At 49.2% G+C, this 71,386-nt stretch overlaps 1 protein-coding gene and 1 pseudogene across 3 annotated transcripts; both read right to left on the reverse strand.

Moving 5' to 3' along the window:
• Positions 1 to 20,620: 20,620 nt before the first annotated feature.
• EFNB1 (ephrin B1) lies at positions 20,621 to 41,413 on the reverse strand. Of its 3 annotated transcripts, none has more exons than XM_067722238.1 (6): positions 40,490 to 41,413; positions 31,735 to 32,012; positions 30,876 to 30,968; positions 30,530 to 30,658; positions 30,039 to 30,367; positions 20,621 to 20,794 (listed from the first exon to the last, which is right to left on the reverse strand). In XM_067722238.1, exons 1-6 carry the CDS (start codon positions 40,615 to 40,617, stop codon positions 20,621 to 20,623), a joined length of 1,131 nt encoding a protein of 376 aa, XP_067578339.1. In that variant the 5' UTR covers positions 40,618 to 41,413. The 3 variants fall into 3 exon arrangements, with proteins under 3 accessions (XP_067578339.1, XP_067578341.1, XP_067578340.1); XM_067722240.1 differs by lacking the exon at positions 20,621 to 20,794 and adding an exon at positions 28,514 to 29,523 and having other exon boundaries at positions 40,490 to 41,411; XM_067722239.1 differs by lacking the exon at positions 20,621 to 20,794 and having other exon boundaries at positions 28,514 to 30,367; positions 40,490 to 41,411.
• Positions 41,414 to 59,336: 17,923 nt separating this feature from the next.
• Positions 59,337 to 59,947, reverse strand: LOC137216663 (SAYSvFN domain-containing protein 1 pseudogene; annotated as a pseudogene).
• Between the last annotated feature and the right edge of the window lie 11,439 nt (positions 59,948 to 71,386).

Genomic DNA, 71,386 nt, shown 5'->3' on the forward strand with positions numbered 1-71,386 from the left:
GGAGCACTCCACCTTGCAGTCAAGGCCACAGCTCACTGGCAGTCTGACTGACCCAGTAAGAGAACCAAGGAGAAGCAGACCAGAGGAGGGGCAGGCAGAAGTGAGGAAATGAAAAAGGGAAATAGGGAGTCTAGGGAGGGAAGGAGATGGAGGCCAGAGAAAGACACTAAAGAGAATGAAAGCAAAGAAAACACTCAGAGAGAACAGTGTTTACATTGCCAGGGAAAACCCAAGAACTTCACCAAGTCTGATTTCCTCCACTGTACATATGGGTAGATTCAGGCCCCAGAGAGAGAAAGGGACTTGCCCAAGACCCCACAGCCTGTCCCTGGCAGGGTTCCAAACACCCAAGGGGTGGACAGGCATAGGGCTGACAGCCTCCAAATCTCTGTCTCACTGGCCACATAGATATTCATTACAATAATCAGTATAATAGGGATATTTTAAAAATAACTTGAATATCCAACAATAGGGGATTGAGTATACAAATTCTAGTTTACCTATAGTGTTGAATGCTTTGTAACAAAAAGCACTTATAGATTAAATTTAGTATCAGAAAATGTTTACAGTACACTTTAAAGACCAGTTTATAAAACCAAACCATTAAATACATGCAGGGGGAAAAAAAAGGACCAGAAACAGGAAATACACCAAAATGTTAACACTTGTTATCTCTGACAAGGATATTGGAAATTATTGCTGTCTTCTTTTTGCTTGTCTACATTTGCCATATTTTCTTTAATAAGCATGTATTACTTTTGCAATGAGAAAAAGCAGTAAAATGTTACATGAAAAGTACTTTTTAGAACCTTCATCTCCAGCTCAGACTTCTCTCCTGACCTCCAGGCTCCAAAACCCACTGTTGGTTGTCCCACCAGCTAGAGTCAGAACATGGGGCCGCAGGCTCCTCTCCCTCCTATGACTTATCAACATTAGCTGTCCCTTTAGCTGTCCCCACCCTAAGCCCTTCCCAGCTTCCCCACAGCCACACCCAGGCGGGGCTACTGCAGCCTCTGCAATCACGTCTCTCCCACCTGCAAAGTGCCCATAGGAAAGGACCTATGGGCCTGCAACTTCTTTGCAAACCTCATTTCCAAGGTTCCTGTCCCCAAAAGAGGAGGAACACACACACACACACACACACACACACACACACACACACACACACTTCCCACCTTTGCTCCTACTTGGCAAAAGCCCTACCAAGACTCTCCCTGTGCCACCATCCCTACACACATGCCCTTTATTCAACTCCCAATCCATTTCTTCTGTCTGCCCTCATTTGGGCACTGGGTTCATCTTCCCTGGCCAGCCAGAGGCTGATTCTTGTGGTTCAGCAGTAGACTCTAATAGAGCCCAGCCTCCTGATGGAGGCAATTCCAAAGGGCAGCAAGGTGAGTCACAAAGTAGGGGCTGGGTGTGGGGCAAAGAGGACAGTGGGACTGTCTCATGGGACTGTAGGGCTCAGAATACATATGCACACGCAGCCCTGCACAGTCTGCACTCTCCCTCGTAGTAGCCGGCCCGTGCCTCCCCCAGTGCAGGGAGCTCTCATACTCGGCAGTAAGTCCACCAACATGCACCTCCCACAGCCTCTACCCACACGCACACCCCCAACACAGAATGTGCACATTTTCTCCATTCAAAGAAGCCTCTCCCCAGCCCTATCTTTCAGGGGTTAAAGACTTGGGGTGCACACCTGTAAACAAGCACACAACCTCACACCCTAGGATCTGCCCACCCTACAGTGGATGGACCCCGCTGCATACCAGGTGAGAACCGTTCAGTGTGGTAGTAAGAGCTGGGATGCGGGGCCACACCAGCTACCTGTACTCTTACTAGTGTGTGGCCTGGCGGCAGGTTACATCACCTCGCTGAGCCTACTCAACTGTAGAATCGGAATAATAATAATGCCTACCTCAGAAAGCTGTTGTGCAGAGGAAATAAGTATGTATAAATACGTAAAGTGCTCAGAACAGTACCTGTCATGGAGCGTTATATAAGTGTTTGTTGTTATTATTATTACCTGTCATAAAAATATATACCTATATCCACACAATTCAGAACCTTTTTGTGAGAATGAGAGAGATGTGTGCATGTGTGCATGTGTGTGTGTGTGTGTGTGTGTGTGTGCTCTCACACATGTGCACATGTGACCTTATGAATAAGTGATTACCGAAGTGGTATGATTTAGAAGGGACTACCCACACCTCCACCCTTAATCAACACCATTGCCCGAAATTCCACCAATATAGTATATATCGTCTGAGTCTTGAAGGCCAGTTCTTTTCAACAATCTCCTATTAAAATGCACATACCCCTTGGGGGGTGTTAAGCCTTATCAACTAACACCTTAGTTGTCATCTAACACCTTAGTTATCAGCTAACACCTTAGATATCAGTTAACACCTTAGTTGGCAGCTAACACCTTAGTTGACAGCTAACACCTTAGTTGACAGCCAGCTGAGAGTAAGACCCTGCAGGACTGGATTTTGGAAGAAGGAGGACAGGGATAGTAGAAATAGAGGGGCTTGGAGAGGGTGGAGAGGAGGGCACCAGGGCCAAACCCCACCAAACTACCAATCTTGTCCTGCCCTGCAGCGTATGGAAGGGATGGAGTCCTTCCTTCCAGCCGATGTCACCAGGTGTGTGTGGGGGGGTGTGAGGCAGAAGGATAGGGAGATCATATGCCAGACATTCCCCACAGCAGCTGGTGAGTGTTGGCACAGCCAGCCCGAGACTTCCTGGGAAGGTGGGTGGAGGTGGGGAGCTGGAAACTTTGCATCCTACTGCCTCTCCTGCAATTCCCGCCCCTTCTCTACACACCAATCTCCCTCCAGGGGCTAATTGAAGGGAGTTGAAAGGAGGGAATACAGGTAGATGGTCTCGGTGACCTCCCCACCCCGAATTCCCACCACCCAGGACTGCCACTCTGGAAGCCCAGGGCTAGTCGCTGATTGGGCCCTAAGGGGCCACTTCCCTCCCATTGACCTTAGAGGTCAGCACTGCCAGCTTCTGCTCAGAGCCTCTGGCATTTATCATTCCATCCAAAGCCATTCCTGTTTCCTGCCTGGACCACTCCCGTGTGTAATGAAAGCCATAAGCTCATTAAGTTGGGGTGAGGAAGGACTTCCTTTGATTTGTCCTCAATTTACCTCCCTCAGACTTCAAAGAGGCCTCCCACGTGCACAGGGCTGAAGCTTCAATGGGCCAAGTAGAGGACCCTGTGTTCGCAGTCCTCACAGTTGGAATGTTTAAACTCCATTCATTTCTACAAACTTTGGAGACCCAGGATTCTTGGAATGTCAATGCTAGAAAGATGATCAGAGATCATCTAATCCCCTCTCCCCTCCCCCCAGCTCCCACACATTATTCAGATAAGGAGACTGAAGCCCAAAGAGGTTATTAGTCCCTTATTTAGGTCCACACTGATAGGGTGGACAAAGCTCTTTCACGTGCATTCCCACATGGCATCCTTGGAACAATCCTGTAAGTAAGGGATGATTCACATGCCCAACTCAGAGAAGAGGAGATTGAGAGTCAGAACTGCCTAAGAACTTACCCAGGATCTCAGAGCAAAGATGTGGCAGATGTGGCCTCCAACCCAAGCCTTGTCTCAAAGGCACTTTCTCACACAAGGGAGGGTTAACAGCATGGGCTTTGGAGCCATACAAATGTGGGATTGAGTTCCAGTTACACCACCTCCAAGGGTGAGGACTTGGACTTTCCCAAAGCCTCAGTTTCCTCCTCTGAAAACCGGGGGTTACAGCTACCACTCTCATGGGGTTGTCGTCAGGATGAAGGGAGCTGATACATTGTAAAGTGCTTATTCATTCAGTCCACAAAGATTTAGTGAGCATCTACTATATGCCAGGCACTGCTCTAGGCCCCAGAGATATAGCAGTAAACAAAAAACAGACAAGCCCTGCTTTCATGGAACTTACTTACAGTCTCGCACAGTAGAGAAGCGTGTGAAGAAGCAAGTGAACAAGATAACTTCTGGTAGTGATGAGTGTTGGAAAGGAAATAAAACAGGGCTATGGGATAGAGCACACCTGGAACGGAAGCAGGAGGTGACTTTAGACTGAGGCGATGTTTGAGCTGAATGAGGACTGAGTGCTGGGCAGTGTCGGAAGAGCAGGTTCAAAGGCCCGAGGTAAAACCTCAGATCTCCTCCACGTTTATATCTCGTGCCCTGACGGTTGTACTGAGCTCCAGACAAGTGCCTACCAGTCACCTCTGCTTAGATGTCTAATAGGATCTTAAAGTTGACACGGCCAGAACAGAGATCCTGAGTTCCCCCAAACCTTCCTTCCCACAGTGCACCCCAGCTCAGTAAATGGTATCACTCTTTGTCCAGATGCTTTAGCCCCAAACCTGGGAGTTACCCTTGAATCTTTTTTTCTCACCTCCTACATCCAATCCATCAGCAAGTCCAGCCACTCTACTCCCAAAATATATCCTAATCCATCCACTCCTCAGCACCTCCCCCTCCACCAACCCGTCTCAAACCACCATGCTCACTCACCCCAAGAGATCTCCCCTCACCCCCACAGTCTATTCTCAACGCAGAGACCAGAGTGTCTTTTAAAAATGCAGATCAGATCCAGTTACTCTCTTGCTTACCGCTGGCCTCTCAATCTGACTTAGAAGAAAACCCCAAGTCCCCCACCCCTAGCCTACAGGGCCCTGTCTGTTCTGGCCCTGCCTGTGTCTCCCACTCAACCCTTACTACTGCCTCCCTTGTCTGTTCACCTCCAACCCCACTGACCTCCTTCTTGCTGAGCCCTCCAACATGACAAAGCTCTTAGAATAATCACTCAGAAGATGTGAGGTGGTGGGTAAAAAGAAGGAGAAGCCTGAGAAGATCTAGCAGAGAGAAAGGAGGACACAGAGGGCAGTTCTGAAGAAGCCCAGTAAGAAGGGGCCTGACAACTGTGTCCAAACCGGCAAGGGGGTGTTGTCCAACCCCAAGTGGGGAGGAGATGACCTTTAGTCATCCAGACATCCTCGGCTTTTGCAGTGAGAAGGGAATGTAAGGCAAGCCAGACCAGAAGACAGTGAACGTGGATACTCAGCTGTGCAAGAGGAGGCAAGCAGGAGGGCGGGAGCTGGAGGAGCATGGAGGACAGGATTTTTTCAGGGGAAAACTGGAACATATTTGCAGGCTGAGGGCAGGGAGCCAGCAACAGAGAGAAAATTACTGGCGTGTGGTCCCCTGGGGAATGGGCTGGTTAGACTCAGGAGAAGGAGAGGAAGAGGGCAGTTGGGAAGGGGGAAGGGGGGAAAGGGGGCTCAAGCTCGTGGCCAACAGCCTCCTGTGTATCCCTTCGTTTCCTTGCCCTGCCAGGCTTTAACCACCAAGGGCAATGCCAGCCAGCAGTTCTCCAGCTCTGGCATTTACATTTAAGGGATGACAGGGGGCGGGGTGCCGGGCAATGAAGTGGGGTGCTAAAACCACCCCTTTGTTCTGCCCCGGGGCCTATGGGCAGAGTTGGCTCAGGTGACCAAGACAAGTGGAACCCATACCTGGTGTGGCCTTTCTCCCTGGCTCCTTTGTCAGATTTCCAAGTCCCAGACCAGTACCTTCACAAATCCCCACGCCTATCACCTTAACTCACACCCCTGCCTGAACGTGCAGGGGGAGCTAAGACTGGTCCTGAGACTAGGGACACTTTCGGGGATGACGCTACCAGCCCCAGCCCAATGGTCTCATGCTATTCTAGGCCCACAGGCTCTGTGCCAGGACTTTTGCATACATGAGCACCCACAGTTAATGCCCCCAAAGATCTTACGAGCAAGGTAGTTTTATTATGCTTGTTTTACAGTTGAGGGAACCGAGCCTAAAGAGATGCCATCAATTGCCTAAGGTTACCCACAGCCATTAACCAAGGGGAAAAGTCCCCCGGAATTGGGGACAACAGTCACTGAAGCAGGAAAGGCCCTCTGAGCTCACCTTAGGACAAAAAGTCCCAGGACAAATGGGAGAACGGAGGACCTGGCAGGGAGAGCGATTTGCGAAGGTCACGTGGTGAATGGAAGTCAGGCTCTGTGTCTCCCAGCTACCTGGCCTGTTGAGCTACCAGAGTGAACCGGCAGCACCAGGGCCAGCCACCAGCCCAACAGGGCCATGGAGGAGGCAGGATCTGTGAAACCATGGAGAAGGACACCCAAGAACGCACTAGGTTCAGTAGTCTTGGAGGCCAGGGACATATCTGCCTGTTTGGTGTCCTGATAAAATGCTTGGCGTGAGAGTCACGGCTCAGTGAACGTATGTGGGATAGATGGATGGAAGAATGGCTAGGTGGATACATGTCCGGAACAAACCCAGAGGAAGGCCCAGCCAGGATACTCCACACCGGTCCTGAATCCTCTCCCGGAGCCAAGACCTCACTCCCCACCCCGCTATCTGGAGGCCGGAACCCAGGGATCCGACTCCGCCTGAGCTGGAGAGGCGTGGGGAGGAAGCTCTGACAAAAACTGGCCTGGGGTTTTGATTGAAAAGCCTGAAGAGTCACCATCAGTGCATCCCTCGGCCTCCTTTCCCACCATCATTCAAGGAACCCCTTCTGAAGCCCTCCTTGATCCTGCTGATGAAGCAGAAGCCTTTGCCCCTATACAAACACACACAGCCCACTGCCCTCCCAAGTTGGGCGCTAATAAAGCAACCCCCTTCTCAGTTCCCGGGGCACACAGGGAACAGCTTTGTGGCTGGGGCTGACACATCTGGTCTTCCTGTCTATCAGACCCCCAGGCCCGCTCAATTCTCTAGGGCCCACTCTCTTTCCCACTCTTCCCATCACCCTCTCACTCACCTTACCTGTTTCACCTGCCCTCCAGCATGTGCTCCAGGAGAGCACATTTCTGCTCAGAAGCAGAGAGCAGTAGGAACAAGTCCTCACACATGGGCACCAGCCCACAACCTTGCGCACACACACTCACAGGCACACACACTGCCCTGGTTATTCACACTCACACCTATGTCACTACACACACATACTGGCATGTGTAGATAACCATGAACACATACAGGCTTGCACCAAAGATAGACACACATTTGAGTAGACCTAGGTATACACCTCTCCTGCCAGGGCCAGTCTGTGAGGTTTCTTTCCTGGGTGGACCCATCTGTGTTGAGGTGGAAGAGATAAGAAAACGTAGAGGCCGGGCAGGTATAATTGTGTATACCTGCCGGTATAATTGTGTCTCTTGTGGTTGGAAAAGGTTCTAGGGTCCAAAGAAAATGAGCCAGTGTTTGGACCTAACTCCCCCCAGCCCCCCATGCCCCAACCTCTGTGTTGGACTTATTCCCGAAACTCAGCTCCCTGCCCAGTGCCCAGCCTGGTGTTCTGGCCTGGCCCTGCCCCGCACGGTCCTCTGGGGTCCAAACATGTGCCCAGGGCTCAAGAGACTGGCCTTCTCATGCCCAGCCTGGGAGGCTGCTCAGTTGTGGAGGAAGACCCCTCCAGGCCAGAGGTCATCTTGCGCTCCCCTTCCTGAGAGAATGCAGCCCAGAGGCCTTCCCCAAAGAGAAAGCAGGAGGTTCCCTCAAGGAGGAAGCCATACTTCCCAGTATCAACAGGCCCAGCGTGGATCCTGCTAAGAGGAAGTGGAAAAGAGGCCATTGCAGCCAGCAGAGCTTCAGGTAAAGGATAGGCTGCACTTCCTGACCCCTGCTCTACTGAGCCCCAACCAGGGATTCCCTAAGCCCCTCACTGCCCTCCCTGCCCGCCATACCATGTCTCTCCCATCCTGACTCTCCTCTCTCCACCATCCTTCTCCTGATCTTCTCATGAAAAATGGATGGAGCTTTTATTAAACTGTTTTCTCTTCAAAGGAGCTTTCAATTTTTAATGCTTTGCTGGGGTCGGGGAGACAGACTGGCCCAGACAGACCATGGGGAGGGGGCAGAAGAGGTCTGACCTGGAGTCGGGGTGGGAGGAGGGAGAAAGGGGGCTCTAGGCTTGCCTGAGGGTCAGGGAAGCGGGAAGCAGAAGAGATTAGTTTCTGGGGTGGAAATACTTTCCCAGGTGGGACACAACTCTGTCCTTTTCCCTCTCCTCCCCACCTTGGGCCGGGAGATCTTCAAGGGAAGTGGACCAGCTCATGTTGAACACCTACTGTATGACAGGGCAATGAAGTGGGCTGCTATAACCACCCCTTTGTTCTGCCCCGGGGCCTAGGGGCACATTTGATGTACAGATGCCCCATTGGCTCATGACACCAGCTCAGTCATGGGAGACAGTAAAACAGAGTGACAAAGAGCAAAGACTCCAGAGTCAGCCCGCCTGGCTTCAAATTCTGACATTGTTTGCTTGCTGTGTGATGCTTGGCCAATCACTTAATCTCTCTGGGCCTCAGTTTTCCCACATGTCAAATGGGGGAAGGAGTACCTGCCTTGCAGGGTTGCTACGGAGACGCAATGAGATCACATATGTCAAGTGCACATACCTATCTAACACTCAGTAAGCCCTAGATACGTACTTATGGTAATGGTATGATTACTTATGGTAATGGTATGATTATTAATGGTAATGGTACACATTACACATCTCACAGATGATGAGGCTGAGTCTCTAGGAGCTTAAGGGCTGACATTCAAAGTTTCATGGCCGCTAAACGGTTGAGCCACACATCATACTGCCTCTCAAAGGGTAGAATTCTGCCTTCTTGAGCACTCCCCACAGCTGGCACATAGCTGGCAGTCAGAAAACCTGTGCTGAATAATCACTCCCACCATCTTCGATTTTGCTGTCTTATCCCAACCTAGCCTTAATTTACTATGTGTCCCCTTAGACGAATCACTTTACTCTTCCGGTGATGGAGACCGAAGACCCCTACCTCCTTCCCTGGCTCTCTTGGCAGATATAGCCAGTGTGGAAAGGGGAGGGATGGGAGAAGCCCAGTTACTAGCTGGGAGAGTAAGCCCCCAGTAGGACCAGACAGCCCAGGACAGGGACCCACAATCCCAACCACAAAGTGCCTATCACAGTGTCAGATATGTAAGTTTGGTTCTGCATTTAGAGTATGTACTTTCATACTTTTTATTGCGGGATTTCAAAAGTAATGCGTGGTCATTGTAGGAAATTTGGAAACTTTGGAAAATTTTGGCAGACCTCTGAAAGAAGAAATCTACTTTGAATCCATAACAGCTATAGGGTTGATTTGACCTCAGTTGGTCCACACACAACTGTGAGAATTCAGAATTCTCTGAATTCTGATTCAGTATGGATATTGTGGTGAATGTGTGTAGACAAAGGCGACATAAGGCCCAGCTGAATTCAATTCAACCATGGACCCAGCGGCTCTCTGCGCAACTCCAGGGAGAAGGAGATGAGGACCTTTGTTCCAACCCATCTGGTCTGGCTCCAAGTGAAATGACAAAAAGGCTGGTTTTAAATGATAAACTAGAGAGAAATTCATACTCCCAGTCACTGGTTTTCCACATATTGATCATTTTGACTTACTGGGAGATACTTTAACAGATTCTTTGACAACGTAAAGCGCTTTCAGTGTATTGTCCATGCTGAGGGGAGGAGTTTGGTTTTTAGTCGTGGGGTGTTATCTCTGGCTCATTTAAACTCCTATTCTTCCTGGCCAGCTGCATTGGGGACGTTATCTCATTTTGTTGCAAAGATCAGTGTGTGCAGGGCCACTGGAGCAACTACTCTGAGCCTGGAATCTATACTGCTGCCACCCAGGAGAGGGGCCCAAACCAGTTTTTGAGGGAGGGCCCGTGTTGGAAGCACCAAGTGGCTAGGACAACATAGACCAACACTGAGGTGGCAGTATGTGGGCTGCAATGAACCATATGCCCTGATTCCTTCCAAGGGCTTCAGATGCCTCCTTCACCTCACACCCCACCTGGTGTGCCGTGTGTGTGGACATTAGGTCCACTGGCATTTTCCTTGCCAATATTTTCAAGCACCATTACACAAACAAAGCTCAGCCTAAGCCTGTCCCTGTCCCAGAAACCACATAGCACTTCAATTCTGACAGCGAGCAGCATTCCCAGTGGGAGCAAACGATTACCACAGAACAGTCGAGAAGATAGTAAGCGAAAGCCGCTTACACTGAAAAGGGGTGGACATTGAAATTGGTGAGAATATGGGCTGCAGAGAAAGTTGGCATTACTGGCAAAAACACTTATTTGAAAAACTTAAAGGCAGATCACTTGGAAAGCAGATTATATTGCATTTAAAGGTTATATATCCATCCTCAGTTGCACAAACTTAGGGAAGCCGGAAGCAGCAGATGGAAACTTCAGTTTCAACTTGTTGGCTTTTGGGGGCAATTTACTTAGAATCAGAGGTAAGATTTCAAAGTTCAGGGAAATACTTCTGAACCAACAGAGCAGGAAGACGAGTTGAAAATGAATTCCCAAATTATTCTCCCCAAAGATAAAAATGGAAGATTCCAGAAAACAGGCAAACATGCTCAAAGACTACAAAAAACTTCCCCACAGTGCCTGGAAATTACTATTACATGGAAAACCAGTGACTGGAAATATTTCTTTTCAACCAATTTATAATTTCAACTAATTTGCCATTGTCACCGCAAAGTTGTTTGACAAGTTTGTCTCTGACATGCTAGCAAATCCTCGAAGGTCTCCTGGTCTCAGGCCTGCAATGAGGAAGCAGACAGTACACTTCCGGGCTTCATACCCTGTGAGCCAACCACTCCCCCTCTCTGAGCCACAGCTTCCTTTTCTGTGAAATGGGGAGAAATGACCCATCCAGGCTCATTTCCAGGGCTATTACAGGGACCACACGAGATAGGGGAGTGTTAAGAAAGTGTGCTCAGGAATCAGTCTGCCTGGCTCTGCCACCTAGAAGCAATTTACTTAAACTTCCTGGGCCTGATTTTCCCCATCTACAGAATGGGGCCACACCTTCCTCAATGACATCTTGACATCTTACATGTAAAGTGCCTGGCATATAGTAAATGTTCAATAAATGTCTGTTATCACTATGGATGGAAAAGTCTGCTTTGGAGACTTGTGAGGCATTGTCACTTTTATATATGTCTCCCGACACAGTGCAGGAGTTGGGGGAAGGCAGGGACTTCTGCTGACCCAGATCCACCTCTAGGTATCTCCTAGAAAACAGCCGTTGGGTCCCTGGAGCGTCTTCTCCTTCCGTGGACACCTCTCTCCTTCCTTGCCAGGTGAACTCACCTGGGAAAGAAGGAACTTGTTCTACAGGTGCTGCAGACTGGAGCGAGAGGGGGTGGGGCGAGATGGGCAGGAAGCCAAGAACGGCCATCTCTCTATTCCCTCTTTCCTCTGAGAGGCTGCTGTGGGCAGGAGGAGCCCTAGACCAGCACAGGGGGTAGGGGTGGGAGGATCTAAGGTAGGCGTTGGGCATGGGGATAAGACCGCCAGGCTTGGCATCTGTCAGGGACTGGCTGCTGTATGAACTAACCTCCCTGGATGTCAGTTTACTCATCTGGGAGGTGGGCGGGATCTCCATCGTTGAGAGGATCAGAGGAGGTTATGGGTGAGAAAGTCCTCTGCAGACTGTAAATTGCTGTGCCCTGAGCACATGCATACATGTACACGGAAGCAGGCATCCCAGCATGCTTTGGGCCCCTCCCGTCTGTCCTAATGCTCACACTTGAATGTGCATCAGAATCACCTGGAGGGCTTGTTAAAACACAGATTGCTGGGCCCCACCCTGAGTGATTCAGTAGAGCTGGGGTGGGGCCCAGGAATTTGCATTTCTGACAAGTTCCCAGGTGATGCTGAGGCTGCTGGTCCTGAGACCACAGTTGGAGATCCATGTGCAGAGGGTGTCACGTGCAAATGCTATCTGTGCATGTCCTTGCTGTGTGTGTTGCTCTAGGTCACAGTTCCCGTGAACCACAGGCACCCCCCTCCAGCTCTCACAGGGGCCTGCCAGGGAGAAATCACTTAGCTAGCTTGCCCTGTTCCCCAGGCAGCCCCTGCGCAGAGCACGAATGAGCAGTCAAGAGTTAGCCAGGAACCCCTCCCAACACACATTCAAACATATTCACATGTATAACCACAATGTACACACACTCATCTCACACCTGTATAACCTAATGGCTACATAACAAAGACTGAACAAAACTGCCCAAATCAGCCAGCTCCCCCGCTTCCTAATGTGTGACCTTGGACAAATTATTTAACCTGGCTGTGCTTCAGTCTCATCAGTAAAGAGAGGGGTAATAAGAATGCCTCATAGGGTTGTTGAGAGACTCAATGAGATAACAAATGGAAATCTCTTGGAAGAATGTTAAATGTTAGCTATTTTTAGCAGTGGGCTCCAAGCCCCCAAAGGAAGCCTCAGTAGCAAAACAAAAAATCCAGGGTAGTCCATAACCATGAACAAACCCACTCGGGTCAAAGCAGCCTCCTGGCTCCACCACAAGCCCCTTGGAAGCCAGGAGACCTAGACCCCAGGTGTTTCTAAGTCACTCCCTGTGTGCCCGTGAGTCAATCCCTTTGCCCTCTCTGGCCTCAGCATCCCCATCTGTCCCATAGGGGCTAAGCTGGATCATTTGTCAGGGCTTTCTTCCAGCTCTGCCACATGGTGGGTTCATGCCCAGTGGTGCATGGCAGAGGCAACAGCCGCAATGCCACAGGCCCAGCCCATGGCCCAGTTTCAGCCTTTCTGGAGCTGAGAGAAGCTGCTCGCCCTCCCCGGAGCAGGAGACTGTCAGCAACTCTCCCACAGCCATCTCTTCCACTGGCTTCTCAGGCACAAAGAGCCTTAGGGCTGCCAGAGGCCTGGGAAGGGATGCCAGAGAGAAGATTCGTGATAACCCCTTTAACTCTGGGCCCTGCCTGTCAGACTACAAACACTGTTGTGCCCATCATCTCACCATGGCCGCAGGAGGCAAGGAGCACAGGAGAAAATGGAGGCTCCGAGAGGTGGTTTCCTGCCCAAGGTACCAGGATTTGAACCCAGGACTACTAAAGCCCAAGTCCACTGGCCTGGGCTATGAAAGGCTGTGGGAATCAGACACGGGAAGAATCCCCATATAACCTCTGCTTTCTGCCTTCACGTTTTTAGTGAAATGTCAACATTCTCAATAAGGTCTCAAGCCAGCCCCACCCTGACAATCCTGACCCTCCTAATTGTGCTCTATTTTCTCTTCTTCTGTAGCTCAAATCACCTTCTAACATAATATATAAATTCTTTATTTATTATGTCTAGTGTTTATTGTGTGGCTCCAAGGGCAGGGAGCTTTGTCTATGTTGTTTATTGAGATATCTCCAGTGCTTACAACAGTGTTCGGAACTTAATAGGTGCTCAATAAATATTGGCTGAGGGCTTCCCTGGTGGCGCAGTGGTTGAGAGTCTGCCTGCCGATGCAGGGGACACGGGTTCGTGCCCCGGTCCGGGAAGATTCCCACATGCCGCGGAGCGGCTGGGCCCGTGAGCCATGGCCGCTGAGCCTGCGCGTCTGGAGCCTGTGCTCCGCAACGGGAGAAGCCACAGCAGTGAGAGGCCCGCGTACCGCAAAAAAAAAAAAAAAAAAAAAATATTGGCTGAGAGAGCAGCACATTCTGAGTAGTGGCTCAGAATGGGGCAGTGGAAACTGAGTCTTAGCTGGTCTCCTGGCCTTGGCCCCCCACACTGCTCTGAAGATGTGGATGACTTTCCAAAACACCAAAGCTGATCAGGTCCCTCCCCTGCTTCCAACCTTTCCAGGACTCCTCATCAGTCCTGAGGTGAACTCCAAACACCTTGACCCTTCATGATTTGGCCTTCTGACCCCTCCAGCTTCATCTCTTAGGCCACCTGACATACCTCTGCCTTCCAACCCGAATAGATTATTTGTAGCTTCTCCAGAGTGCCCTGGTCTCACCTGCCTTTGTGCCTTTGCCCATGTGATTCTGTCTGCCCTCTGGCACCTCTACAGCCTAGCAAACTCTTAATCATCCTCTACCCCTAGCTCAACTCCTCATCTTGGAAGCATTTCTCAATGAGATGATGACTTAAATCATTTCCTGACTCTCACTGACCTACTGCTTCCCACCCCTGGCTGCCTCTGTACTTCCCAAACACCCTGGAGAGGCCTGGGCTCCAGGATCTGTACCCGTGATTTCTAGTCTTCATGTATGTCTCGCTCAGTGAGTCAGGAGCCCCTTGATGGTTGGGGACCCATTGTGCCTTAGTTATCTCTGTGTCCCCAGTGCCCAGCCACAGAGTAGCTGCACGAAGGATGCGCGCATGAATGAAGAGGGGTCTGCAAAGGCATTAATGAACAGCCATGAGTATCTCAATTTTCAAAAGCCCTAAGGGAAAATGAACATTTCCTTATGGTAGGATTGCTCAGGCTAAGATATCAAGTTCTTTTTGCCTTGGGCTAGAATTATATCACCTCCATGAGGCAACCTTGGTTATCTTACGGAAAAACCAATCATATCTTTCATCTCACTCTCCGTCTGCCACCTATGTCTATCTTACCTGCCTATATCTATTTATCTAATCTGTCATATATATATATATATATATATATATATATATATATATATATATATATATATATATCCCCTAGATACCTGCCTATCTATCAGAGAGAGGCACACAGTGGAGTGAGGGTATAGATCCGGACTCGGATGGTAGAGGTTCCTTCCCAGGTCTACCAAGGTGTATGACCTAGGGTGAGTAACTTAGCCTTTCTGAACCTCAGTTCTCTCATCTGTAAAAGAGAGATGATAATAATGGTCCCTTTCTTATAGGGTGATTGTGAGATTAAGTAAGCTAATTCTTGGTAAGCACTGGTAACAGAAAACATTCACTAAATGATGATGCCTCTTACAACCGTAATTTATATCACAAGTTATTCATCAAAGAATTTGGGACAGCTGAACAAATGCCATAAAATAGAAAATGATAAAATGTGTACCTGAGAGAAATCAAGATAAAGAAAAATGAGGCAGGAAAATAGTAAAGCCAGAAGTAAGATTAACACACACACAAAATGCCTTCTCTAAAGTTCTATAGTTACTAGAGTCTGCATTTGGCTCTCAGCTCCCCTGGTAGCCACATAAAAGAGGGAAACATCATCAGCTATAAGCTTCACAGCATCTGTAACATAAAAATGAACCAAGTGTTCCAGGGAAGCATGGCTTTTCCTGGTCAGAAAAGAAATCACATCTTTCCCTTGGCCCTTCACATAGAGGACCCTGGGAGAAGCGACCACCCTGTGTCCTCAACAACATCCCTGAAGCCAACGAGGACCAGGCTGACTTTCTCACAATGCTCCCTCCAGCTACCTGTTATGAGGACGCAGGGCAACTCTCCAAGAATAAAAATAAACAATAATAGCCACAATTTACTATGTGCCAGGCATAGAATCCCCCCTAAATCAACTCAGGAGGTGAGCATTGTTATTATCCCCACTTTACAGATGAGGAAACTGAGCGTCAGGTGAAATCACTGGCCCAAGGATGCACAGGCGGGAAGTGGTAGGGCTAGACGCAAACCCAGGTCTGTCCGTTACCAGAACCAAATTCATGATCACTATACTCTCCTCCCTCCGGAAAGACCCCAGTGTTGCTCTCCCAATACCCAGCCCTCTGATGAGCTGCCTTAAGCTAAGGATAATAAAAGACTCCAGGAGATAGGTGGACAGTCTGCTCTGTAGACAGCCGACCATAAATATTAGTTCTCTGGAATGAGCTCTTGATAAGGCTGGGGCATCAGGGGCTTCAAGGCTGAGTTATCTGGAGGGATCCCAGAGTGCCACAGTGGTGAGTCGCTGATGCTGGGCAGAGCCCCTTGTTCAGAGAGCCCAGCAGATGGGAGGGCTTAGACGGATCAAGAGGGCCTAAGAGCGATTCTCACAGAAAGGCCCAGAAGGTTCCTATGGGTGAGGGCAGCGTTCCCCTGAAAAGAGTTCTGAATCTCCTCCAGTGTGCAAAGTTCTCCGCCATGGAGCCAGGCCTGCAGCCGTCTCTGTCTGGAACGTTTTCAAAGCAGGCGTTACCAATTGCCTCTGTGGCCATTTAAAAACTCTCAATAAAACACCCTGCGAACATCTAATTTAGGCAATATAGCTTCCTGGTGAACCCTCCAAGATGAATTAGTTGCAAATTGCACCCCCAGGTAACTGAATGATTTGACCTGTTGTATTACATTGTTGGAGAGAAACCAATTGGATGCCAGGGGCTGTCTGCCAATGCTGATGATCTGGGTTTTCGGGTAGTTGATCTTTAGGCCTGCTTTCTGAAAATAATTGAACAGTAGGATCAATTGTCTGTTGCAGTCAGTCCTAGGCCATGACAATAAAACCATACCAACAGTAGAGAGAAAAAGACTGATCTTTCTGTTCTCATTTGCAGGGTGCCGAGCCCTGGCATCTGGTTTGCCCAGAAGTCGCATCGAGTCATTCAAACTCAGGTTCAGAAAAAGCGGGGTCAGGAGAGAAGGTAAAATCCATACACCTCTCAAATGTGGTATCTGATTTCCCAGGAGACCAGCCTTCCCTGCTGGTTCTGTTGTATATTTTTTAAATGCAGAGTGTTCGGTAGACAAGGTCTTTCCAAGCCTTCAGATTGAGCACGGGGGGAAGAGAGGAGTGGGGAGGAATAATTCAAAAGGACAGTCCTAGATGGTGAAATGGTTAAGGACCAGTGGCTCAGGGCACCTCTAAGGCCCCATTTAGCCTCATGAGGGTGGTCAGACCTGAAATGTCCCTCTAAACCTTCTCCCCCCCAACTCCACCCCGCACATACACACACAAACCCCGCCCCTCCAGGTGCTTACTTTGAACCCATTGGCTTTGGAGATGAGTTAAACACCTGGAGAGGTGGGATTTGTGTGTATGGACATGCAGGGATTTTTTTTTGTTTTTGTGTTTTTTTGGTTGCTGTGGGGAGAGGTCATTCCAAGTGGGGGAAACTGCCTAAGCCAGGGCTTGGAAGCAGGTGAATTCTCATGGTGTTCCATTCTCAAGGTGATTTGTAGTGTGAGGAGGAGGAGGGGTGGGAGAGCCTCGAGTGGCGGCTTAAGGAATTTAGACTTTATCCTGTAGGTACTGGGGAGTCACAGACTGTTTCTAGGGAGGCAAAATGGCCAAGTGGGTGAGGTCAAACTCTGGAGTCAGACTATATGGGTTCAAATGCTTGCTCAACAGGGTACTGGCAAATGGGAGCTTTGGCAAGTTGCATAACGTCGGTGTGCCTCAGCATATCCATCTGTGAAATGGAAATGATAGTAGCAATACTTACCGTGGAAAACTGCACTGGAGATTAAATAAACTCTCACACATGAAATGCTTAGAACAGTGCCTGGCACACAGCAACCCCTCACTTGGTGTTAGCTTTTTTCATTATTAGCAGATTGGATGATGACAGAGGGCTTCCTCTGCTCCAGGCATGGTCCTATGTGCTCTATGTGCATGCTCTCAGCTCTTCCTCACAACCTCACGAGACAGGTCTGATTTTTATCCCCATCTTACAGAGGAGGAAGCTGAGGCGTAGAGAAGCTCTGTAACTGGATCTGGAACTGAAGGTCAGGCTGGCTTCAGTGTAGAAGATGAAGGCAATGTGGGACTAGGGAGGAGGCAGAGGCAGGGGACTGAGTGAGAGGCTGGGGGACTAGGGCACTAAGAACAGCGACAGGGAGATAGCAGAGACGGAGGGATGACATGGGCCCCTGCTGTACAGGGAGGGCTCAAGATCTCACAAGTCCTGTCTAGGCATCCATTAGTCTTGAGGTAGTTGTGTCCCAGAAGCCTCATGATTCCCTATAAAATACAGTGGGTCTCAGACCCCACCATGGGGCTGGATGCGAAGACGGAGTAGCCCCACACGTTAGCCCTCTGGCCAGGACTGTCCAGCCAGGAGATGGAGGGGATGGGAAGAGCTGTTGGAGCCAGGGGCCACTGACTGAATCAAAGCCTTAGTCTCCTTATCCAGGGCCCTCGGTTTACCCAGTGATGAATTGGAAAGTTGGCTCCAGGGTGTTTCTGAACAGCGTCAAGCCAAGGTGCATGCCAGAGGATCTAGGAGAGAGGGGAGACGGGGAGGAAAGGGCCAGGTGGGAGAGTGAGGGGAGAGGGACACACTTCACCGGCCTGCCCCTCCTCAGCAAAGCCAAACTGCTGTCAGGCACTGATCAAGCCTGCGTCCCGCCGCTGGGAGGAGGGACAGAGAACGGGGGAGGATTGTGTCCCTGACACCCAAGGGCCTTCCCCTCCTCCTGGCTACTGAGAATCACAGTGGCAAAGGAGGAAGCAGCTGCCAGAGGTCCACACACCTTTCCCTAGGGTAGGGCTGGCTGAAGGCAAATCCTTTCTGGCCCCCAACATTGACCCCAACCCCTATCCCTGCCATCCCCACCCCAGCTCCTGGCAGAGAGCTCTTTCTGCCCAGGATCCCGGGTAAAGACTGAACAAACACAAGCAGCTGTGCTATGTGTGGGTGTCTGCGGGTCAGGTCAGAGGTGGGTGGCATCCAGCAGTCCCTTGCATGTAGCTGTGGTGGGAAACCGCTCTTACTCGGAGCTGTCCGCAAGATGGCAAATGGAAGGGGTTTTCATCTGAGGGTCAGAAGACCTGCGGCCAAGTCCCATATTCACCGCCACTTTCCCATATGGATGTGGGTAAGCCTTTTCTCCTCTCTGGACTGTGAGATTCAACTAAAAGGTCTCAGCTCATTTCTGCCTAAAAATCCATCACACTGTGCCCTATCAGTGGGTCACATCCCCATCCAAGCATCCAGGGACTGACACTGTCCTTGGCAGATCAAGGTGAGGAGTGGAGAGAAGAGGACCCTTGGAAGCAGAAAGCCGAGTTTGCAACCCCAGAGCTGTCACTTAAAGCCTGTGACGCTGGGCGAGTCCTGTAGCTTCTCAGACATACCACGCCCATCAAAAAACAGGGATAATACCACCTCCTCATAGGATGATGGTAATGAGGATTTGATGAGGTGATACATTCAGAGAGCCCACAATGCCTCAGAAATCGCCCTCCCTGCTCAGCCTGCCGCATCTCAGCGTAAAATGTTCCTGGGCCAAAGAGCCAGCCTAGCAAAGCAGGGGCTGGTAATGGCCAGGAGGCTGACCAAGACTGGGGAGGTGGGCAGAGGGCAAAGCAGGGAGCTTGGATGGGGATGGAGAGGGGCAGACAGGGTCTGGGGAAGTGGAGATGGAAGAAAAGGGGAGCCTCTGAGTGGGAAGGAAGGGAAAGGGGGGCAGGAGAAAGGAAGTTTATTATTCTTCCTGCAGACCAATCATGGGGCTCCTGGAGTGTCGAATTCCAGCTCCTGCAGCCAGATGTGACCTGTTCCTGTTATCGTGGAATATTAATCAGAGGGGCCCTTGGGTAATTGGGGAGTTTTGATTAGAGAAATAGCCCTTAAAATAATAAGCAGGCAGGAGCTTGGGGAAACCCGCCCCCACTCCTGGTCGCCCACCTCTTAGGCTCCATACTTCTGAGGGCTCAGGGACCCAGAGTGAAGAGTTGGGGAGTGCAGGAAGGGGGATGGTACCAAAACTGGTTGTGGGGACCAGGATTGGACCTGGCGGGTGGGGAGAGGGGGGTGCAGGGATAGGTGGCTATGAAGGGGACTAGAGACTGAGGGATCTGGGGCCTGGCGCTGGCGTGGCTTCACTCACCTCCCCATCAATCATCACATTAGCTGTTCCTGGGGCTTCTCCCTCGCCAGGACCCCTCCCAGTCAGCCCGCAGCAGCCAGCACCGCTGCCTCAGCCTCTGGCCCTGCTGGGACCCCAGCTCTGTTGCAGGCTGCACATGGCCCCTGGGCTCTGTATATTTAGACGGTTAATGAATCTTCCTGTTTGGCTGGGCCAGGCTAGAGTTTGAGATGGAGGAAATGAGGGCAAGAATGGGGAGGAGGGGCAGCACAACTGCCCGAGCCCTGGAGATCCTCTGACCACAGGGACCCCAGACCCAAAGTACAGAAACAGCCCAGGCAGTTCAGCTCAAGGAATCCGGGTAGTTACCCCAATCTTCAACTGTACCCCCAAGTCCCCAAGGGACCACAATTTGAAGACAGAAGACCTGAGTTCTAGGTCCAAATCTTGCCTTGCCCTCTCCTGGGCCTCGGCTGCCTCTTCCCCATGTTGAGGACTTTGGACTAAATTTCTTTTCACCAAACTCACTCAGCAGCTACTATGTGCCAAGCTCTGTACCGGGCCCTGGAGGTTCAGAAAGAAAAAAAAAAAGAGAACATAGTCCTTACCCTTCAAGACATCATGGTAATGACAGAGGCAGTCATGTAACTATCGCACATGGAGATAGTAATTGTAATTACAATACTACAATAGTGTTGACTGAACAGTCATGACACGCTGGGCCCTGTGCTAAGCGTTTCCATGTCTTATCTCGTGGCATCTTCTCAATGACCCAACGCCATTGGTAGTATCAGCAGCCCCATTTTACAGATGAGGAAACTAAGTTACTGAGTGGTGAAGAACCCAGTAAAAGGGTACCATTTGAGACTCTTGAGATATATATATATATATATATATATATATATACACACACACACACACACACACACAAATATAATTTTATATATATGCTATATATTGTATATTATATATAACAAATCATATATATATATCATATATAATATATGTGATACATAATTTATATATATATACATATATATTGTTACCTAAGTGGCCTTCCAGAAAGGCTGTACCAGCTTAAACATCACCAGGCTAATGAGTGTAGAAAGAAGCCAGTTAGTGTAGCATCTTTCTTTCCAACAGTACCTGGAAACTCCAGTGTCTCTGCTTCGGATCTGGGCCTCTGGCTGCTGGAGCCTGGCTGGGGTTGAGCATGGATTCTGGGTGGGAGAGACACTCACTTATTCATGTGTTTATCAGCTCTTTACTGAGTGCCAGGTTCACTGCCCCAAAGGAACACACATTCTGATGGGAAGTGCTAGCTCTTTGCATCAAGGTATACTTGCTGCTTTTTACAAAGCAGTTTTGCTTACATCATTCCGTTCCCAATAAATGAAGAAGAAACCCAGGCCTCAAGTATGAGTGGCAGAGTCAGGCCTCAAATGCAGGGCTTCTGACTCTGACTCCAAGCTCCTGTGGGGGCACAGCTGACTGGGTGTTCCTCCCCTTTGGTTTACAGGAGTCAAGTCCAGGCCAGCCAAGCCCTGGGGCCTTGAGCTTGAGATGCAGGGAATGAGGGAAAGAATGGAGAGGAGGGGCAGCACAACTGCCCTGGCTCTGAAGATCACCTGACCACAGGGACCCCAGACAGAAAGCATGGAAAGAGCCCAGGCAGTTCAGCTCCAGGAATCAAGGAGGCTGCCCCCCCTCACCGCTGGACTTTCACTGGGGCCATAGCGACCCAGGCTGAGGCTGAGGCCGAGGCTGAGGCCCAGAGAATCTCTGGTCACTGAGCCTCCGATTAAAGTGGCCACTCAGAGACCAGCCTGGAATGGTCTTGGCTGCCTATGGCTGGGTGACAGGAAGAAAGGCTGCCTCCGGACTCAGAAGCTAGCCGATGCCATGTACTGAGCAATCACCAGGGCCCTGTTCTCAGGGCTTTCTGTGTGTGCATTCACTTCATTCTCACTTCAGTCTCATGAGATGGCTGCTACTCTCAGCCCCATCTTACGGAAGAAGAAACCAGGAACACAGAGGGGTTTAAACGACTTGCTCAAGAATTCATAGCTAGAAAGTGGTAAAGCTGGGATGTAAACCCTGGCAGCCTGATCCCAGAGTCTGGGCTCTGCACTACCGTATTAGACAGCCCCTGAAGCCATGTGTCTGACATCAAGGGTGCAGGCCACAGGACCCCACCTCACTCTCTCCCCATGCTGGTACCACCACCTCACGCCCCTCAAGCACCTAAGCGTTTGGACTCTGGATTCAGGCTTCTTGATTTCAAATCCTTGCTCTACAACTTCCTAGCCGTGTGCCCATGGGCAAGGTACTTTCCCTCTCCGAGCCTCCATTTCCTCATCTGTAAAACAGGGCTAATAGTGGTTCTACCTCAGATAAGGACCTCCCTTATGAGGCTCATGAGACTTGCGGTGTCCGTGGAACAATGCATGTGACTAAGTTTTGAGCACGGTGCCTGGCCCGTAGTAAGTACTCAATAAATGTTTGCTTTCATTGTAGGGTAATATAATAAGGCGTTGACTCTGCCGATTGGCTGGACAGTAATGTGAGCAGGTAGAGGGCAGAGACAGAGCCCTGGGATGAGGTTCCAGCCCAGCCAAGCCCATTCAAGTGGACAGATGTTTCAAAGGTTCATTGATATTGCTCTGTGCTCAGGTCTGTTCTGGGCCTCACTCTAGGTAAGACACAGAGGTGGATGAGGCACAGTTCCTGCTCTCCAGAAACTCCCAACCTATTGGGGGAAACAGACACAGGCACACAGTATAAGCAGAAGCACTGCGAGAGCTGAGAAGAGTAGCAACTTTGCCTGGATTTGAGGGTCAGAAGTGTCCATGAAGGATGCACAGGAGTTTGCGGGCCAGGGGCAAGGGGATGGGCATTTCTGGCTGATGGAAATGCAAATCGAAAGACTCAGAGGCTTACGGGTGCCTGTGCTGGTCAGGGACCCGTGAATAGGCTTGTGTGATTGGGGTGTAAGTTGAATGTGGTGTTGGAGGGGTTGAGGTGAGAAACTTAAGAGGTGGGCAGGGGCCAGATCAACCAGGGCCCTGACTGCCATGATGAGGAGTTGAGGGATGACTGACAATGTGAAATGGAAACTGAGATGACAAGATCAGGATGGAGTTTGGGAAAAATCACTTTGGCTGCTGTTTTGCAGGAGAGACGGACAGATGGAGGCGGGGAGAGAAGTCGGGAGGCGATTGCCATAGTCCCGGCAGGAGGACCGGAGTGTTGGCACTGGGGGTGGTCAGAAGTGGGCAGAATCAAGAGATGCTGCAGAGGCAGAACTGAAGGATAACCCAGAAGTTTCTAGCTCAGGCCCATCTGTGGCAAGACCTCAGCTGAGCTGGGAGCAGACACCTGTGCTCTGTAAACTGGTCTCTTTTCCCCCTTTGGTGTTTATTTTCATTTCCTTGTAAAGTTCAATTCAGAAAATTCCGATCTTGTTTCAGCTGAACTGAAGAGAAGGAAGGTTTTTCCATACCCCAGATGGGATCTGGGTTCCTGGGGCCTCCCAGGGCCTCCCAGGGCCCAGGCTTTGCTGGTGGCAACTCCAGCAGGGTGATGTTACACAAAGCTGGGAAGATCTGTGGGGCTAGAGCCCAGGAGAAGGCTTGGCATGGCTTGGCAGGACTGCTGTGGGGGATGAGAGCAGTTTGGCCAGGATCGGGGGACTGGAGGGGGCTGTGCACAGAGAGAGAAGCGAGCAAATCCTGCCTGTTGCCTCTTTGAAAGGAGAAAGGCTCCCTTCCCTGGGCAGTGCCCCTAAGTCATGGACACCTCTGGCCTTTTCTTTTCTGGATTCCACGCTCCCAGGCTCCACTGAGGGGTGTCTTGGATGAGTGTCTGTGCTAGAGGGAGGGATCCCAGAGCCCACAATCAACAGCCCTGGATGGGTGTGGGGGTGGGGTGGGAGAAGGGGGATTGGGAGGCTGTGAGGTAATGTGAAGAGGCAATGGGCTGAAAGTCACAAGACCTGGGTGAGGGCCAGTCCCGGTAAACTCTCTGTGTGACTCTGGGCAGTTCCTTCTTCCCTTCTCTGGGCCTCAGTTTTCCCATCCATCCAACTAGGGGGCTGGACTAGAAGGTCTCTAAACGCCCTAACAGCTTGAAAGATTCCATTCTCTTCTCTGAATCTGCCCAGGGGGAGGCGTTGGGGGCTGGGGCACCGGCAGGGGCTGAGAATTCCATAGCAATTTGCATGTGAAAGCATGTTACTGCCATGGCTATTAGTGTGTGCAGGGGGGCTGAAGACAGGGCAAGGACAGCTAACTGTCAGGCTGTCCAGAAAGGCCCGCTGCCTGGGTGGGGGAGGGAGGGAGGGAGGCCCTGGAGGTGTGCAAGGGAGGCTGGACCACCACCTTGGGTTCCCAGGGAAGGGTGAATCCCGAGACCTTTAGGGACACAAGCTCGAGATGCCCAATCCTGGGTCTGGCCCCTACAGGGACCTCCAAGCTGTCGTGTCGAGGAGTGACTTCAGAGCTGCGTGAGGTGCCACAGGAGAGGGGCCCCCAGGGAGGGGGACAAACTATTAGTGCATTTGCTTTTCCGGGTCTGCTCTTACCAGGCCTAAACCTCCCAGGACCATATTTTCCTCAGGTTTATAATGTGACCTTTTGGTAATTGCTTTGTATAAACTTACATAGTTTGTCAATATAAATACTGTGTGTGTGTGTGTGTGTGTGTGTGTGTGTGTGTGTGTGTGTGTGTGTATGTATATATATATATGTTTGTTAGGTTCACTCACACAAACTCCTGGGGATTCTGGGAGAACAAAGCAGCTGTGTGCAAAAAGGGCTCACAGCTGTGGCCTGTGAAGAAAGAGAGGTGGCTCTGTCAGCACTCCCTGTGTGCCTTTAAGTCCCTTCCGGCATCTGGGTCTCAGTTTCCCCATAAGGGGTTTGATCTGGAAAGGAGCTCTCAGGAAAGTCCTAGCTCTGCCATTTCCTGGCCTCTGACCTCTCAGATTCTACTGAACAGGCATGAGGGCAGCAAGGGAGGCCACCAGTCAGTCCCCCCTGAGAACAAGGGCTCTTCCCCGCAGAATCCAGCTGGTGGAAAGGCCCTGGTGCAGGGTGGCTTCCACGGTCTCGGCTGCTCCTGGGACCCTGGAAGCAAAGGAGCCACCTGGAGCTCCTCCCTAGGGCCCTGGTCAGAAGCCAGGTCTTTACCCACTGCTCCTGCGGAGGCTGAGAGAGACCAGCCCGTGGGGCCACAGGGGTAGGTAAGGGCTGAGGACACACACCTCTTCTACTTCGGCTTTGGGAGGTGTTTATCATGGGTATATTTTGCCCAGCCCCCAGTCCAGGTGGGACTGGGGCTGGGGGAGGCAGACTGGGATTGAGGCCTCAAGATAACTTCTGATGAGGATGTTTAGGAACTCTGTAAGGGGCCGGCTTTGGTCAGTGATGATGGGAACAGCCAGGGCTTGGGGGCCACTCTCAAAGCAAGAAGGATCCCTGGGAAGCCCAGCCCCAGAGTCCAACTGCCCACTCCACACCTCGTGAGAGAAGCAACAGCTACCACTTATTGGTGCCAGGCATTCAACACTTGTTTAAAAACTATGGATGAATGAACAAATGGAAGGCTAAGTTTAGTACCCAAGCTTTTAATCTGTGTATCCTCCATTCTGCCTCTCACATCACCACACAAGAACTTTAAGAGCTAATCAGGCACTTAAAGGCCAGTCTAGAATGTGAGGTCCCTGGGAGCAGGGACCTTGACTATCCTGTTCATCACTGTACCCTAGTGCCCAGATTGCTGACTGGCGTATAGTAGGTGCTCAGTAAATATTCTCTGGATAATTGAAGAAATCTAATCCCACTCCTCATTACCCAGACAGGGAAGTCGAGGCCCAAAGAGGCAGGGACCTGCTTGCAGCTGGTCAAAAAGTCACGGTAGACCTGGGACAGGCCCTGGGCTCCAGCCTCTCAGCACAGGGCTCTTTCCCCTGTACCAAAAGGCCCCCGTGGCAAACTCCTCCTGCCCTTCCCTATCCCTTCACGAATTCCTTATTCCCCGCACCCCCAGCTTTCCCTCTTTCCTTTCTCTTTGCCAGCTGGATAATTAACCACTGGAAACAAAACCTGTAATTACTGTCCTCCCCATGCCCTTAAATTGCTTTCAGTTTGGGCTCCATGACCCCCGTCCTGGGTGGGTGTTGGTCTCCCCCTCAGCAGCCTCCCAAAGGGGGAGTCAACCTAACAAGCACCAGCTGAGGCCCCAGCCCCCCAGATCCAATGGCCAGCTGTACAGGAGGCCGGCAGCAGATGGGCGAGGAGGGTCCCCTGGCAGGCTGGGGCTGACTCAGCTGGGGTGTCAGTGGGACTGTGACGTGCCCGGGCAGGACAGGAAGCCAGGCAGGCGGGCCAGATTTCCGAGAGTGATTGATGCCAGGTGGCCAAAGGGCCGCTGGCTCAGCAGGGACCAACTTAGGATGGTCCCAGTAGAGCCAGGTCTTTTCTTGGGTTCTTCAGCTCACCCTCATGCCCCTGCCTAGAGGGTGCCAGGCCATCCACATCCCTGGTGCCTCCGGGAGGCCTCCTGGGAGCTTAAAATGGATCAGCGCAATAAGTCCCAAGAGCCCTGGCCTTCCAGCTCCACAAGGCCTATCCCTTCGGGGAAACTGAGGCCTGGTTAGCACCTGCTCAACTTGGCTTCGTTGGTGATCTGGGCTCAGCCTGTGGAGGAAGCGAGGCAGCTCCACCCTCACCTGGGAAGCATCCTCTATCCCTGACTCACCAGGAGTTTGGGCCCAGCTGGGACAGGAAGGAGAGCTGAGGGTGGGGCCAGTCTGGGGCCCTACCACAGGAGGCTCACAACCCCTGCCTCCAGCTAGCTAAGCTTGTTCCGTTCCTGACCCACACAGAGGCTAAGGGAACGGCGGGGGGATGGTTCCCGTTCTTCAAGAGCCCCAAGGAAGCACGCTTGCTCAGTCCCACCCAAGACGGGGCAAGGAGCAGGGCGGTGGGCCGGAGGAGAATCACCTTCTAGCAACTTCTGTTTGCTCATGGTAGAGTAAAAACACCTGGACTTAAAGCCTCGTGCTTGCGTTCACTTGATGTGTGTTCTTGGGCAAGTCACTGCCCCTTGCAGAGGGTCTGTTTCCTCACCTCAAATATGGAGCAAAGAATTCCCCACCGTCCACCCTCACAGGGAAGCTTATGAAAGTCAATGAGATAACATGTGTAAGTGTTTTTATTTTTAAGTGGCAGGCACTGGCCGGGTGAAGGACACTGCCACAAGGGGCTACTGAGCAGTGCTGTGTGGCCGGCACAGCAGACACGGAGCTCAGACGAGCAGCGGCCACGGTGCCCAGGCCAGGGCACGTGACAACAGCAGTCACAAACCTTCTGGGCTGTTGGAGAGGCTGCCTTATACTCTGCTTTGCTGTCTCCCAGAGATTTTACTTCACACTCCTCACAGCTACTCCCAAGGGGCCCCCAGAAACTCGATCCTCCACTGAGAGGGTGGGGGCAGCCGTGTCCTGGGCTGGGCGGGGGACCACCCAAGGACACTCATTGGTGATGTGTGGGAAGGGCTCTACCCAACCCAGATCAGGCTCCCCCTCAGTTAGAGACATCAATCTGGCCTGAACCAGCCCTGAGTAGAGACCCCTGGCCCAGGCAGGGGCCCCCGCTCTGGGCAGGCAGTCAAGCAGCAGAGGCCCCATCTGATCCAGGCACTTCCTTTGGTTAATGAGAAACCAAATAAACAGCCTCTGCCCCAGCTGGCTTCGGGAGCACCCCAGCCGGGCCCAGCCCTGCCTGCTCCAGCCAGCCTCCCTCCCTTTCACCCTGCAGGTCCCGTGACTTTCCTCCCTTGCCTCCTCCGTGCGCTTCCCACTTCCCTCACAGCCCTGCCTGCTCCTTGGCTGGTGCGCTGGGGCTTCCTGCTCTGGATCGCTAACCAACCCTCCCCTTCCTTCCTCCTCCTCCTTTCCTCTAGTGCCTTCTTACCCATTTTTAGCTGCTGGGATCCCACTTGTCCTCCTCTCCTGACATCTGTCTCAGCCATCTCCATAAGGAGGGAGTCCCCCGCCCAGAAGACCTGCGGGCTGCTCCGGGCCTTGCCAGCCTGTGTCTCTGCTGTGGCAATGAGGCCAAACCCTCTTCAGGGCCCTCACTCCACTCTCAGACCATCAGCCTGCAGGAGGGAGATGCTCAGATGCTTGGGTGCTCGGGGCTGCTCTAGCTCGAGGGCTTTGTCAGCCGGAAGTCCCCGAGTGTGCCATGGTGAGAGCTCTGGTGTGCGGGAGAAGGAAGGCTCTTCTGGCTAAGAAGCGAACTGGACAGCCTGAAGCAGCCTCGTTACCCAGCGGGCCACAGCTGAGGCCCAGCTCTTGGGAAGTTATTTCTAGCCACCTCCAGGTGTCTTGAGGCAGGGCAGGGCTGGGCCTGCCAGCAGGTCCCAGATCTAGCCCCAGTGAGGTGGTGGCAGTACTTGCGGACACACCCAGGTCCCCATGGAAACACCTCCTCCCCCATCTACTCTCTCTAGCTGAGCCTAGTGCCAGACGGGGCAGATGCCCATGGCCTATGCCACAGCGGTGATAGGATAGACAGGGGGATATGGTCACAGGGTCCAGCAGAACAAGAGGGTAGAAGAACTTGTGACGAAGAAGGGCACAGAGCATTTTCAACATCTTGCTCCACTAGGACAGCCACCATCTTCCCATACCAGACCAGATCACCAGTGTTTTGGGCACATGAAAATCACACACACGTGCTCTCTCTCTCTCTCTCTCCTCTCTCTCTCTCTCTCTCTCCCTCTCTCCCTCTCTCTCTCTCTCTCTCACTCATATACTCACTCATACACTCACACGTCATTCCCCAACATCACGACACCATTTTACACCCATTTCTCCATGTGGTTAATTTTTTTTTTTTAGTTCTCATTTTTTCTAAGAAAAAAGCAACAAGAAAATAATTCAGAGTTTATACAAAACATCTTTACATTATTTTTTTTCCAAAAAAGACTAGTATTTACACAAATGGCAACAGAAACAAAAACAAAAAAAACCTTTCGACTGCCACCTGGAAGGGACTGGCTGTTCCGCTCCCTCTCCCACCTGGCAGTGGGGTGGGCACCTGGCCAGGAGGCAGTGTGGAAGTGGATGGTGGGAGGCCCAGCTCCTTCCATGGCCACTCTGGGAGTGCCTGCAAGGCTCTTGCTAGTGGCAGTCTGTTAGCAGCCGTGCTGGCAAGGAGCCGGGGTCAAAGTGCACGGCGTGCTGGCCCAGCCCTAGGCAAGCCTCTTCCTCTTTCCAAGCCCCAGCCCAAGACTGGGGGGCTAGCGGGAGCTGGGTTAGGGGGGCACCCACCTGAGCTAGAGCCCAGAAAAGAAGCAGGCTACCTGGCCTTATACCCGCTTAGTTCTCCGCCCTGGGCCTCTGTTTCCCCACCAGGCCGAAGGGTGCCAAAGGTGAGGGGAGAACAGGGCAGAGCGGAGAAGGGGGAACTCCCAGCTCTGCAGGGCAAATAGCCACCTGGGTACCTCACCTCCCTCCACCCCCCATGAGGTCATCTGCCTGCAGCAGCTCTCCTGTTCCCCAGGCAACAGCCAATTAAGACATTAATAACCGTGAGAGTGAGGGAGGCAGGATATGCCCAAGTATCCCACAGGAAGTTTTTTTTTTTTTTTTTTTGGTGGAAGGGTGGCAGCCACTACCCCATTGCCAAGATCAGCACTGTAGAAGGAGAGTCAGTGGGGGAGGGTGAGACACCTTGCCCAATGGCACTCTTGTCTTCCCTCGTGGGCAAGAACAGCCCTGGCCTGTCCCCTCCCCACAAAAAATACGCCAACAAGTTTATAAAAGAAATGCCATCCTATGCTTCCCGGCTGGCCACATCCTGCCCCAGGCCCCTGATACTGCGGAAGGCTGGGCTCAGAAAACCTGGGGAGGGGCTGTCTTTTCCATTTTTCCATTTTTCTTAAAAAAAAAAAGAGAGAACAGATGAAAATGAGTTGACAGCTAAAAAAATGAACACAAAAACATTAAAAACAGTGATGATAGCGGACAAGAAGTCCTGGGAAGGGAGAAAGGGGGCGAGGGGGCACAGGGCCGGGGGGGCGTCTCCCTGCCTGCTGTCCATCAGCGTCCGACCCTGCCCTCCAAGAAGGGGTGCCCCCGCAGAGCCCAAAGGCCTGGCCAGAGGGGGAAGGCACAAGAGCATGGGGGCTGGGGGCACAAGCACCCCCCTCTGAAGCCCAGGGGGCGGGGCAAAAGGGGGATTATAAAAGCCAAGAAACTACAAAACTAAATACAAAGATGGGCACAGCTGGCAAGGGGAGGGACGTGGGTGAGGATGGAGAGGTGCAGTCCCGGCTGACTGTCCCTCAGGGCTGAGGCTGCCAGGGCCCTCAGACCTTGTAGTAGATGTTCGCGGGGCTCTGGGGCGGCATCTCCTGGACGATGTAGACAGGGTGCCCGTAGTCCCCACTCACCTTCTCATAGTGGGGGCAGTAGTTGTTCTCTGTAGTCCGTAAGGGGATGATGATGTCGCTGGGCTCGGTGCCCGCCGTGCCACTGCCCCCCTTAGGACTGGCCAGGGTGCTGAGCGAGAGGGCGGGCGCCCGCTGCTGCGTGTGCTTGCGGTGCCGCTTGCGCAGCTTCAGCAGCAGGATGGTCAGGAAGATGATGATGAGCAGGAAGATGACGCAGCCGGCGCCCACGGCCGCAAACAATGCCACCTTGGAGTTGAAGAAGCTGTCGGGGTCCCCGCTGCTGCCTCCACTCCCACCGGAGCCGCTTTTCTCATCCTGGTTCACAGTCTCTGTGGACGGGGGAGGGAGGCAAGGGAGGGGAAGAAGGTCAGCCAGGGGTCCCAGGGACACATAGCAGATCTCGGGCCACGCCCTGCCTTCCTTCAGAGCTAGGGCCTGAAAGGGCAGCCGAGCAATGGCTTCTGCCCTCTGGGAGACTCCCATACACTCACCGTGCTTGCCGTCAGAGTCACCCAGGGAGCCCCGACCACTGGGGGCCTGTGTAGCCATCTTGATAGTGTTGTCTGCCTCCTTGCTGGGCCGGCTGGTAGTCAGCTGCTCGGGCGTCACAGCATTGGGGTCTGGGGGTGGGGAGAGAACAAGTGAAGGGGGAACTCCGGCAGCGTAGGTGCCTCAGTTACATAGCACCCACCAGCCAAGAATGGCCCGGATACTGGACCTCAGATCCCCTATCCCTACTGCCCCCTCTGCCACTACTCCCCACGCCACCCCCCGCCACCCAGTGAGGAGCATCTGTCGCAAAAGCCTAGCTGAGGAGCCCTCGGCCTGGGTGCTCACCTTGCCCAACCTTCATGACAATCTTCATGGTGCGTGTGCGGCACACACCTCCCTCCCGGTTCTCCAGTCCCTCCAGGCTCCCATTGGATGTAGCTGCAGCAAGAGGCCAGAGCAGTCAGGAGGAGGAAGAGGTCTGCCAGCATTACCCAGAAGCCCTAGTGACGTCTAAGCCCTTAAGAATAGAACTGGGAACCAGGGAGTTGCAGGCAGCTCCCACCCACCCGTGAACCTTTCTACTTCTCTCCTCCCACTAGGAACAGAGTCCAGGAACTAGCCCCTCCCATGAGGATGCTGCTCCCCTACCATGACCAAGGCCACAGGCCCTTCTTTCTCAGTGGAAGCTACATGTGTCTCCTCATTGGGTGACGTTGCTCAGAGGCCAAGCAATCAGAACTGGCATGGTGAGGAAGACTTCTCCACAGACTAGAAGGAATCCTAGATTAGGTGTCAGGAGAACTGGGTTGGAAACCCAACCCACTCCCTAACTCTCTGTGTGATCTAGGGCAAGAAGCCCCTTCACCTCTTGGGGCCTCCATTTCCCATGAAGAGAAAGGCTGAAGCTTTGCCAATTCTGCCATTCCCAAGGTTAGATCTTAGGTGGGCAAAGAAAATAAGAGAGAGAGCACCACGAATCAGAGTCGTCTCCCACCCAGCTCCTAGAGCCAGGGCGAGCTGGCAGCGGAGGCCCCTTGGTAAACGCTGGGGCCGGAATTCCAAGGCCACACTACGAGGAGAGCACGCCACTCTTCAAAGGGGACTGGATCAGGCTGGGCCTGAATTGTGTGCGGTCTCAGTGCGCTACTCAGAAGTTCCCACTGCTACAGGACAGGAAAGAACCATGCGGTGGGCAGGGACTCACAGGTAATATAGTAATCGTGGTGCTTCTTGAACTCCAGGCCCATGTAGTTGGGGCTGAACTCCTGGAACTTGATGGTGAAACGGATTTCTTGCTCTGGCCTATTGCAGGTGACCAGCACGTTGGGGTCGAGCACGGTGCTGCAGGCAGCTGCCTGCTCAGGCCGCACCAGGTACAGCTTGTAGTACTCATAGGGCCGCCCAGCTTCTGCTCGGGGGCAGATGATGTCCAGCTTGTCTCCAATCTTTGGGTAGATCACCAGGCCCTTCCCACTCAGAAACCTGCCCAAGAAGGAAGAGATGGTTAGCCTCAGGGTTGGGGGTCTCAGGCCATCCCCAGAACCAGGGGAGCAGACAATGAGGGCCAGGCTGGGCACACTGGGTGGAGATGGCGAGGACAGGCATTCTGTCCTTTTTCCATCCTTATGCTGGGGGTGGGGAAAGAGAACCATGCTGCCAGCAGGGTGTGGAAGGGGTGGCCCATGGGCAAGGCTGCCAGGCTTTGACTGCTCGGCAGGGTGGGGCACTGCCTGGCTGGGGGAGCCCTTTGTCCTAATGTGGCATTTCCACAGGGGGGCTGACGTGGCAGATGGGCTGGGCACCTAGATGTCAGGCTTGGGTTGCCTGGATGTGGCAGCCCTGTCCTCCTCGCACTCCCAACATACTCACATTCCTTCATAGCCTCTGCTACCGGCCCTCCAGCACACACGCGTGTACGTGCGCTCATGCGCACAGACACACACAAAGAAGCACACACACAATGAGCCCTAGAAACCACCCCCACAGCTCCCAGCCAACGGCTGGGGATGCACAACCTATCTTGGCCCCATGCCTTCTCCCCCATCCTTGCTAATCTTGGGCATGATGGGGAGATAGGAACAGGCCTTGCCTAGAGCCAAGGGATAATGGGCACAGTCTCCAGCCAGGTACAGCTCCACACAGCTCTCTCCACTCCCCACTCCCACTGCCTGGCATCCTACCAGGACTCATCCCACCCCCATAATGCAAAAGCCTGAATCCCCAAATCTGGCCAGTCTCACTGCAAAGGATAACAGAGAAAGGGGAGAAGAGGCCTGAGCAGGAACAACAGATCATACAAGACAGAGCCCCAGGAACCTCGCTCATCTGCCTTCTAATCCACTCCCACCACACACACACACACACACACACACACACACACACACACACACACACAGCCTCTGCTCCCCATCCTGAGAGGAGATGGACAAATGCCTCCCGAGCCAGGTTCATCTTCTAATCCAGAAGGCCAGGCACTGGGAAATAGCAGGGGGAAGGCAGCTGCCTGGGGCCACCGATTCACATCATCCTGTCCTTGCCTAAGCACAGTAAGCGCTCTCGGCCATTTCTGAGCCTGGGAGCAAGTCGGTACAATGTAGGAGAAAGAAGACAGACTTTGGAATCAGATGGATGGTGGCCCTTACTAGCTCTGTGACCTTGGATGAGCTGCCTGATCTCCCTATCTTTCAGTGTCCTCACTTATAAACTGGGGATGGGAAGAGGCCCTCCTCCAAGGATGGTGGAGGGGAGGCATGATGGCATGTATAGAGCACATAGTTGGCACTCAACCATGATTCCTGCTTAGAAATAGCGTGGTCTGCCAAGAGGCAGGAGGCCAGACACTAACACCAAGGACCTATGAGCCCAGTCTCGTTTCTTGGGTGGGAAAGAGGAAAAGATGATACAGCTCCATCCTCAAGGACTCTACTGTCCGGTGTGGTTCAGAAAAGTAAATGGCCCATGCCACAGCAATGGATAGCACCAGGCTATCTGGAGGCTGTGTGAGAGGATGGTGGCTCAAAAGGCAAGGGCTGGACGCAGAGAGAGGAAGGAGACAGCTCATCGGACAGGACAGTCAGAAATGGTCCCACAGAAAGAGTGGGATGAAAGCAGATCCTGGGGGAGGAATAAGAAGTCAACATCCAGCAAGAGCAGACAGCAGTGGTTGGGACAAAAAACCCAGGCCAGTGACTGGCCCAGTGATGGGTAGAGAGGAGCAGAAGAAGAGGGGGTAAAGCTCAGCTGGGGCCAGACTGAAAGGCCAGGGTCACAAGAAGCAGTGTGGGTTTCATCCAGTGGGGGACAGACTCTCTAGCAGAAGGGACAATGAAGGGCCGAAGGCAGTGCTTCAAGGGAATGAAGCTAACGGTGGAAGAACATGGTTCTACTCCCTGAGGGCCCATTCCACAGTGGGGGCTACAAGGCACAAGGGCCTCCTGGGAGCTCAGTATCCTCACCGGATGGAGGGAAATGATACCCAAGGAGGTGACTAAGGGAACTAGACCAAGTAGATGGAGTGGATGAAGAACAGCAGCCCTCTCTCCACGTCCAGGGAAGCTCCACTAAGCTGGGACCTGCCATCCTTCTGTGCAGGAGGGTAAAAGCAACAACAAGGAGGTCTCACCCACCTTAGTACCTAGCTTTACCACACTCCAGAAGGCCAGAAAGGAAGCAGGCATGGGATGGAGGCCCACACAAACATTTGAGAGAAAACACCCCCAACTCCATGCGCTACAGAAAGCCAAGAAGTTTCACCAAAGCCTCTATAATTCCTAAGGCATTTTTCACTTTCCAATCTTCATACTGGTTCCATCCAGGCAGTAGGATTAGACAACTTCTAACATCTTAGAGATAGAAGGAACCTTCGAGACCTACTGAGTCCAGGCTCCTCATGTGAGGGAATGAGTAACCAGGTGAATGTTCCTGTTGAAGAGGGGTGCTCAGAGCCAACCCAAGGAGCCTAAACTCACCCAGGATGTTAACTCCTAGGGGTCTAAGAGTACCTTAAACATTGGCTGAATCCTTATAGAGCTGCACCTCCGTAAGACCGTAACTGGAGATGACAGCAGGTAGAGGGCACGCAAAGGGGTACAGGCCAGCTCACTTTTCTAACCACTTGGCCCGCCTTACTCACTAGGGAGTCTTGTCTACCCTGAGCAGTCTCCCATCACCATTCAGGTTCTGGAGCCCTGGAACCCAGAGACAACCGAGGAAACAGATGTCTACATAGTGGGTGGGGGAGGGGGAGGAGAGAAGACTATTGCCCCCAACACCCCTCAGACTCTCGTCAACCTCAGAGAACAGAATTCATAAATATTCATGAGTTCATTTGCATAGCAGCTGGCAGAGGGAAACTCACCTTCCCCTAAAGTGCAGAAGGGAGAGGAGCCTGATGAGACCCACCTTCCCTGACCCTGGTCCCCCATGATGGTACCTTCTCAGCTTCTTCCCCACCACTGTGAAAAGTGCCTCTGGGCCTGTGAGAAGCCCCAGAAAGTGGTGAGAGGCCACGAGGTGTGGGTATGCAGCCCGTGAGAGTGAAGCCCAAGGTCAGGTATGACGCTAGTCATCCTGTACAGCGGGGACCCTGCTGGTCTCCCCTCGTACCCTCCAGGTTAGGAGTAGGGGCCGACAGGAGGAGGAAGAGAGTACCTAGTTAAACTCTTTACCCTCCAGTTTTCAAAAACTACTACTCCCCCCATTATCAAACCAAGCTTTCCTGCCTGGGGCCACCCCCAGACAAAGCCCTTTTCTGGAAAATAAGGGGATTGACATGGCCCAGCAGGAAGCCTGCAGCAGGTCGCCATGGTAACCCCTGAGGCCTTCCCTCCTTAGCCTCTGATAGCTCCTGGGACCCCAGGGAGCCACCCCAGGGAGTAAAAGGACTTAGGGAGGCAGCCTGCCATTCAGTCTCTGTCTGTGGCCTGCCTCTTCCCCTCTACCCTAGCCCAAGTCTCTCCCCCAGCCTGCCTACTGAGCTTAGAAGTATCACCATGACTGCTGAAAAGAATCCTGGGAGAGAAGAAGCCTGAGGGTCTGGGGTAGTGGCCAGTGCTGGTCAGAGGCCAACTGCCCCCCCCTGCTTCTTTGTCCAGTTAAGCCCCTATCCACCAATACACAGACAATCTATAGCAGAGAGAGTTTGGAGCTATGGGGGTCATGCCTAGAAAGCTGCCAACGTTCCACCACACTTCCTTCCCTCTCATCCTTCCCTCAGGCTCTAGGGACTTGTGGTCAGAGAGTGGCCAAAGAGAGAGCCTGGTCCTAGGCCATGCCAGCCCAGGTTTGGTAGAAGACTCTAGCCACAGCTTTGATTCAGTGACTCCGGCACCACTGCGCCTGCACCCCAGGGTGGCAGGACCAGCGGAGGACAGAACCCAAGCTGGAGCTCAAGTGTGCTCTCATCCCAGCAAGGGTGGGGAGACCCCAAATTAAAGGCTCCTCTTTCACTCCCCCAGCTCCACCCAGCCCCCGAGGCAGCAGGAGCAGGCCTGGCATGTCCCAGCAGTGCCCGCCCAGGCGTGGGTGGGCAGGAACAGCAGCTGGGTCCTGGCACACACACAGCACTGTCGGAGGCAGGGAAGCCAGGAGAGCCCCAGAGGAAGTCCCCCCCACACCTACACTGAACTATGCCTCCCCTCTGCCCCACCTGGCCAATGCTAGGGCCCACTGAGGGCTTAACAGCCCCTTCCTTGTTGTCTGCTTTCTGTGGGGTCCCTGAGAGGCAGTGAGATTCCTGGCCCAGAGAGGAACCAAGGCTGCTATTCAGAGCCCGGGAGGGAGAGTGCCAGGCATCGAGCTGGCTGCCTCTAGATCAGGTCACCCCGAGCAAGCGGCCCTCAGACGTAGGCCTAGTAAAATCAAATGAGGAAGCTGGAGCACTGCTCATCCCACGTGGGCAGGGCCTGAGTCACAAGGACAGATGCACACACACCTGTGAGGTGAGAGCGAAAGCCGGGGGCAAAAGCCAGCGCCTCCTCCGAAACCCAGTCTCTCCCAGATTCCAAGGCAGTGGGATGGTGTGGAAAGAATGGCACAAGGCACAGCTCTCCCCACTACGAGCTGACTGACTTTAAACAAGTCATTTTCCTTTTCTGGGCAAATGCCTCCTCGTCTGGAAAATGGGCAATTCCAACTTCCCAGGGCTGTTGGGAACATCCAGTGAGTTCATATCTGAGAATGCTTTGGAGGTAGCAAGGTACTGCCCAACTGTTAGTTAGCACACCAAGCACAGTACCATTTAGAAGAAGCTGAACGAGCTGACTACACTCCTGGCTGCTAGCACCGCCACCCAAAACAGCTACAATGAGAACCCACCCAGGAGGGGCTGCTACAGAGCCCAGGGCAAGGAACCCAGAACATGGCTGGTGAGCATTCCCTTACCTCAGCTCCCCTAATAATCACAGGGTGGACCCTCCCCGCAAACCTACTGTTCCCATGGCAACCAGCGGCCTCCTGGCTGGCCCACCCACTCCATACTCCCAACACCAGGAAACAGTGATGCACAGTGGTATCCAGGGCCCACTCATTCCCATCCCTCATAGTTGGTGAGGCAGTGGAGAGCCTGAGGGGAGAAAGGGAACCCTGGATTCAGCCTCCAGTCCAGCCTTACCAGGCCCTTCTTGCCCCAGGTCTGGCTGCCTGGGGGTGGGGGAGGGAGGGAGGGGAACAGGGAACTTTAGAGGAGCTGCTGGCTTCCCATCACTTTCAGGCCCCCACCTGTGGCCAATCAGCCACAGAGTAGAAGAGGTCAGGTCCCTAGCCACCCCGGAAAGGGGCCCCCTGAGCTGGCCTCCCCAGGACTGTGAGCTGGAACAGCTGTGAGGGGGCTGGGACCTACACTTTGGCTTGTAGCAGGCAAGCCTGGGTTGGGGTCTGCAGCTGCCCCCACCCATGCTGGATGGAGTCAAGGGTCCTGGATGCCAAGCTGAAGCCCCCACCCCCGCCCCTTGCAGGGAAGGTGTAATATGATCTCAGGCACATTCCCACTCTCTGGAGGTGGAGGAACCTGAGTGGGGGGCAGGAAGGGGTCAGAATGGGACTGAGAGACTGAACTGCAGCAGCTGGACTTGGCTGAGGACTCAAGTATGAGGCCTGCCGGCTGCCCCAAGTTCTCAGGGGAGGAGGCTGGAGGAGGGGTCTGCCCTGGGACCTTCCATCACAGCCCCCCCACCCCACACAAGCATGCCCATGTACTCTGGTTCCTCCCAACCTCTAACGGGCCCAGACCCACCTTCCCACCCTACACTTATCGGGCAAATCTGACAAGGGGCCAAGCTCTTGCCACCCAGGGACTACCACCCTGGAAGGCCACAGCACCAATTTGGGAAAGAGGCTGGGAGTCTGGAGTCAGCCCTTCCGGCTCCCCTCTCCCGGTCAGGGCTGGGGCTGCCCGTATCCTGGAACCTGGAAACATACCCCCAGCCCCACCACTTCTTTATTTTGATTTTTTACCAAGGAGGAAGCAATTAAGCAGGGTTTATAGGCGCTGGGAGATTTCGGGGGGGGGGGTTGCCAGCTCCTGACAGGACTGAGGCGAGAGACCAAAAGCTGGGAGGAAGAGGGGAGGGAAGAGAGAAAATGAGCCTGTGAGGGAGAGCACGGGCATGTGCGAGAAACAAAAGGACTCGAGAAAAAGAGGCAGAGAGTGACTAAGAGTGAGAGGGAGTGTGAGAAAGAGGGAGAGCGGGCAAGCAGAGCTGGAGAGTGAACGCGGCTCACACAGGATGTGAGAGGGCGAACCGACAAGGGCCTGAGAGGGAGAAGTCAGGCAGGAGGAAAAGAGGGAGAGACGGACAGGAAAAGACCGTTGATTTGAAAGGCTGTGGCAGTCCCAGGCTTGGGCGCAGTGGCAGAGACAGCCTCCCCGAGCTCAGAGTGAAGCTGAGGGCAGTGCCTTCCTCCTGTCCTCCTGCCCCCCCAAACCCGTGCCAACACACACAGACAGGCTGCATTCCAGACCCCTGAGCATAGATGGAACTCTGGAGGGGGTGCTGCGCGCAGGGGCACCAGTATGAGTCCCCCACCATTCCCAGGATCTGCTCAATTACAGGATGGAATTCGTGCAAGTCCTATTGAGGCCTCAGCCACCACTCCCACCACCCCCAGGATGCCTACCCTCAGCCTGAAGTGGATCGGGGAATGGGGCAGATCTCAAAAACCTGCAAACCGTTCCAGAGCACTCAGGCCTCAAGACACAAAAAGGGTGAAGCTCAGGGAGATCTTGTTTCTCCCAGCCACCCCCGACCTCACTCTGCAGGAGGGCTCCTTTCCAGCTGTGGAGCTGCCTGCTATCTCTGGTTAGAGACCCGAGAGAGCAATTAGGTCACTCCCATGAGCCCCTAGGATGGGCTACCCCAGGCTGATTTCAGCTCTCCTGGCTCAAGAGAGAGCATTTCCAGCCTCCACCTTTACAGGAGGGAACTGGGCACTTCACAGCCTTTCTCCTTGGTCTGAGCAGCCCGAGGCCCCCAGACCATTTTGAGTCCCTGCTGTTAGGAGAGCACTGGGCCCAGTTTGGCTTCTGGGTTAAGGAAAAATCGTTGTCAATCCTTTTCCTTGTACCCTGACCCTGGTTTAGACATCCCACTAACCAATAAATAGGACCGTACCTTAACCTAAGGAGAAGAGAAGTAAAGAAGCTGCCCTCTCCCACTCCAGGGCTGAGAGGTGCATGACCCCTGGAACCTAAGAGGTCAAGACAGGCAGGAGCTTGGGAAGTTAGCGGGGAGCCCATAAGAGTGGACAGGAAGAGATTCCAGGTACAGGAATCATAGAGCACAGAGGACAGGCCAAGGGCCCCCAGTTTCCCACTAAGTGGGGTGTCCGCACACTGCTGGGACCTCCAGAAAACAAGAAGGAAGAGCAATTTTGACCCTGGGTTCCAACCTGAGTCCTGGATGCCAAAAGAGAAAAAGGTCCAGAGGTCACTACACAATCCAGCGACTCCCCACTAACAGCCCAGAAACCACTGAGCCACCGCCCTGAAAGGTGTGTGTGTTGTTGGGAGGTGGGGGAGGATTGTGAAGGGTAAGGAGGAGGGAGAAAAGAAAGGATCTCCTCTACATAGCTGCCTCCCCAACCCCTTTGGGAAAGCTAAGCACAACTCCCCAGTCTGAGGACAGAAGGTGGGGGGGCCAGTGGGACCCGCCTGGGCAGGAATCCTTTGCTTGCCACCCACTTCCCTAGCCACCTCGGCCGCCACTCTCCACCCCGGCCAGCCCTGGAAGCTCTGCCGCCGGCTCCATTGGACCCCCGACGAGCGCTGGATCGACACCCCCCCCCCAACAAAACCTCTCTCCCACTCCACCCCTCTCCACCCGCCGCCTTTGTGAGCCTGGGAGCGGCGCCCGCCCTTCCACGGACCCAGCAGGGAGAAAGTCGGGGGTGGGGGGAGGCTAGGAGAGACGGCAAAGCGAAAAGCTAGGGAAGCAAACTGGGAAGAAAGAGAAATGAAAATGAGAGAAGCCCGAATGGAGATACAGGCACTGCCACCCGCCCCAAGCGCGAAGTCCCACGCCACGGTCCCTTCACAGCTAAACAAACGGGGAACCTGTGTTCCGGCCTCTTCCCCCGCCCAGGTCAAGCTCGCCCACCCCCCGCCCCCAGCGGCTCTTGGCGAAAACCGCCACGTTCCCAGGGGCCCCAGAGGGGGCTGCTTTCTCTCCCCGACCCAGCTCTCCGGTGCGCTCAAAGGCGCTCAGACTCCCAGCTCCGCCCGGCGCGACCACCTCGACTTGATCCGGGACGTGCGGAGGAGAGGGCCGGGAAGCTGAGGGGTCACAACCCAGCCAAGTGCCCCCACCCAACCCCACCGCACCCTTCCCCGCCCGGCCGCAGGGAAACACACTCGAAAAAGCCATAGACAAAATGGGGCGCCGCTCCTCCTCCGAACACCTTCCCACAGGCGCTCGGGGGCGCGCGGCCTCACCCCCAGGGACCAGAGCAGATAAGTTACTCACTTGGGGTTGAGGGAGCTCCAGGACACGGGCTCTAGATTCTTGGCCAGCGGCGTGGCGAGCCGGCACAGCGCCAACACGACCATCGCCACAAGCCACTTGCCGAGCCAACGCTGGCCAGGCCGGGCCATCTTCCCTGGGGCAGGCTGCACTTCGGGATGCCCTGGCGCCTCCTCAGCAAAGCTGGCCTCGCCTTCCCGTGCCGCGCTGCGCTCCGAGAAGCTCAGGCGCCCATCCTCCGCAGCCGCCGGCCTTGAAGTGCTCCCCTCCCGCCGGCTTCGGTGTCGCTCTTCTCCGCCCCGCCGGCCAGGAGGACTCACTGGGCAGCCGCCCCCAACCCGAGCATGAGCTGTGGCCTCCGAGGGCTCGCTCCACTGGCCTCTCCGCCGCACGAAGCACGACGGGGGCTCTGCGCCCCCGGGTGATCCCGTCCGATTCCGCTCGGCTCCCCGAGACTGTTTGGGACTGTGCGACCTCTCCCCGACGGGGTCTCGCCGCTGGGGACTCGGTGGCCGCCCGGACGCCTCGACCGCCCCGGGATCGGCACCCCTGGGAAGAAGTGGGAGTCTCCCCACCACACGAGCTCGGTCTGGGGGCTCCCGACCGGGCCGCCCTAGCACGGGCTCCGTTCCTCCAGGCCACACTGGGACTCCGGGCTGCGCGCCCCCCGACAGCTTCGACTTCAGCGCGGGGCCCGCTCAGTGTACTTAGAAGAGCGCGGAGACACTGCCGAGCGAGCTAGTCCCATCAGTTTGCGCCTCTGAAGCCTAGGCCGGGTGGCCCGGCAGCCCAGTCGCCGAGTCCTAGCTCCCTGGCGATTGCGCCCGAGGCTCTACGGTCAGTGCGAGGCTCACACACCTCCCACTGCTGACCAGCGCGCATACACTCCCTCCGCCGCCGCTGAGCTGTCTACTCCCCTGCTCAGGCGTACGCAAGGCCAACCCTACGCATCTTAGCCAATAGCAAGCTGCGTCACGGGGTCCTTGCCCTGCACCACGCCCCCAGAACAGGAAGGAGGCGGGGTTTTAGGGAGCTCTTAAGGACGCCGCGCTCTCGATGGCACCAATCTGAGTGTGCGGCTCCTGCGGTTATGGATGGATCCTGCCTAGTCCTGTTACCAGAGCGCTCAGCCCGTGGGAAGTTGGCGCTCCTCTAGAGCTATCGGCCTGCCCTCCTCCCCGAGCGCCTGGTCGACACTCCGGCCCACTGACCTGGGCCAAACAGGCTCAGTACTTTTCCCGGGAAAGTACTACCATTCTTTTTGTTACACACGCGAGCCCTGAAGTCCTTGCTCGGTGCCCACCTCCGTGACAAGGATAGCTTGTTTACTCCTGGTCCCATCTCACATAGGGCTCTGGTGGGCTTTCCTCCTTCCGCCCTCGCCGTGCAGTGTCCGCTTGCACATGGACCCGGACCCGGAGTCCTGAACAAACGGATAGCGGTGGGCGGTGGCGTCTCAGAGGGGTCAAGTACGGGAAAGTTGGGAAGATGAGTTCTTCGCCCCTGGGGAGCAGGCCTTGGGAATCTCAACTTTGGGGAAGAGACTTGTGGGACACCAGGGGCCCAGATTTCGAGTCTTGTCCTGTCTGAAGGCGCGGGCAAGGCCCTGGGATAGGCCAGTGGGGATGAGAGGGCACCTCGATAAAGAAAGACACCTCGAGGGCAAAGAGGAAAGGGCGTAGGGCAGAGGAGCCTTTCGAAAAAGTAAAAGTTGGCGCCCTGGTCCCAAGACGCCGGACTCCAGCACCTCCCGGCCTCGCCATCTGGGTCTTTGTCTCCCAGCCCCTTCTCCCCGCCCCTCCTTGCTTCCTTGCTTATAACTTTGGCTGAAGCCCATAGCGCAGACCCTCCCGGTCCGACCCGCTCTCCCCAGTTGGACCTCGGCAGATGTACCCACGTGCTAATGTCTCCCCCTACTGGTCTTCTATAGCACCGCGGGTGCCTGGGACAGACTGAGAGCGCCCACTCCAACGGGAGCGTGGCACACACGAGCCTGGCACACGCGCTCGAGCACAAGACCCGGGACAGGGGTGGTGACCTTGGCTAGAACCGCGGCCCGGTATGGGGAGGAGGAGGGAGCACTAGGAGTAAGATCTGGGTTTGGGGTTGGCTCGGCGACTGCCGAGGACATAAAGTCTCCTCGCTGCTTCTTTATGGAGATAATTCGGTGAGCGACATTCCCAAAGTGCTCGCCATTTACACAGTTTCCTGTCCGTCTCTCACTTAAGTAGGAGGCTGATCTACTGAGTTCCTCACTGGATCCTCTGATGATCTCTTTGGTTCATAGAGTGGACCTCTATTTGGGGGGAAATAAAGAGGGAGAAGTGTGTTCCTCCCACTTTCAGGGACAGAGCCCGGAGGATGAGAAGGATCTGTGTAGAAAGAGAAGAAGAGGAGCTGTTTAGGGTCTCTCAGCTCCCAGCTGGACCCCTTATTGGGGTGTGAGCAAGGAGAGACAAGAACAAGGTGCAGGGACACACCAATAGTCCAGCTTGGAGACTAGGATTGCCCGAAGTGCATGGCAGGACAGCAAAACCTGAGAATGGAAAACAGCCTGCCACTTACTGAGTGCCTACTATGTGCCAGGAACCATGGTAGAGGCATTTCCCTTCACAATCCTTTGAGATGAGTTCCACAATCCCTATTTTATGTAAGAGGGAAAACTAAGGCTCAGGGGGAAGTGACTCATCTGAGGTCATGGAGCTGATCGGTGGTAGAAGCAGGATTTGGCCCCAGACTTCTCTGTCTCCTAAGCCTGTGCCCAGTTCCCTATACCCTACTGACTCGCCACATTTCCAGCACCTTCTTGCTTACTTAATTCATTCCTGGTTAAAAGCTCGTTCATGCCTGGAAAGCAGCAACCTTCAGGACGGCCAGGACTCCACTCTTCACTCACAGTCTTCTGAGAGGTTTCTAGGCCTAGGAAAGTTCATCTGTGTCCCTGGCCATGCCCCCAAGTTCCCAGCTAGAGTCACCACCACCAAGCCCAGAATCAGCCTCAGATTCCACTGCCAACATGTCCAGTGCCCCTCGGGAGGTGAGCCCAAGACCAGGTGGGAAATGGGGCCGATGAAGCTATGCTGCCAGACTTGGGAAGCCTGGGAAGACAGCAGCAGCTCCTGAGTGTGCCAACGCCTCATCCTGGGTGGGGAGGGCACAGAGGAAAGAAGAGAGGACTGTGTGTCTAGGCCTGCCCCACAAGCTGGTCACCCCTGGTCACGACATAGCCTTTCTGCCTCAACCTGCCTACCGGAGCCTCAGTAGCAGGGCTGGGCCTACTCCCTGCTGCAGCCAGGGCCAATGACTCCAGGCTCCCACCTCCTGCCCCACCCTAGCAGGGCTTCTGATGTAGTGATTCATGCCCCTGAGGTAGGGAAAAATTACTCCTCAGGGAAGCCAGAGAGGAAGTCAGGATCTGTGGGGGATGTTGACCCTCTCTTATCCAAGCTCTCCCTATTCCAGTGGCAGTCACACCCCTCCCCAAGCCTCCCAGATCAGTGTCACCGAACACACACATCCCTCAGGGTTCAAGTCCACCAGCGTTTCCTGAGCACTGATCCTGTGCTTGCCTCTGAGCTGGGATCCAAAGAGGAGCCCACCAAGCCCTGCCTTCAAGGAGCTCCAAGCAGATGGAAATCAGTATGTGGGGGCCTCCTGGACCCAGGGATGCAGAACAACATCTAGCAGCTGCGGGAGGCCTCGGGTACCATAACAGCCCCCGGAGAGCTCAGCTTCCCACACCAATGGGAGGCAGGGGGAGTATGAACTTCAGAGCCATAGAGTTCATTGCTTATCAGTTGTGTCTCTTTGGGCAAGTCGCTTCCCCTGTGTGCTTCAGTTAACTCTTCTGTAACCTGAAGATCATCTCTTCTTCACGGAGCTGTGCTGAGTGGGGAGTGAGATATGCACAGAAAGGGCTTAGCTTCATGGCTGGCCCACCACGGTGCTTACTAAATGGAAACTATTATACCTCCGCAGAGCCTCCCACAGAGACATCCTCATTCCCGGTCACACATGTTCTCACCCGTTCACACATGCTTTGTGTGCCATGCACACATTTTTTAGCTCCTCTCGTTTTCTCACACGTGTACATATTCATACATGAACTTGCCGTCTTCCTCCCCTATCAGTTCACGCAGCACCAGCTGACAGGCTTGGTTCCTGCCTTCACGGGACGTGGAGCATAGTCCCCACATTTCCTCAAGTCACTGTCCTGCTCACGTGCATGGACATTCACACCCCCTCTCTATTACTGTGGCCCTTGTCCTTGACCTCTCCTTGCCTGCCTTGTACTCTCAGATAAGAGAAGTGAACTCCCTCACCTAAGGTCACACAGCCAGGAAGCAGAAGAGTCAGGATCCAAACCTGGGCCATTGAGCTGCACGACTTGAGCTTCTACACATGACTCTACTCGGACACCCCAGGGCTCTGGAAAGGAATGTGTGCCAAAGGGTGGACCTTGCACACTGAGGGCAGGAAGCCTGCCGCAAGGCCCGGGGCGATGCCAGCTGGGACCACTCCATGAGGCTAGCAGCCCTCTCTCCTACCTACAATCATCTCTGGCCTGTCCTAAGCCTCCTGTCTGTCCCTTCGAAGACCCACAACCTCTGCCTGCATCCTCCTCACAGATACACACGACCACTCCCTACAGGGCAAGGGAGAGCCATGTTTCTTGAACAACTTCTGTATGCCAGGCACTGTAGCCAGGTACTCTCACCCTTGGTCCTATGCTATCTTTGCTTAATTCACAGAACATCCCTGAGGTTGATATTGATAGGCCTATTTTAGAGAAGAGGAAACTGAGGCTCCAGGCTCAATCTGCCTGCATCCCCTGCCCCCGCCAACCTCAGCCTGCAAAGTCCTCTCTTGCCCAGCCAGATTTGTCCCACCGCCCGCTTCTCTCCTTCTCTCCCTCTGCCTTCACTGCCCTCTAGCCGAGACCAGTTGGGGTCTGTGTTGAGCCCAGGCTGTCCTCCCTCCCCCACGAATACCTTGCTCTTCCCAAGTCACTCTATCTCTGGGTCAGGCTCAGGACAAGCCCAGGGTGGGACCTGAGCCCTCCTACTCTTCCTCCCGCCTGCTGGCTGCACCACATCCCAGATCAAGCCCCAGGTGGGTAAGCCCTGCTAGTCTAGTTTCACTGCAGCCATGGAGATTCTCAGTGGCTGGGGAAAGAGGGGCTGGTCCCAAAGGCCAAGGGTTCAACCAAACGTTCAACCCCCCCACCCCTCCCTTGTCCTTGCCCCAGCTTCATGCCTGGTTTATGGGTGTTTGCACTGAGATCACCTTGATCTTCCAGGTGTCAGTCACCAGAGATAGGAGGAGCCCTTCTCTTCCTGAGATGGGCCTGCCCCGTCCCTCCCTCTCTCTTTATCCCCTCCTTATACCTCGTTACCCTTCCCTGGACTCCTAGAAATCTGTCCCAAGCCCATGGGCCCCACACAGGCAAATGGCCTCTGCCCCTGCTCCTCAAAAGAGCCTAGAGCAGAGCATCTGAGGGCCAGCGCATGGCTCAGTGTGGCATAGCAGGTGGCATAGGCTCTGGACTGCAGCCGGGACCCTCGGCTCCTTAGAGGCTTCATCTTTGGATATCCGTGCCCTGCTGTGTATCACTGATCTGGGCTCAACTTCCTCTAGCAGTCCCTCCTGTTCTCACTCTCCAGCCCTGTGGGGGACAGCTATGGGGGAAATCCTGCAGCACTCCAGCCCGGCCCACCTGTCACTCCCTCAACTCTGGTTACCTGGGGAGTGTGCAAAGAGGGACTGGGCCATTCATCACTGTCAGGGGCTCAGGAATTCAGGGGTGGGGGGCAGCCGTTGTCACCACCTGTCACTGACCCCGGCCTAGCTCCCCATCTCGGAGAGCCAGTAAGCCCAGGGAAGGATGACGCTGGCTGCAGAAATGACATCTTTGCCCAATTCTGCTCTTGGCTCCTTAGAGAACACACTGGACTTGTCAGGCCCCATAAACACAGGGAATAAAGTTCCCCTGGAGGAACACCCCAAGCAGACCAAATATTTGAACAACACGAGGAGCTGAGGGAAGGGGCAGTGCTTCTTCCTCTCTCCAGCCCTCCTAGCTCTGACCCCTCACTAGCCTATGAGATAACTTCCTGCCTTCCAACCTACCATAAATGCTAAAGGGTCAGGTTCTGGGCTTTCTCGACTGATAAACCCAAGCCTACTGTTACAAAGGTCATAAACCCCTGGGGGCATCCTGAAGATAGATAAGGGGCTGGACCCAGCTGGCCAGATAACCAATGGCAGATATATGGTACCCAGGCCCGCCACCCTCCAGCTGCCCCTGAGCCAACGGAGCCAGGATCTCTGACATTGAAACCTCTGCTCCCCACACGCACAACTTAGTCCAGCTTGGTTTAGCGACCTTCCTTCCCACCTTTTATCATCAAGGTCCCAGTGCCTGGGCTCAATGTACCTCCCAGTGCCCAGTTTCTTTCTAAGCCTTTAGTCTCCCCACCAACCTCTCCCACCGCACCCCTGCCATACCCCCGCCTCCCCAGCGCTGCCCAAGTTGGAACTGGGGTGAGACCTCAATTGACAAACCACCCATCATCTTCCTCATGAGGAAGCCAACCCCCTCAGAAGAACATAAATTTCCCTGGCCTGGCTTGTTTTTCTTTCACAGCCGCTCTCCTGGACACAAACCAGAGACTATGGCAGCCTCTGGCTTTAGCCATGAGAGGTGGGGCTGGGGGTGGGGATGTGGAGAGGGAGGGAATTTTCCTCCTTAGACTGGTGTTCTGGGCAGGAGTGGGGAAGTCAGGAAGCTCTGGAGAGCTAAGAGTGTCTCTCTCGGGGGGATTAGGGCTCTATAGACGGTGGAGGAAGGAGGAGGGAATTTCAGAGGTAGGGAAATGAGACATTAGGCAGGTTGTTCAATCAAAGGGGTAGAATCTCCAAGGAAATCTGGCCCCAGTAGCCTCCATATTTCTCAATCTCTGTCGACCCCCAGTGGCCAGCCCAGTATTTGCATTCCAAAAGCTGACCCAGCACTGAGCCTGACCCCCAACAGCCCAAAGGGAGATGAGGGACACTCCCAGCTTCGGGTGCTGGCCTGCGCTGAGCTAAGCCAGGAACACCCTTTATCCTCTTCCCCCTCCTCCTCCCAGTACTAGAAATTCAATCTATCCAGGTCTACCGTAGCACCCATCTCTTCTGGGCAGCCTTCCTAGAAGGCCCTAGCCCACAGATCTGTTCCCTCCTTTGATCTCCATATCCTGACCGTATACCTCTTACTGGCACTTGGATTTTCAATATTTGTGTGTATCTGAGCTCTCCCGCTACATACTAACCTGGAGCAGAAACCACTGACTGCTTCTCCTTTATCTTCTGCATCAAAGCCAAGCATCAGGATGGGCATACAAGAGGTGAACAATAAATGCTAATGGTGTTGGAGTTGATGATGGTGGTGATGGTGGTGACAGGTACCATCTGCTGAGCACCTACTATGTTCCAGGTACTTTGTATCCATTCTCTCATTCAAAGTCATTTTATGCACAGATGAGAAAACTGGCATTCTCAGAAGTCAAGTGACCCAAATAACATCTCATGTCTAGTAAGTGGCAGACCTACATGCTAGACACTGCCTTTACCCCTGGAAGGGACACAGGGATGACAATGACACAGGTCCTGACAACATGGCACGGTGTGGGCCACAGCAAAGACCGTAGCTCCATGGAGCACAGAGGGACTAGCTTTGCATCCGTCCTCCTTGTCCTCTTTCTCATCTCAGGGTACTTCTTCTCTAGTTTGCTCATTTGGCAGAAGGACAGATAGCTCACCCCAGATGGGCAGTCTCTCAGGTCCTGTCACCTAAGGAGGCTGTGGCCAACTAGGAGACTCCTATAGACAATGGGCACCTGAGAAAGTCAAGAATCCAGGACCACAGAAGGAGGGTCCATCAGAGGTTGCTACTCATGAAATACCCAGACCCTCCCAGGAACCAACATAGGTCAGTTCAGTTTACAAACACTGCTGGGCCTCCCCTGGGAGCCTGCCAGGTGCTGGAATCTGAGAGCAAACTGCCCCAGGTCAATACGCACCATTGAGTAGAGGGCCCATCGACCTGAGCCTTACTCTTGTCCGTAGCCTCCCTGAGTCATTTTGCCTTTCTCCAGCCTAGTGACCTTGGTGGAAATCGAGGCACTCTTTCCTCTCCCCTTCCCCAGGTAAGCCACTCACCTGAGACTCTCTTTCAGTCACTTGGTTCTTGGTGTGAAGAATGCCTGCCCGGACTGAAAAGGAAAATAACCTGTTGAGGGGATCTGAGGTAATTCAACCCACACTCCCTTACCTGCGCCCACCACTAGGGTTCTCACAAGGCCCTGGCTTGGAGTTGACAGCTCTGGAAAGCAGGCAGCCTATTCCATTTCCCAGGCACATTCTCCAAGGAGAAGAGCTTGCAGGTTTCAGGTTGGACTTTCCCAGGGGCACTTCATGAAGGGATTTTATGGCTAAAGTGGATCAGTAACACCTGTTTTTAAAAAGGTCCAGACCGAAATGACCAGAGCCAGGTAATAAGGCACAGGCTTCTGTGACTCTGATTACACATTTTTCCCCATGTTGGTGCAGAATAGAACTGCTTCCTGCAAGAAATCTCAGCCCTGCCAGAAGGGCCTCCCAGGGCCCACTTCTGGGCAGAAGCACAGTGGTCTTCCTCTAGAAGCAGACGTGCCCTAGCCAAGCAACCCACCTTTCATCAGTAGCTGACAACCTCCCTCCCAGGCTAGCTGATTGCTAAGGCTGATTCGTGTGCATGGACCCCACCATACAGAATATCTGTACTACAGGAGCTCATTAGGGAAGATGAGCTCACATGCTGCCACCTAGCACATAGCTGAACCATCATCACCATCACAAACATTTTTTGAGTGATTACCATATGCCAAGCTCCATGCTAAGCCCTTTATGGATATTATCTCATTAAAGTGGCCCAACCCTCTGAGCTGTTACTATTATTATCGCCATTTGCCAATAAGGAAGCTGTGGTACAGAGAAGTTAAGCAAATTGCCCACACTCACAGAACCAGGAAGTGGTGGTGCCTGCTTACTAGCTATATGACTTCAAATCCAGTATCCCTAACCACATCCATCAGCTTCTCCCTCACACAGTCCCGGGGATTGGGATTCAAGGTGCTGCAGTGGTTTTAGAAGCATCCTGATATGACTGTTCAGAGCCCAGGCTTTGAGATCAAATAGGCTTGGGTTTCAATTCTGTTTCTGACCCTTATTACTTTTGCAACCTCCCTGAGCTTCTGTTTGCTCTATGAGGAATTGGGGAAAAACCGTTCCTTCATTCATAAGTGCCTACCATGTGCCAAGAAAATAACACTTACTTATGGGGGTGCTGTGCATCTTGAACTAGCTGATATATATAAATCCCCTGGCCCATACTACATGCTTGCCAAATAGTGGCTATTATTATTGTTGTATAGTTGCAGTTGTTGGAGAGAAAGAGACAAAGGGGGAAATGACCAGGAGGTGTCCCATTTGGAGTGAGACCAGAGGCAGTCCCCAAGACCTAGGCTGATTCAAACACCAGGGAGGCAATGGCACAGGCAGGTGGAGAAAGGCTAGGATCCTTGGCCAGGTTAGTAGAAGAAGGCTCTGCCAGCAGGGCCTTAGGCTGTAATCTCAGGCTGAATTTACACAAGGCGAACACACGAGGGCATGCGCCCCTCAAAATGGGCTGGTTCAGAGACTCCCAGAAGCCAGGGCTCCTGCTCCCTGTTTTCACCTCTAGGGCAGCTGGCCCTGGCTCTGAGACTGAGAAGGAGGCTGAGGGAGGGAGGAGACATAGGAGATTAACAAGGTCCTCTCTGGGGCACAAAAGAGCAGATACAGGGTGTCGACCCCCTGAAGAGAATAAAAGGGGAAGTAGAACAGACTCAGCAGATCTGAAGGTTGAGGGGGGAAAGAAGTCACAATACAGGAGATCAGAATGACCTCTTAGCCTGGGGACCAGGCAAGTAAACAGCATCAGTCTGTTATTCTCTGTTTCTCTCTGTCTCTCTCTTTCACACACACACACACACACACATACACACACACACACACACACACACACACACACACACACACACACACACACACAGGTGTTATGAGGCAGTCCCAGATTTGGAGAAAGGAGCCTGAGTGAGGCATGAGATTGTCCAGCCAGGGGCATTTGGGGTCAGACACGATCTCAGTCTTCATGCAGTGATTATGAAAAATAAAGCGAGCAAAACTTTGTGTCTCTAAAGGGTCAGTTTGTGGGAAAGGCTAACTTGATATCTCTACTGAGAAAGGTCCAATGAAATCAAGCCAGTCCCAAGGTTAGGAATCTCAAAGAACTTCTAAAGCCTGAGCAGGATGGTTTAAACTTCAGAATGAAGGGAGAGCAAGGGATGGTAGCAAGATGCACCAGCCTTGGTGTCAGGCACACTCACTACGCACTTGCTGGCAGTGTGGCCTTGGGCAAGTTACATAAACTCTCTGAGCTTCCTTCATCTTTCAAATAGGAATAATAATAATAGTACTACTAGGTAAGAGTTAAGTAAGATACTGGGTATGAAAGTGTCTGGCACACAGCTGGTGCCTAGAAAATGCTGGTTCTGCAGCTATCCATAAGGGAGTCTTGAGAACCAACTGAAATGGGAAACTTTGGGGACCTTGAGGCAGGTTGTCCTACCCGGGGGCAGCAGCTTACTGTCAGGAGGTGAAACCTATGTAAGATTGGACCTGGACTATATAACCTTTAGGAACATTCTACTCCTGACACTCCATGGTCTGTCAGTCAGCAAATGCGATATGTAGGGCATTGTGGGAGATACAGAAAGATCCAGATTTGATCAGTCAGGTCTCAGCTCAATTGCCACTTCCTCAGGGAAATTTCTCCAACCATCCAGATGAAATTAGTGCCGTTCCCCCAACCCTTGTCTTCATCTAGGCCGTTAATTTATTTTATTTTCTTCATAAGTTATCAGTCTAAAATGACTATTTTTCTTATGTGTTGATTTTCTGGCATGCACACACACACAAATAATCTCAGTAAAATGTGTTGCTGTGATGTATAAGAAAGGGACCCTAGCATCAAAGAGCTTATGAGATCGGTATGGGAGTAGTTGAGGGCTCATGTGTCAAGGACAGGGGCTCACTTCTAGCCAAGAGATATGAGTTCCAGGAGTTGTTGGGTCTTGAGCGAGGCTTTGAAGGATGAATAGCGTTGGAAAAAGTGGAGATAAGTGAGGGGAGAGGAGTCGATGAATGACAACAGAAAACGCAATTCTCATTTTCCGAACACCACAAGTTACCAGACCTGGTTCCCAGTCCTGCAATAGAGCAGTGAACAAGACAGAGGAGGCTCTGCTTCTGGAATGGTACTCGCATCCCAGCAAGAGAAGACAGGACACGTTCAGATCGTAATCAATACTATGGAGAGGATAATGCAGGGTAATGGGATGGAAAGAGGTCGAGATAGAAGTGGCAGGGGTTCCTTCAGAAGTGGGTATCACATCATCACGGGACCTTTGAAGGGGCCATGTCTGAGCTGAAATCAGCATGATTAAAAGGGTCAGGCATCCTGAATCCAATCCATCCTTTTACACATGGGGCTAATTCCCCCCACAATCAGCCCCTGCTACGTCTTCTCTTTCTCTGCCTTCTTCTGATCTTTCCCCAGAGCTTTCTTTGCTTTCTCTGGTCACTCTCTACTCTTTTTACTGTAAATCAGTCCTGACTTTCAAGGCCTCTTTCAATTTTCCTTTAGTCATTACTACCAGTTCAACAAACCAAAAGGCCCCAAATCAAGCCAGAAAACCCAAGAAGCTTTTTAGAAGTGGGAGGAGAATGGGGAAAGACAGTGAATCCTTAAGTCTCATTTTTTCCCGTCACCCTGGTGAAATTGAAAATAAGGAATAGCAACCTGACAGGAATGCTGTGGGGATTACCTTACGAGTACATAGCATGTACTCAGAATATGTTAATTCTCTCTCTCCTCTTTCTTGATATTTTAAAGCATGAAGTGTCTGACGTTAATTACATGTTCATCATAGAGTGTATGGAAAGAGCCGTAAAGCAGAAGAAAAGAAAAATATGAAACGATCTCCCTCACAAAACCCCACAACTCAAAGTTAACAACCACTTGTTAAATTTTTGGTGTGTTTCCTTCCAGGATTTTTTATACGTTCCTTTTTTTTTTAAACAACTCTATTGAGATATCATTCAAATCATAAAGTTCACTGTTTTAAAGTGTACAATATAATGTATTTTAGCATATTCCCAAAGTTGTGTGACCGTCATCACTAACTAATTTTAGAACATTTAATCACCCCAAAAAGAAACTTTATACCCATTAGCAGTCACTCCCATTCACCTCCACCTCACCTCCTGCCCTAAGTAACCATTCACATACTTTCTGTCTCTATAGATTTGCCTATTCTGAGAATTTCATAAAAATGAAGTCATACAATATGTGGCCTTTTGTGTCTGGCTTCACTTAGCATGATTTCAATGTTCATCCAAGTTGTAGTATGTATCAGTACTTCATTCCTTTTCATGGCCAAATAATATTTCATTTTATGTATATAGCACATTTTTTATCCATTCTTCAGTTGATGGGCATTTAGGTTATTTTCATTTTTGGCTGTTATGAATGATGCTGCTATGAACATTCATATACCAGTTTTTGTGTGGATATATATTTGGATATATACCTAAGAGTGGATATATACCTAGGAGTGGGCCTGCTGGGTCATATGTAACTCTATGTTTAATAGTTTGAGGAACTATCACACTATCAACATTTCTTTCTTCACAGTTATGGTGATGCTGTAATACAATCACCTATACTAGCTTTCTGAGACTATTTGATTTTCCCTAGTTTCTTAGTGAAATATTTTTTCAAATGTCCTTTAAAAACACATTCAATTCAATAAGGCATGGGATAAGCCCTGGGAATATAAACACGAATAAAAGCTGGCCACTGCCATCAAGCAGCCCACAATCTAGTGGGGAAAGCAGACTCAACAAGTTAAATCCCATGTGATCTGTGCTATAGTAGAGCAATGTACTAAATGCTTGGACAGCACAGGGGAAAGGGCAAAAATCTTCCTGTGGGGTGGTAGGGAAGGCCTCTTAGGGAAGGTGACATTTGCAGACTCTGGGAAGATGAGTGTGGCTTCATCAGGGAGATGAGGAGGAAGAAGAGGAGGAGAAGGAGAGGGGGAGGGAGAGGGGAAAGTCAAGCAGAGGCAACAAAACGTGCAAAAGCATGGAAGCATGAAAGAAAATGGTACCCAAGATGCTGCAAATAGATTGATGTGACTAGCGGCCCAGGTACTTTAAGGAAAAGAGCAGTAATGATGCTGGTAATGTAGGTCGGGGCCAGATGTTGAAGGGCTTTTAGTGACAAGGAAATAATTTATAGTTTAACATGTATCATTTGAAGGGGGGAGCCTTAGAAGGATTTGAGGCCAGGAGGGGACAGAGTTAGAATTACAGAGTTTAAAAAGTACTTTTGAAATCAAAATATTACACATGTATATGGTTAAAAATCAAAGAGCAGAAGTGTTCAATATAACAACCAACCATCCCTTGCCCCATCCTTTCCCATGCCAGACCTTCTCCTCTTTTAGTGGTTTCTCCTGGTAATTAGTTTCCTCATTTATTCCTAATTTATATACATAAGCTGCTATTCCTTTATTTTTCTTCCAGTTTTATTGAGATATAACTGACATACAGCACTGTATAAGTTTAAGGTGTAGAGTATGATTTGACTAACATGCATCATGAAACAATTACCACAATAAGTTTAGTGAATACCCATCATCTAATACAGACACAAAATTAAAGAAATAGGAATGTTTTTTTCCTTGTGAAGAGAACTTTTAGAATTTACCCTCTTAACAAGTTTCATATATAACATACAGCAGTGTTAATTATATTAATCATGTCATACATTACATCCCTAGTACTTAATTTATCTTATAACTGGAAGTTTGTACCATTTGACCACCTTCATCCAATTCTCCCCCACCCCCAACCTGCCCCATTAACCACCTCTGGTCACCACAAATCTGATCTCTTTTTCTATGAGTTTGTTTGTGTTTGAAGTATAATTGACCTACAACACTATGTTAGCTCCTGGTGCATGATACAGTGATTCTATATTTCTATACATTTCAAAATGCTCATCACGATAAGTCTAGTTACCACTGTCACCATACAAATATATTACATAATTATTGACTGTATTCCCTACACTGTACATTTCATACCCATGACTCATTTATTTTGTAACTGGAAGTTTGTACCTCTTAATCTCCCTCACCTATTTTTCATTCCCTAACCCCTTCCCTCTGGCAACCACTTGTTTATTTTCTGTTTCTATGACTCTGTTTCTGTTTTGTTGTATTTGTTCATTTGCTTAGTTTTTTAGATTATACATATAAGTGAAATTGCAGAGTATTTGTCTTTCCCTGACTGACTTATCGTAATACCCTCTAGGTCCATCCATTTTGTCATAAGTAGCAAGATTTCATTTTTTATGGCTGAGTAATGTTCCATTGTGTATGTACACCACATCTTCTTTACCCATTCATCTATCAGTGTGCATTTAGTTTGCTTCCACATCTTGACTATTGTAAGTAATACTGCAGTGAACATAGGGGTGCATATATCTTTTCAAATTAGTGATTCCATTTTGTTTCGATAAATACCCAATAGTGGAATTGCTGGATCATATGGTAGTTCTATTTTTAGTTTTTTGAGGAACTGCTATACTGTTTTTCATACTGGTTGAACCCATTTACATTCCTACCAACAGTGTACAAGGGTTCTCTTCTCTCCACATCCTCTTCAACAATTTGTTATTTGTTGTCTTTTTGATGATAGCCATTCTGACAGGTGTAAGGAGATATCCCATCGTGGTTTTGATTTGCATTTCCCTGATGGTTAGTGATATTGAGCATCTTTTCATGTTGGTCACCTGTATGTCTTCTTTGCAAAAATGTTTATTCAGATCCTCTGTCCATTTTTTAATTGGGTTGTTTGTTTTTTGATACAAAGTTATATGAGTTCTTTGTGTATTGGGGATATTAACCCCTTATTGGATATATCATTTGCAAATATCTTCTCCCATTCAGTAGGTGGTCTTCACAGTTTTTGGATAGTTTCCTTCATCATGCAAAAGCTTTTTAGTTTGATGTAGTCCCATTAGTTTATTTTTGCTTTCATTTTCCTTGCTTGGGAAAACATATCCAAAATATATTGCTAAGACCAATGTCAAAGAGAATACTGCCTATGCTTTCTTCTAGGAATTTTATGGTTTCAGGTGTTACATTTATCCCTCGAATCCATTATGAGTTTATTTTTGTATATGGTGTGAAAAAGTAGTCCAGTTTGATTCCTTTGCATGTAGCTATCCAGTTTTCCCAACACCATTGATTGAAGAGACTGTCTTTCCCCCATTGTATATTCTTGCTTCCTTTGTCATAGATTAATTGACCATATAAAGGTGGGCTCATTTCTGGACTCTCTATTCTGTTCCATTGATCTATGTGACTATTTTTGTGCCAATATCATACTGGTTTTGATTACTGTAGCTTTGTAGCATAGTCTGGAGTGAGGGTGCATGATGTTGCCAGCTCTGTTCTTTTTTCTTAAGATTGTTTTAGCTATTCAAGGTCTTTTGTGTTTCCATACAAATTTTAGAATTATTTGTTCTAGTTCTGTGAAAAATGCCATTGGTATTTTGATAGGGATTGCACTGAATCTGTAGATTTCCTTGGGGGGAATGGTCATTTTATCAATATTAATTCTCCCAATCCATGAGCACAGTATATCTCTCCATCTGTCTATGTTGTCTTCAATTTCTTTCATCAGTGTCTAATATTTTTCCAAGTACAGGTCTTTCATCTCCTTAGTTAGATTTATTCTTTTTGATGTGATTATAAATGGTATTGTTTTCCTAATTTCTATTTCTGATAATTAATTGTTAGTGTATAGAAACACTACAGGTTTCTGTATATTCGTTTTGTATTCTGCAGCTTTATGAATTCATTGATGAGCTCTAGTAGTTTTTTGGTGACATCTTTAGGATTTTCTACGTAGAGTATCATGTCATCTGCAAATAGTGACTGTTTAACTTCTTCCTTTCCAATTTGGATCCCTTTTATTTCTTTTTCTTGTCTGAATGCTGGGGCTAGGACTTCTAATACTATGTTCAATAAAAGTGATGAGAGTGGAATTAAGATAATTTAAAAAAACAAACCAAAAAAATGTGGTGAGAGTGGGCATCCTTGTCTTCTTCCTGATCTTACAGGAAATGCTTTGAGCTTTTCACCATTGAGTATGATGTTGCCTATAGACTTGTCATAAATGGCCTTTATTATGTTGAGGTATGTTCCCTCTATACCCACCTTGTTGAGAGACTTTATCATAAATGGATGTTGAATTTTGTCAAATGCTTTTTCTGCATCTATTGAGATGATCGCATGATTTTTTATTCTTCAATTTTTTTTTTTTTTTTGCGGTACATGGGCCTCTCACTGTTGTGGCCCCTCCCGTCGCGGAGCACAGGCTCTGGACGCGCAGGCCCAGTGGCCACAGCTCACGGGCCCAGCCGCTCCACGGCATGCGGGATCTTCCCGGACCGGGGCATGAACCCGTGTCCCCTGCATCGGCAGGCGGACTCTCAACCACTGCGCCACGAGGGAAGCCCTCTTCAATTTTTTAATGTGGTATATCATATTGATTGATTTGTGGATGTCAAACCTGGGATAAATACCACTTGATCATGGTGTGTGATCATTTTGTATTTGGTTTGTAATATTTTGTTTAGGATTTTTGCATCTATGTTCATCAGAGATACTGGTCTGTAATTTTCTTTTTTTGTGATATCTTCGTCAGGTTTTGGTATCAGGGTGATGCTGGCCTCATAGTATGAGTTTGGAAGGGTTCCTTCCTCTGCAATTTTTTGAAATAGTTTGAGAAGGACAGGTGTTAACTCTTCTCTGAATGTTTGGTAGAATTCACCTGTAAAACCATCTGGTCATAGACTTTTGTTTGTTGGTGATTTTTTTGTTTGTTTTGTTTGTTTTTAATGATTCAATTTCATTCCTGGTAATCAGTCTGTTCATATTTTATATTTCTTCCTGGTTCAGCCTTGAGAGATTATATGTTTCTAGAAATTTGTCCATTTCTTCTAGGTTGTCCATTTTATTGGTGCATAATTATTTATAGCCATCTCTTATGATCTTTTGTATTTCTGTGGTATCAGTTGTAACTTTTCCTCTTTCATTTCTGTTTCTGTTTATTTGGATCCTCTCTTTTTTTTTTCTTGATGTTTCTGGATAAAATTTTATCAATTTTTAAAATCTTTTAAAAGAACTATTAGTTTCATTGACATTTTATTTTTTTTTTGACCTTTTATATTTTTTATTCTCTATTTTATTTACTTCTGCCCTGATATTTATTATTTCTTTCCTTCTACTAACTTTGGGTTTTGTTTGTTCTTCTTTTTCTATTTTCTTTAGGTGTATGGTTAGGCTGTTGATTTGAGATTTCTCTTGTTTCCTGAGGTAGGCTTGTATCACTAAAAACTTTCCTCTTAGAACTGCTTTTGCTATGTCCCATAGATTTTTAATTGTTGCATTTTTGTTTTCCTTTGTCTCCAGGTATTTTTCTTATTTCCTCCGATTTCTTCAGTGATCCATTGATTGTTTAGCAGCATATATTTTAGCCTCCACATTTTTATGTTTTATACAGTTCTTGTAGTTGATTTCTAGTCTTATAGCCTTCTGGTCAGAATAGATGCTTAATATGATTTTAATCTTCTTAAATTTACTAAGACTTGTTTCATGGCTTAGCATGTGATTTAAAATCTTGGAGAATGTTCCATGTGAACTTGAAAAGATGTGTAATCTGCTGCTTTTGGATGGAATGTTCTCTCTCTCTCTCTCTCTCTTTCTCTCTCTCTCTCTCTCTCTCTCTCTCTCTCTCTCTCTCTCTCTATATATATATATATATATATATATATATATATATATATATATATTCCTAGTACGTATGTTAAGGTTTTCTTTATCATGAAATGGTGCTGGATTTTGTCAAATTCTTTCTCAGCATCAATTGAGATGATCATGTGGATTTTTCCTTCATTCCATTAACATGGTATATTATAATTTTTTTGACATAGAAAACAAATTTATGGCTACCAAAGCGGAAAGGTGAGGGGGAGGGATAAACTAGGAACCTGGGATTAGCAGATACACACCACCATATATAAAACAAACAACAAGGACCTATTGTATAACACAGGAACTACAAAATACTTAATATTTTGTAGTAACCTGTATAAGAAAAGAATATATATATGTATAAATGAATCACTTTGTTATATACCTGAAACTAACACAACATTGTAAATCAAATATATGTCAATTTTAAAAATTAATTAATTAAAAAAATACTTAAAGAGAATACTTACTTTTAACATATAGTCCTGATGTACCAAACCATTACTTCAAACAGCTGGATATTTTAAACAGTTATCTCCCCAGTGCCCTCCTACTGTTCTAAAAATCACCTCTCTTAAATAAAGAGACAAATAGGTCTCCTTTCTTGAGTGTGTAATTTTTATAAATTGCATCAGACCCGCAGTGAGTGTCTTTCTGGGAGTTTCACCAAAACCAAAAAGAAGTTCTGATATAAAACTGCAGCAGGAAATCAGGGAAAGTATGTGGAACTGCAGGGTCATAGAACTGACCTGCGAGCTACCCTCAGCCAAACCCACAAATCGATACCCCAGGGGTGTGAGGGCCCTGGGGGCCAGCCAACAGCAAGGCTGGCCCTATCTCCCCTGCAGAGGTCTCAGGTGCAGCTCGCGTTCCAGCTGCTGGGCAATCAGGGTGCCCTGGATGGCCCCACAGCCTGGGTTGAACACGGAGTACCCGCTTTTCCCCCCTCTGTCTTCTCCTCAGGGCCTCATTTCCCCACATGCATCCAGTAGAAGAGGGACAGGACAAAATAGGCCAGACCAAATTCCAGTTCCACAAACAGTCCCAGCAGGACCAACCAGAGGAGCACCTTCAAGAAGGTGATGTCGGTCAGGGGAGACTGGCCCCCCTAGGGCAAGGGCGGCAGAGGTGGTGGCTTGGCTGGATTCCGCGGTGGCTGTGACATGCAGTCTACAGGCTAAGCTGCTCCCTGAGCAAGGCTGGGCTGGGCCTGGGCACTCAAGGGCCTCGGTTTCCACACCAAGAACTGTTTTAGCCAGCCTAGGGCTGCCTTTGGAGTTGCAGCTGCTTCCGCCTTCTCTCCCGAGGTTTGTGCACAGTAGCTCTGAAGTGCTGGGTTCTGCCGCCAACCTGGCTGGTTTCTGGGCCCTACCTCCAACTCAGCTAACCGCTGCTCTGTGGCACATGCCCTGTTCTCTGTGTGCCCAGGAGTGCATGTGCCCATGCTGGTGTATTATATTGATTGATTTTTATATGATGAAAGACCCTTGCATTCCTGGCATAAATCACTCTTGGTCTTGGTGTATAATACTTTTAATATACTGCTGAATTCAGTTTGCTGGTGCCTTGTTGAGAATTTTTGGATATATATCCACAAGTGATATTGATCTGTGGCTCTCTTTTAATGTGATATATTTGTCTATCCTTAGTATCAGGGTAATGGTGGCCTCATAGAATGACTTAGGAAGTGTTCTCTCATCTTCTTTAGGAAGATTTTGAGAATTGGTGTTAACTTATTTTTAGGTGTTTGGCAGAAATAACTAGTGGAGCCATTTGGTCCTGAGCTTTTCTTGCTTGGGAAGTTTTTGATTACTGATTCAATCTCTTTATTCGTTATTGCTCTAATCAGATTTTCAATAAGATATAACAATTATGAACATATATGCACCCAACAACAGATCCCCAAATATATGAAGCAAAAATTGACAGAATCAAAGGGAAGAATAAACAATTCTATAATAATAGTTGGAGATTTCAATACCCTGCTTTTATTTTTTTATAAATTTATCTATTTATTTATTTTTGGTTGCACTTGGTCTTTGTTGCTGTGCACAGGCTTTCTTTAGTTGCAGCAAGCAGGGGTTACTCTTTGTTGTGGTGCGCAGGTTTCTCATTGCGGTGGCTTCTCTTGTTGCGGATCATGGGCTCTAGGTGTGTGGGCTTCAGTAGTTGTGGCACGCAGGCTCAGTAGTTGTGGCTCACGGGCTCTAGAGCACAGGCTCAGTAGTTGTGTCACGTGGGCTCTGCGGCATGTGCTATCTTCCCAGACCAGAGATCAAATCTGTGTCCCCTGCATTGGCAGGCAGATCCTTAACCCCTGTGCCACCTCAATACCCTACTTTTAATAATGATAGGACAATCAGATAGAAGATCATTATGGAGATAGAGAATTTAAGCAACACTATAAACCAACTAGGCCTAACAGACATACACAAATCCTCCAACCAACAACAGCAGAATGCATATTTTTCTTCCAATTGCAGGTAGGACATTCTTCACAACAGAACATATGTTAGGCCACAAATCAGGTGTTAATAAATTCAAAAAGACTGAAACCATACAAAGGATATGCTCTGAACACAAAGAAATGAAACTAGAAATCAATAACATTAGGAGAACTGGAAAATTCCAAATATGTGGAAATAAAACCATACATTAAATAGCCAATGAATGAAAGAAAAAATTCAGAAGGGAAATCAGAAAATACTCTGATACAAGTTAAAATTAAAAACACAATATACCAAAACTTACAAGATGAAATGAAAGCCATGCTCAGATGGAATTTTATAGCTGTAAATGTCTACATTAAAAATGAAAAGAAATCTCAAATAAGCAACTTATCTTCATACCTTAAGGAAGTAAAAAAAAGAAGAGCAAATTAAACAAAAAATTATCAGAAAGAAAGAAATAATAAAGAATGGAGCTGAGAATAACAAAATAGAGAATAAAAACATAATAGAGACAGTCAATGAAACTAAAAGTTGTTTTTTTAGAGATTATTAAAACTGACTAACATTTATCTATACTTACCAAAGAGAGAGAGGGAGAGACAAAGAAGAGAGAAAGAACTAAATTTCTAAAATCATAGGTGAAAGTGGGGACATTGCTACTATACCTTACAGAAAAAAAAACTTATAGGAAAATATTATGAAAAATTGTTTGCCTACAAATTAGATAACCTAGATGAAATAGACAAATTTCTAGATACAAACTACCAAAACTGATTAAAGAATAAATAAACATCTTAAATTTGTACCAATTAGTTTGAAGTAGTACCAGCTTAGCTTCATTACTGTACAAAAATATTGCTCTTATGCAGCTCCATCCCATCTTCCTCATGCTGTTATTTTCACAAATCACATCTTTATACATTGTATACCTATTAACATAGATTTGTAATTATTGTTTTATGTGTTTTTCTTTTAAATCGTATAGAAAAAAAGAGGATTTATGAGGTAGAAATCAATAATACTGGCTTTTATGTTTACCTACATAGCTACCTTTACCTTTGTTTTTTATTTCTTTATATGGCTTTGACTTACTGTCTAATGTTCTTTTATTTCAGCCTGAATTAGTACCATTAGCATTTCTTGTAGTACAGGTCTACCAGTGACAAACTACCTCAGTGTCTGTTTATCTGGGATTGTCTTGATTTCTCCTTCATTTTTGAAGGATATTTTTGTTGAGTATAGAAGTTTTGGGTGACAATTTTTTTTCTGTCAGTATTTTAAATATGTCATTCCACTGTTTACTAGCTTCCATGATTTTTGATAAGAATATATATTCTGGGCTTCCCTGGTGGCGCAGTGGTTGAGAGTCTGCCTGCCGATGCAGGGGACACGGGTTTGTGCCCTGGTCCAGGAAGATCCCACGTGCCGCAGAGCGGCTGGGCCCGTGAGCCATGGCCGCTGAGCCTGCGCGTCCAGAGCCTGTGCTCCGCAACGGGAGAGGCCACAACAGTGAGAGGGCCGCATGCTGCAAAAAAAAAAAAAAAAAAAAAAGAATATACATTCTTCCCAAGTGCTCCTGGAGCAATTACCAGGATAGACTATTTAGTAGGCCATAAGAAAAACCTCAGTAAATTTAAAAAGATAGAAATCATATAAATTATGTTCTCTGACCACAGTGAATTGAATTTAGAAATAGAAAGATATTTCAGGAACTCACAAATATGTGGAAACTAAACAACAAACTCCTAAATAACCACTTGGTCAAAGAAAAAACTCAAAAGAAAAATTAGAAAATACTTTGAGATCAATGAAAATGAAGATGAAACATTCCAAAACTTAAGATGTGGTTAAAGCAGTGTTCAGGGGGAAATTTATAGCTGTAAATACTTATGTTAAAAAAGAGGAAATATTTCTAATCAGTAACCTAATTTCCACCTTAAGACACTGGAAAAAAAGAATAAACAAATGTAAAACAAGCAGAAGGAAAGAAATAATGAAGTGCAAATTAATGATATAGAGAGTAGAAAATAGAGAAAATCAATGAAACCAAAAGCTGGTTCTTTAAAATGATTAACAAAATTGACAAACTTATAGCTATATTCACAAAGGGAAAACCATAGATGATTCAAATTACTCAATCAGAAACTAAAGAGAAGACATTCCTACAGATATTACAGAAATACAAATGATTAAAAAGGAATACTCTGAACAATTGTGTGTCAATAAATAAGACAATTCAGATGAAATCGAAAAATTCCTAGAAAGACACAGACCACCAAAACCAATTAAACAAGAAACAGACAATAAGAATGGATCTATAACATGAGTTGAATTAGTAATTTTAAAAAACAGCTACAAAGAAAGTATTAGCACAGATGGATTCATTGGTGAATCGTACCAAACATTTAAAAAAGAACTAATACCAATTCTTCAGAAACTCTTCCAAAAAAATAGAAGAGGAAGCAATATTTCCCAATTTCCCAACTCATTCTCTGAAGCCAGTATTACCCTGATACCAAAACCAGACAAAGAGATCACAGGAAAAGAAACCTAAAGACTAGCATCTCATAATAATAAAGATGCAAACATCCTCAACAAAACACTAGAAAAGAGACATCTATAGAACATTCCACCCAACAACAGAATATATATTCTTCCCAAGAACATATGGAACATTCTCCAGAACAGACCATATGCTAAGCCATAAAAGAAAACACTGACAAACCAAATTCAGCAACATAAATGATTTATACACCATGGTCAAGTGTGATTTATCACAGAAAAGCAAGGATGGTTTAATATCTGAAAAATAATTAATATACCATATCAATGGAATAGAAAATGAAAATCACAGCTATCTCAGTAGATACAGAAAAAAAACATTCAACAAAATATAACACCCTTTTATGATAAAAACACTCAACAAACTAGGAATACAAAAGAACTTTATTAAGTATATAGAAGACATGTAAGATATCCCCACATCTAACATCCATAAGATCAGTTATGAGACAAAGATATCTGGTCTTACCACTTCTATTCAACATGGTACTAAAGGTTCTAGCCTGGCTAATTGGGCATAAAAAAAGCAATAAAAGGCATCCAAAATGCAAAGAAGAAGTAAACCCATCTTTATTCACAGATGACAAGATCTTATACATAGAACATCCTAAGGAATCCACTAAATACCTGTTAGAACTAATAAACAAATTCAGTAAGGTTGCAGGATACAAGATCTATATACAAAAATAAACGGTATTTCTATATACTTGCAATGAACAATCTGAAAATGAAATTAAGAAAACAATTGCATTTACAATAGCATCAAAAAGAATAAAATATTTAAGAATAACTTTAATAAAAGGAGTGTAAAACTTATACATGCTCTAAAAACTACAAAATTTTGTTGGAAGAAATTAAAGATCTAAATACACATAAAAACATCCTGTGTTTGTGGATTAGAAGACTTAATATTTTTAAGATGGCAATACCCCCCAAATTGATTTACAAATTCAATGCAACCCCTATCAAAATCTTCGCTGCCTTATTTGCAGAAATTGGTAAGCTGATCCTAACATTCATATGGAAATGCAAGGGACCCAGAATAGTCAAAACATTCTTGAAAAAAGAACAAAGTTGGAGGTCTCACACTTTCTGATTTCAAAACTTACTACAAAGCTATAGTAATTAAGAACATATGGTACTGGCATAAGGATGGACATATAGATCAATGGAATAGAATTAAGAGTCCAGATATGAACTTATATGTCTATGGTTAACTGGTTTTCAACAAGGGTTCCAAGGTCATTCAATGGGAAAGAATAGTCTTTTCAAAAAATGGTACCATGACAACTGGATAGACATATGCAAAAGAATGAGATTGAACACTTACCTCACACCATATACAAAAATTAACTCAAAGACCTAAATATAAGGGCTAAATTATAAAACTCTTAAAAGAAAACATGGAGATAAATCTGCATGACCCTAGGTTTAGAAACAGAATCTCATATATGACACCAAAGCATAAGAAACACAATCAAAATATATAAATTGAACTTCATCAAAATAAAAAACATCTGTGCTTTAAAGGACACTATCAAGAAAGTGGAAAAACAATCCCCACGATGGGAGAAATGTTTTCAATTTACAGGGAACTTGTATCTAGTATCCATAAGCGACTCTTAGAACTGATTAATAAAGAGACAACCCAATTTTAAAAATGGGCAAAGTATCTGAATAGACATTTCTCCAAAGAAGATATACAAATGACAGATAAGCACATGAAAATGTTCTCAGGGGAATGCATATCAAAACCACAATGGGATACCACTTCACTTCTACTGGAATTGCTATAATCAAAAAGCCAGATAATAACAAGTGCTGACAAGCATGTGGAGAAATCAGAACCCTCATACACTGCTGGAGGGAAAGTAAAATGGTGCAGCCACTTTGAAAACAGTTTGGCAGTTCCTTACATGGTTAAACATAGAGTTATCATATGACCCAGCAATTCCAATCCTAGGTATATACCCAAAAGAAATGAAAACATACATTCACACAAAAACTTGTTCATGAATGTTTACAGCAGCATTATTCAAAACAGCCAAAAGGTGAAAACAACCCAAGTATCTATCAACTGATGAATAGATAAATTAAATGTGTTATATCTGTACAGTGAAAATTTATTCCGCAATAAAAATAAATGAAGTACTAATACATGCTACAAGATGGATGCACCTTGAAAACATCACATTAAGTGAAAGAAGCCAGTCATACAAAGCCACTTATAGTATAATCCCAATTACATGAAATGTCCATTATAGGCAAATCCACAGACACAGAAAGTTGATTAGTGGTTTCCAGGAGTTGGAGACAGGGGGAAGGGGAATGCCTGCTAACAGGTATAGGATATCTTTTTGAGGTGACAAAGCATTCTAAAGTTGACTGTGGTAGTGGTTACACATATACTAAAAACAGTTGAATTGTATGCTTTAAATGGATGAATTGTATGGTATGTGAATTATATCTCAATAAAGCTGTTCTTTTTAAAGGAAGCTCCACTTCGAACATTAAAAAAAGAAGCTGTGATCCACTCAGACCAACTCAATTAGTGAAAAATTGGGAAAGAAACATGGGACTTGAAGAGACAGAACCTTAGGATGATCTGGCCTCATGGAGGTTGGAACTGAAGCCGAAGCTATTCTGGAGACCTCTGCAGCAGAACTTTATTCACTCTTAGCCTTTTTTTTCATTTTTTCAGATTCAACTCCCAGTTGAATCTCCCAGTCAGCTTCTTGATTTTCTCTAGTTCCCAGTTCAGAATCCTTTTTGCATAGAAGTTCCTGCCAGACCACTTTCAAGGCACCACCAAGCAGACTGCCCTTTGGTCAGATGGACAACTTGATCCAACTAACCATGCTCACCCTTACCCCACCTCACTGGATTCAATTACTTCCTCTTCTCTCCCTTGCTCCAACAGCACTCTGAACCTCTGTCTATTATATACTTTAGCCTCTTGGGTTCTGGCCAGTAACTATACATTTCTCTCCCAGAAACCTGGCCTAATTTTTCTCTACTTCCTGCAGGGCATCTGGTACAGCCAGGTACAATATATGTACTAAGAAAAAAGCATTCAAAAATAATGATAGGGCTTCCCTGGTGGCGCAGTGGTTGAGAGTCCGCCTGCCGATGCAGGGGACACGGGTTCATGCCCCGGTCCGGGAAGATCCCACATGCCGCAGAGCGGCTGGGCCCGGGAGCCATGGCCGCTGAGCCTGCGCGTCCGGAGCCTGTGCTCCGCAACGGGAGAGGCCACAGCAGTGAGAGGCCCGCGTACCGCAAAAAAAAAAAAATAATAATAATAATAATAATGATAATAGCACTTACCAAGTGTTTACAATGTGACAGGTATTAAGCCCTTTTCATGAATTAACTCATTCAATCCTCACATCAGCCCTATATGGTAAATACTATTATTATCCCCACAGTACTGATAAGGAAACTGTGGCTTTAGAGAAGTTAAGTAGCTTGCCTCAAATCACACAGCTAGTAAGTGGCAGACCATGGAATGAAGCACAAGCATCCTGGCTCTTGAGAATTTGCAAATTACATACAACCCAGAGGACTAGCAGATCCCTAGGATTATAGTGATTCAAGCTTCAGAGAGTTCTCTACAGGCTGAAATGATGAGTTGAAATGTTCTAGCACCAAATGCCCCAATCCAACTGCACAAGTCTAGGAAGAGGAAGATGGGCTTAGCAGCAGCAAATTTGGAAGCCCCTTTGAACTTTCCCTTTTCCCCTCAACCATTTGCCAAGTGAGGTTGCGGTCACTTCCATGATATTTGCCCCACCTTTGCCCTACTCTCCATTCTCACTGACTCTGCCCTAGTCTAAGACACCACCATCCCTTCCCTAGACCACAGAAAAGTCTCCTAGGTGACATTGCCTGCAGCCACCCCTTTCTCCACACCTAGGCAGATTATAAAACCCTACTTGGCACACTTCCCCTTTAAGACTTCTATCTATCCTTACTAAATTGTGAGTCCTTGAGGTAGAGTCCAGATTTGTTTATTTTTGTATTTCTCCCCACCACCACCAAAAAAAGAAACACACACACACAAACACAAACACACACATACAATGTGCTCAGTGCCGTGCCTGGTATGCTGAATGCTTCTTAAGTTTCCTGGGTCTACCTAAGAGGGCAGATTTCTATTTCCTCACTGAGGATGGTAGGGGAAAGGCCTGCACCACCACCACCCTCATGTCCCTGTGCCCCCAACCTACCGTGACCCTGAGCATTGTTACCAGCTGATGAGGAAGTATCCTTTCCCTCCTTGTGTTGGGTCACCAGCAGCTCTGTATGACAGATATAGACTCATCTTATCAACAATTAGGTGAAACCACTCAGAGTTTTATCCAAGGGGCAGACACACAGATGGCTAGTGGAGCTAAGTTGTTTCCACCTCTCAGGAAAGACTACACCAGGGTGGCATCCACCAAGGGCCTTGATACACTGCTGTAAGCTTTCCACGTCATTTTTATCTTTAAAAATGCTGTAAGGGAGGTAGGGCAGGGGCTTCATATTTCAAATGGGGAAACTAAGGCTCAGAGAGTGAACTGCCCCGAGTCAGCGAGGCTGTCCATGCAATCCTAACTCCGACACACACACGCAGTGCTGGAGCACGCTTGTGGATACATTAGCAGCAGTTTCACTCACAAGCATTCCTGCCATCCTGATAAGTGCAGGGACCTGAAATAGCAGATACAATCTGCATTGGTTAATCAGACTTGTTGGTCACACCACTGAAGAGCACCAGTCTCAGCTGAAAGGAAGTAAGGTGAAGCATGACACATAAGCCACCAAGAAGTAGCTCTGGGACTGTGACGGTGGATGTGCTATTTCTATGTGTGTATGTGGTGAAGGCAGGAGCTGAGTGGGACATGGGAAGAGATGGGACTGCAGGCGCCGTGCAATTCCAGGATCAGCCCAAACTCCAGGGTTGCCAGTTTGGTCGCTGGCTCCTCATTATAGCCTCCCTCCACTTGGAGGCCTGTTGGGGAGCTTGCTATTGCTCGCACCGCCAGTCCCCTCTACAATGTCCCCTCACCACAGGAAAGGCTTCTAACCTCCTGCAGGCCCATGACTCCCCTACTTGTAATTGAAACATAGGCCCCTTCTAGCAACTTCTTAACTCCCTTCCCTCCTTAATTTTTCTCCATATATATATAACCATCTAGCAGTCTATAAATTTTATTTATTTTGCTTTTGGTCTGTCTCCCTTCACTAGAATGTGAGCTCCATGAAGGAAGGGATTTTTTTTTTAATTGAAGTATAGTTGGTTTACAATGTTGAGTTAGATTCTGGTATATACATACTTTTTCAGATTCCCTTCCCATTATAGATTATTATAAGATATTAAATATAGTTCCCTGTGCTATACACTAAATTCTTGTTGTTTATTTTATGTACAGTAGTTTGTATCTGTTAACCCCAAGCTCCTAATTTATCCCTACCCTCCTCTTTCCCCTTTGTAACCATAAATTTGTTTTCTATGTCTGTGAGTCTGTTTCTGTTTCATAAATATGCCCATTTGTGTCAATTTTTAGATTTCACATATAAGTGATATCATATGATATTTGTCTTTGTCTGTCTCACTTACTTCACTTAGTATGATAATCTCTAGGTCTATCTATGTTGCTACAAATGGCATCATTTCATTCTTGTTAATGGCTGAGTAATATTCCTATATATATATATATATATATACACACACACCCCACAACTTCTTTGTCCATTCATCTGTCTATGGACATTTTTGTTACTTTCATGTCTTGGCTATTGTAAATAGTGCTGCAATGAACATTGGGGTACATGTATCTTTTCCAGTTAGAGTTTTTGTCTTTTCTGGATATAAACCCAAGAGTGGGACTCCTGGATCATATGGTAACTTTATTTTTAGTTTTATAGGAAACCTCCATATTGTTTTCTATAGTGGTTGCACCAATTTACCCACCAACAGTGTAGGAGGGCTCATGAGGGAAGGGATTTTTGTATGTATTTGCCTCTTATATTCACTGCTGAGTTCCTCAGTGTATAGAATAGTGCCTGGCATAGCATAGGTGCTCAACTAATATTTATGCAGTGAATGAGGTCTCACGAATCTCCCTCTGCCAGCCATCCAGGCTGCAAAATACCCCGGTGTGCAAAAGCACACAGCCAGCCTCCACAGTGGGGAATGAGCAGTGTGGTTACAGAGAACCATCTGGTTTGCTTGAAGAGCTAAATCTGGTGTCTTTCCTTCAGGTCTCCATGGCACAACACCCACCCACACCTGTGGCCTGGACCGGCTTCCCCTTCTCTCAACTCATGTAATCCTTCCTAGCAAGAACTTTGGCTTCCAGCCGAAACTCTGCTCCACTACCTCAAACTCTTTTCTAGTCCTATGCCGTTTCATTGACATCCCCATCTACTGCTTCTTTCCTGGATAACAATTCAAGCCGATAAACATTGGCTTACTATGTATAAGGTACCAAGCCATTTCAACATTCATTCGACACACATTTATTAAGCACCCATATATAAAATGCCATACAAGGACAAAAAAGACATAATTCCTGTCCTCAAGGAGCTCCCAGTCTAGTGCGGGAGTCTGGAATGTAACCAGATAAATACTAGTCAGTGTGATCAGCTCAGTCACAAAGAGACACCCAAGGGTTGTGGGGACCCAGAAGAGGAACCGCCAACCCAGGCTGGCTCCCAGAAGGAGAGGTTGTATGAGACGAGGCTCAAAGGATGAGAAAGAGTTTGCCAAGTGATGAAGTAGGAAGAAAGAAGATGTTTTAGGCAGAAGAGGCAGCATGTGCCAAAGTCTGGAGATGGACAAGAGCTGTTTTGTAAGATAGGAATGTTGCCATCTACACGGGGAGTAGAAGAGATGAGGTTGCAGAGGAAGGCAAGCACCAGACCACACAGGGCCTTGGAGACCATGGAGAAGAGTTTGGACTTTAACTGGGGAGCACTGTTGAGCCATTGAAGGGTCTTTCAGGGGTGCGGAGTATGGGTTGGAGAACTCAAGCGTGAACTCAGGGAAACAGGAGGCACTATGTTATTCCGGTTGAAGGGGCAGGGAGAGGTAAATTAGGAGTGTGGGATTAACATATACACACTACTATATATAAAATAGATAAACAACAAAGTCCTACTGTATAGTACAGGGAACTATACTCAGTATCTTGTAACAACCTATAATGGAAAAGAATCTGAAGAAGAATATATATATATATATGTATATATATATATGTGAATCACTTTGCTGTACACCTGAAACTAACACAACATTGTAAATTAACTATACCTCAATAAAAAGAATATGGACAGGTGAGTGCTGAAAGATGATGATGGTGTGGTAGTGGCAGTGTGGATATGGAGGTGGGGACAGACTCAAACGTGAATGGTAAGGGGGAGAGAAAAACCCCTGGACTTGGGGACTGATTGACCAGAGGATCTGGCTCAAGAGGGAAGAGATGCTGAGTTGGGGTAGAACTATGGTGGCTTTGAGGTGCTGATGGGACATCCAAGGGGAGATATCCAGCAGGCAGGGAGACTCATGAGTGCCAAAATTTCCCTCCAGTAGCTCTGTCCTGTCCATCTTTGGATTCTCCCTTCTCTCATTTTCACCCCTTCGCCCTGTCATTTCTACCAGATCTCTTTGTTCATACCTCTCTTCCCTCTTCTTTGTGAGGCCATCTACTAGTCTGCCCACCTCCTTCCTGTTACCTTATTCTCTGTTCCACCCCAACTAAATATCCCTAAGTATGTCTGAGTACAGCTGCATATCTCTAATGAATACATTACTCTTTCCTGTCAGTCAGTTTCCTCCCCATAGTGAATTTTTAACTGCAGATAGGCACATTAACTCTTGACAT

Source organism: Pseudorca crassidens, chromosome X (genome assembly GCF_039906515.1).
Source record: "Pseudorca crassidens isolate mPseCra1 chromosome X, mPseCra1.hap1, whole genome shotgun sequence".
Classification (NCBI taxonomy): Eukaryota; Metazoa; Chordata; class Mammalia; order Artiodactyla; family Delphinidae; genus Pseudorca; species Pseudorca crassidens.

Excerpts from the sequence above, each read along its gene's own strand:
- EFNB1 (XM_067722238.1), bottom strand. The coding sequence starts at position 40,617 with ATGGCCCGGCCTGGCCAGCGTTGGCTCGGCAAGTGGCTTGTGGCGATG. Across the intron at positions 32,013-40,489 it reads TGGAGCTCCCTCAACCCCAA|GTTTCTGAGTGGGAAGGGCC; the intron begins GTGAGTAACTTA and ends CTTCTTGGGCAG. Across the intron at positions 30,368-30,529 it reads TGACTCTGACGGCAAGCACG|AGACTGTGAACCAGGATGAG; the intron begins GTGAGTGTATGG and ends CCCCGTCCACAG.